Source organism: Sciurus vulgaris (assembly GCF_902686455.1).
Source record: "Sciurus vulgaris genome assembly, chromosome: 10".
Lineage (NCBI taxonomy): Eukaryota > Metazoa > Chordata > Mammalia > Rodentia > Sciuridae > Sciurus > Sciurus vulgaris.
The window spans coordinates 33,866,134-33,938,222 of NC_136470.1; positions in this window are offsets into that span (position 1 = coordinate 33,866,134).

Sequence of the window (72,089 nt, forward strand, 5' to 3'; positions counted from 1 at the left end):
ATTCTCTTTGATTTTATTAAGTGAACATGAGAAATTGTCTTGTGCTATGATAGTGAATATTTTATGGATGCCTCTTGGAAATATTTTATTACAGTTGGAAGCAGTTTTGATTAGAAAAAAATGGCTTTGCATATGGGACAGATAATTGGTGGATAATTACATTTTATAGTGAGGTTCCACATAGTTTCCTATTCAAGCAATATTAAGTATTTATGTCCATTTAAAGTTCAGTTAATATTGGACATGGGTTAAAATAAAGTATTAAATTGAAGAACAATTAATGAGTGAAAATATCAAATATCTTACAGTATTGTTTTCCCATTTGAGATATTTGTGGCCATAGTCAACTTCTCTAATAATGTGGGGAATACATATATATTTACAATAAACTATTATGTTAAGTTTAGAATAGGAAAACTTCATCTATTTATCTAAACAAGTATATAAGTCAACAGAAGGATTTCAAGACAAAGAACTATGAATTAGAAAAAAATGACCATTGTTTTAAACACAAGGTATTTCTCACAATGGAATGAGAAATATTTTAATATAGATTTGGATAAATAAAATACCATTAATTTTTTTTCCTTTTATAGATAAAATTACAATCTATTAAATAATCTGTATTATATAGTTATAAAATATTGCTGTTTTCTATCCTATGTTTCAAATAGTAGAAACTAGTATATACTAAATGCTATTATTTTATTAATAGTACATTAATATGTGTTCATTTTGTATCCCAAAAGGACTACCTTGTTGAATTGTTCTTAGACTTACTCAGAACAGATTGATACTTGTTAATCAGAGACAAAGATATTTCATGAGTGTGTGTGAAATCACAAGATAATACAGATCTTAAAGAATAACTTCACCAGCTTTGTAATTAACACTTTTAAATAAGCATAAAAATAAATTACTTAATATAGAAGCAGAAAAAAATGCATTCAGCTCTTTCATACAAGATTTGCAGATGTTCTACAAAATTCTGAAAGACTTAGCACAGAAAATATATTTTTCCTAAAGGGCAATTTAAGAGCTTTCTGTCAGCTTCTCTTTGCCTAAAGAATTACAAGAAAATAAAGATTTAGTGTTTTTCTTGAAGTAACTCTCTCAATTATTGGGAAAGTGCTATATTTTCATATGGTTAGTGAAGCAGGAGAAAATGTTGAATAATAGGGCAGAATTCTGGAAGACAAGTCACCTTCTCCATTAAACAAAACAAAACAAACAAACAGAAAATTTCAGCTCCCCCCAAAAGGGAGAACTAATTTTAGATCAAAGATGGAAAATTGTCAGTGGGAAGAGACAGTGGAGAGGTTAGCCTGCTGATGAGCTTCTGTTACTCATTAATGAATGTTTCTCAGAAATACAGTGCTGCAAGGACAAAGTCAATAGCCCCTTTGGATTTAAGATGTGTTATTTATGTTAAGCATCATGGTCATTATCTAAAGTGTCAGAAATCATCATGTAATTATCATCGTGGAGTATAATTACTGAAACTGTAAAGGTATCTGAAAGACTTTTGAAGAAATGAGAGTTTATTTCTATAGAAAGAGTATAGAGAGGATTTCAGTCTAGCTTTTCTTAATCCATTCCTACCATTCCTCAGTCAATTCGTGATTTTATATATACCTGCTAGACAGATCAGAACTGCATCTCAGGTTTCATAGATAACTCCCTTTCTTGGGACCCTCCAGGGTGGGTTCAGGAAGTTTGAAGACATCTTTTATATGTTACAGAAGGAGAACATTTAACTCTCGCTTTGGATAATGTCCAGTGTTGGTGTGGGAGTTTGGAAATCATACATTTCCATACACTTGGAAGGCATACATTTGTCTCCTATGCACCTAGCCTGAGACTCTTGGCTTATCTAACACCTGGTCACATCATAATTCTTAAACTTCTACCATCTGCAGTGTCTTTTCACACCCTGCTCAGCAATGTCATCATGGCAAGTACTCAGGCTCTTATTCACAGTTAACCTCTCACTTGGGAAAACAGAAATTGTCAGATTTCCTAGATTTTCACACAGGAGCCTTGCAAAAGTCTAAGGAGGGTAGCAATAACTCCCATAAATGTTCAATGAAATAGTTTCTTTTATTTTCCCTGTATACAATTGAAGGGGCCGTACAAGCTGGTCATTTCGTAAGCTCTTAATGTCTAGAGAGTCAATGCTCCTTTTCCTTCTGCTGGGTTTTGAATCTATAGTATTCCCCAAAGAGCTGTGTGATAAAGGCTTGGTACCCAGTAGTGTGCTATTGGCAGATGGTGAAGCCTTTAGAAAGTAGGGCCTAGTGACAAGTCTTCAGGTCACTGGAGACAATTCCTTGAAGAGGATAATGACACTCTGGTCCTTTCCAGTTCTGTCTTCTGCTTCCTGGCGATCACAGGCTCCTCACCATAATGTGTTGCCTTGCCAAAAGCCTAAAAGCAACAGGACAATCGATCCTGGATTGAAACCTCCTAAACCATAAACCAAAACAAACCTTTCTTTTTATGTAATTTGATTATTTCAGACATTCGTTATAGTGATAGCTTAGAAACATAATTATAAACTAATTATATTAGAACTAAGTCTTGCTTTGTTGTTTGCAATCATTCCATTTTTTTCTACATATGTTTTGCATTCCTTTGTTCTTCATGATCTTTTCGGTGCTGTCTTTAGCCTCTGTCCACCTACACTTTCACATCTGGTGCTTGTAAGATGCCAGTTAAGATTTTAGGTGGTTGTCTCATTAATCCTCAAACTGATGCTGGTGGTGACTTGGGAAGGAGAGTAGAGCATGCTTTTACTTTCTCGTGTTATTGATCAGTCATACATTAGTATTCTTCATAAAATCTTACCACACTGACAATCTGCAAGCTTTTATATTCTCTGCTGAGACTGCTAACTCTCAAGTTGGTTTCACAGGGCTACCATACCATAATAAAGCACTACAAACTGGCTTAAAGCAACAGACATTTATATTATGTCACTGTTCTTGAAGCTAGAGGCGTGAGCAGGCCATTGTCCTCTGGAATCTTCTAGGTTGTCTCTTCCTTGCAGGTGGGTGTACCAGGACTCCTTGGCGTTCCAGGCTTTGCCTTTCTGTCCTGACATGGTTTCTATGTATGCATTTCTTTATCTCTTCTCTTTTATATGGACACCACACCATCCAAATGTGACCACATCTTAAATAATTAAACTTTAAATAATTTAAATAAGGTCCCAGGATAAGGTATCAAGAGTTTGGACTTCCATCTTTTAAGGACACATAATTTGATTCATGAACAACCATATTTACAAAGATGTTTCTCTTTTTAAAATATTGAATGCATTTAATTCTCTGGAATTAAGCAGTAACAATTATATTTGTTAAAAACAGTGTATCCCCTACCTATTTACCAAAGCCCCAACCAAATACATAAGGTTAAGGTGTTCTGAATATTAAATTGACTCAAGTATTTCATTCAAATTTGTAAGAATTTCAAGGGATTTGTCAGTATTAGCAAATTTGTTCTATAAAATATAGACAGGCACTTCTGACTTATTAAAGTTAAAGAATGATTGATATATGCACCACTTTATTAAACATTATTAAAGTAATAAGAATCTGCTGTATATCAGGTGTTATGCTTAATAAGAATGATGAAATGGACATTCTCAGTGACTTCTAGTCTGATATGAATGATAAATGGATAAAGAGCAAAAATACAATAAATCCAATGTTACCACAGACATATACATAACAGCATGATCAAAAGGAAAATAGCAACAAAGTGCTTCCCTTTCAATACTGTAATAATACCCCTCCACAGAGCAATTCTCTTCAAATCCTACCTTGAGAACCAATTCTTAGGAAATAATTAAAAGTATGGAGAAGTCATTTCATTGCAGAACTATCACAATGAAAAATGAAAATAATAAAAAAGGTATAATTAATTAAATAAACATGATTAGTCTAATTTTGCACATTAAAAGGTACATGTGCATATGTAAAATTTGGAAAAGCAATATATAAGACAATTGTTTTAAATTTTACTGAGAAGATTATGTATCATATATTCAGTTTTTATTTTGCAAGATTTCTGTAGCCTTAGATTATCACCAATGAGATTAGAAAATTAACATACATAGTAAATGAAATTTCTATTTAAAACTTGTTATAAAATCTATATTTAAATAAATAATGGAATACTTTGAGGAGTATTGGAATGAGCTCTTCTTTAAAGGTTTTGTAGAAATAATGCAATAAATCCTCAATAAAGATGATCTATTAGTAGAAAAGCATAAAGAAATGGTATTATTAGCGCATTAATAAAAATATGCCCTTTTTTAAAGTTGATAATCTTAATGCTGTTTCCTTCTCACTTTGTGTTAATTAAATAGCATCTAGATTTTTCCCAGTCACTTAATGATATGTCTTTTCCTTAGAATATACTTGATAAAATAAAGGTGAACCATGATGTCAAAATAATAAATGTATAAAGATGACATGTCACTTCATGTAGCTGCCCCCATCACTCTTGATCTTTTTGTATGTGAGTCATTGGGCTGATGTTTGTCTGTCTTGAAATGCCATCTCTCTCATTCTCATGCCTATAATTGGCAGGGCATAGCGTCTTTTCTTAACACCAGGAACACTTAATCCTATTCCTTTGTGTGATGCCATTAAAATATGCTAACTAAGGTAAATTTGAGAAAGAACACACAGACACTTTGAAAGGTTATGATCTATGACAATCTACAGCTTTAGAGTTGGTTTAATTGAATTAATTAATTGTTGCTCAGAAGAATCTGAAGAACAAAGAGCAAAATGACAGTGTTTTCATAGGAAAAATCTTGACCTTTTAAATATCAGTGCATTGATTGTCAGATTATTCTTTCTCATACAATAAAATATTTTTCTAAGGGAAAAGGTGTAGGAGATACTTGAAAAAATGGAATATCTATACAAAGATGAAAACACCTACATATGATAGGATTCAGAAAACAAAAATAGCAAGTAAAAGATTTTCTGTGCCTTGTTATAAGATTCTAATTTATTTATTCATCTTTTATATTGATAATATAAAATTATTCTTTTCTTTTACTTTTTCAGTGAATAGACTCACAATTATTCAGTGATGCCAGGATCTAAAAAGAGATTAATATTTCTTATGTTTCTGTTTTGCATTTTGGAGGCACATCAGTTAAAAATTCCATCACTTATAAATCTTTCTTCAGGATTTTTAGTTTTTAACTTAGTTATTGTAATCTGTACCTTACACATACTTGATCCCTATACAATTGCAAGGCAGAAATCAAGCCCTGTGAAAGGATATGAATGAAAAGATGAAATCAGGCAAACTGAGTGGGAAAGACTACACAAGGAAGCAATGATCAGGTTGAGAAGAGTTGCTTATGCTTCTATAAACACACTGCTTTCTTAAACATCTTAAGCTTGTGATAGCTATTGAATACAATTTGGATTTTCTAACCATCAGTGTATCACATTCTAGTCAAACTCATACTCATCTTTCAAAGGTTTAGGTATCACTTTCTCCGAGAACTTTTTCTAACATTATCAGATCAAAATAAAGATTTTTTTTTGTTTGTTTGAATTTCCCATCACATAATGTAGCTCTGAAATAGAATTTACTGTACTGCATGGTAGAAACTTCATGCTTGGCTTCTTGACAGGAAGATAGATCGGGATTAGTTCTTTTGATACTGTATTTTTAGTTGTAGAGATTTGGCATTCGAATAAAGTGAAAAAAAAAAAAACAAGAAATGAATGTGAGGACATTTATTTAATATTTAGCAGAACTTTTTATCTTTGTTTTTCTTCCCTTTAAATTTACAATGCTATTCATTGTAGTTGTAAGCAAGAACTTTTATTCTTAAAAATAGATCTAAGTTATATGAAGCAATTTGGTTCAATGGCAGTGAAAGGGAACTTCATAATACCTTTTATTAGACTTGCTGTGCCTTCAAATCAGTAAGTATCTTAGCTGTTAAAACACAGAAGAAAATACAAGGAGATAACAGGGAGTGTTTCAAAGAGCATTCAAATGCCAACATGAATTCTAATGCATGTTAAATGCACACTGATGCATAAACCTTGATTTAGAAATGACAAAAGAGACAGTAACCAGAGATGGGCAGTCAAATTCCATCTTGCAGTTGGCATTTGTAACTGATATTGACTCCTAGATGCTAAGTAATAATGTTGTCAGAAATGGTAATTGCAAAAAGTAGGATAGGCAAATCCCAGTGATAAGATGAAATGAGAGACTCCATAAATTAGAGAACTGGTACATAAACATGTCAAAAAGAAGAAGTAAATAAACAATAAAAAAAAAACTACTGTAAGATTGCAGATCAAATATGGCATGATAAAGGCCATAATTTACAGCAACTCAAGGTTCTGATACCACATATCCACAAGTACTTCAGGCATGAAGAAATTTTTACTGGTCTCAAAGTACTTTAATGTTGGAATTTCAGAGGTGGTGCTAGAAAGTTTAAAAGAAATTCTTTGTATCAGGTTTTACATTTAAATCTTATCCATCTTGATTTGATTTTTGTAAATAGTTTCATTCTTCTGCCTGTGGACACCCAATTTTCCTACAACTATTCATTAATTCTTCATCCTTTTCAATTATTAATCCCTTAAAAGGATCAATCCACTGATTAGGATACAGCTCTCAATATCTAATGATTGTATTTCTAAACACTGCTACATTGGGTAGGTAACTTATGAGCTTTTGAGGGGACACCTCATATCCAAACTATAAAACCCAATGGTCAAATGCTTAATTTCCACCAGTTTTTATGCACTTACCAGAGGGGAACGCTGATTTGAATAGCTCCTGAAAGTCTTGTTTTTAACAAAATAAGCTTTTCTTTGTAACATGAGCACCAGGTTTTTCTAAATAGTAGTTTCTGGCTTAGTTTAAATGGAAGTTATTTCTTTTATTACTTTTTTTAGCCTGTTCAATATTTTGTATATTCCATACTATCTGATGCACTAAGACTTAATATATGTAATAAACTGCATTAATACCCAGGGTATGATACACTACACTCTAATATATAAAATAAAACTTGTAAATAAATCATTTTTATTGAGGTTTTGATGAAAAATTTCTCAGATATATTAATAGCATTTTCTGATATCAGGGCATAATAAATCTGTATGAAAGTAAAAACTGATAATAATAGGTGACAATTTTAATGACTCATTTCTATGGCCCATTTGTTTCTGAAGAAAAATTACCAGTTTCAATAAAATATCAAAGCCCTTAAAGGAACTATTTTCTACCTATTTCTTCTTCTTTAACAAATTATCACAAGTTGCTGCCTGAAGTGATAACATTTCTCTGTAAGCCCTCTCACTTTGATTTTTTACCATAGGCTACTCATTTGTTTCTTTTTACCAAATAAGTTCAGACTAAATCAATCAGGGAATTTAATTAATAGATGAAACAAGGTATCTTGACTTTTGAGTTATTTCTGAAATAATATTATTATGGGGACCTTGTGAATCACTTCTCCCAAAGTTTATTATTTATAACATTAAAATATCTAAATTCTCACCATCATATATGATGTATTTTATACACAGGCCAAAACATTTGTTTAATTCAAAGAATAGTCATCCCCTATCCAAGTTTTGTTGGAAAACTTTAATTATTTGTTTTTAGAATAAATTGACTTTCAAAATTCAAAGAACACTATCAGTTTTTGCTTGTTTCTTGGCAAGTCATTTTATACATATTTTAAACCCTTCTAGTCACTCAATTTAAAACATAAAGTTTCTTTGAATAATGAAATCATTTTATTGAAAATATTTATTCTAAGTTGTACTAATTTAAAATGCCCTAAGCATATTTTTTCCCCTGATTCTCATGAATATTTTTACTTCTGAAAATAAGGGCTGCAGGAAACAAATGCTACTTTATACCTTTGAATATGTATGTACTTCAATGGGATAAATATATGATTAAGAAAATGAAGCACATATAAAAAATGAATCAGACTGTCTTAAGGCTCTTCTCCCTAGGAGATATTGACAGACCTTTGTTTGATGTCTGATTTAATAAAATCCCAAGGATTTTATTAGATTATATGTGAGAGAAAATCAATCAAAGCACTTTTGACTTCTCAAATGAAAGCAAGAAATCTTTGAATTTTCTGATTAAACTTTTAATGCATTAAACCATAAAAATTTATGATACATTACATATTATCTTTTATAGGTAAAATGTATAGTTTTATTCTTAATTCTCATACTTTCCAGACTCAAAACTTGGGATTTTACATTCTTAAGTCATTTCTACATGTACATTTGCTGTGATTTGACTCCTCATGGTCAGGATAAATGTTTAAACATTTTTTAAATGTCAAAACACTTTAAAAATTTGAAATGTTTAGAAGTCACAAAGTATAAAATGATGCAAAAATAAAAATAGTATTTTAAATGATTTTTAAAAGTTTCACTTTAAAAGATTTAAATTGAATGAATATTACTTTCAAACAATTATTTACATGATGTCCATTGTGTGATAATTCTGACATACACAGCACACCAAAATTTTTAGCATTTATTTAGGATTGCATTATTTGTTGTTAATCAAAGCCTGTCATGAACTATGGATCACATGCAGATATAACTAGGAGAAAATGAGAAAATACAACATTTGATATCAAAGATACAAAAGGAAATATAATTCACTAAGGAACTACATTACACTAACAATAATATCATAAAGTATGCATAACACTAAAATATAAAATTCAGACAAATTGAGTGTTGACATATCTTTAACTGTGCTATGACATGCAATGAATAGTTTTAAAACAGCAGGAACAATTTGAAACATATAGGAAGATTAATAAATTAATAAAAAATGTGTACATGTGATATTTTACCCCCAATTCTATGTGCTTTTATTTGTTTTAATATTGTTTTGCTATTAGTTTTTTTCTTTTAGAGGTTAAGTCAAGAAAAGATTAGAGAGATTAATTAGACACAAAACATTAAACTAGCATTAGTAGTATAATTTAATGAAGGCAGAGAATTTTAATAAGGTATATCTATTTTGAAATAATGACTTACTACCTAGAAAATAAACTCCAGATGGATAGAAGTTTTCCTTGTTTTTGTTCTTTTGTGATGTTCATGTGCCTGAGCAGCCCAAACACGAAGGAGACACTCAAAAGACATTCATTGAGTGAAGGCACTTGTGCCTGTTGGGCATGTTAATTGCTTTCTGCATGTATGGAAATTAAGTAATGATACCCACCTCAATGAATTGTTGTAAGAATTAAGTAAGATAATACAGGAAATACACTGAGCACCTTTCTCTTAGCTAAGTTTGAAAACACTTGATATATTGGTCTGGATATGCAGTTTGATAGGATATTCTTGCTCTTATTTAAAGGATTCATAAAAAATAAATCTAGGCCTCAGGTCAGGCAGGAACAAGGTAACACTTTTGAGCAGGTTTTTCACTGGTAACCTTCAAGTTATAAAAGAAAATGCCTCTCATGCCGCTAATATAAGATGGATCCTGGTGGAATTCATGAATATTAATGTGGTAAGTATGTGATGGGAATTCTTAAATACTATACCAACATTAGCTCTTTTAATACTCTTTCTTTTGTAATTTTTAATATACAAATTTTTCAAATGTGAAAAAAACAAGTATAATTATTTTAAGAAAATATTCTAAAACAGTAAATATAAATCATTTTAATATTTATCAATATGAAAATCATGGTGTTTGTTTACACTGGAGTTGTACCTAGTTTTGAAGTCATGTGCATATTATTCTTATAGAACATCTGGATTAAGATACTAAATCTTCATATATAAATATTTATCTGCATGTAGATTTTATAAAATTTGGTTGAAAAATAGATGCACATACTCAAGGTGTTCAAAACATACTGATAAGGTCTCCAGCAACTGAATAAACTGAATACAGTACTAATTTAAAAATACACTTCATTTGTAAGTGATCATATTAATATTAGCATGATCATATTGTACGTGATCATATTAATATCATATTAACCATTGTATATGGCTAGTGGCTACAAAACTACAAATTAGAAATACATGATACTACTAGAAAGCAAGGGGAGTAGAAAACTCCCCTTGTTATTTAAGTATATTCTGAATGCAGAAATGAATATATGACTCTTTAAAAGATGTTTGTCAGTTAATAAAGCTGGAATTTATTGTCCTGTATTCTGTCATATAAAAAATTTATATCAATATTTAAGTATGATAATTTTACCTTATCTGATTCAACAGCTTAGAGTTCTCAATTCTTCACCAAAGTTTACATATGAAAATAATTAAATGATGATTATATAACTCACTCTGCTACTGTGCTAATTTTTGATATAATTTTAGTTGATGGAATTCACCGTTTACATGTTTGTTTGTGTGTTGGGAGTTTGGGGTTAGGACACCATGAAAGAAACCTTAAAACAGTGAAAGTTTGCATAGGCATTAAGTTGTGGTATTAGGATACTGCACAATAAAATATAAGTTCATGTTTAAATAAATACTTTTTTTTCAAATTGAGGGTTATCTATCTTTGCAATAATTAAGAGGTAAATTCTATAATAATTTATGAATATGGAAAACAGCACATTTTTCAAATTGTCTAAAAGTGATGAAAGTTAACCTAGAAAGTGCAAGTAGTTAACATTGTTTGAGACATTCCCATTATTGATTATCATATTTATGATATTTTTGTATCTAGTAATTACTATGGCTTAATTTTGGCACTCATCAAAATTTTCTCATTCTTTCTGCCTTTGCTTTAATGTTCTAAACTTGTAATTTATTTTTTTCTATTTTCACACCACAAAATATATAATGAATTTTGAAATTTGTATGAGTATATAATTGAAGCTGACTGACAAGTAGAGATTGAAATTACAAGTTCTTTTTTATAATTTGATGAATTTTTTTAAAAAAAATCACCATCTCTATTACCTAGGAAAGCAAGATCAATCTCAGGTGCAAATTTTTTTTCTTGGACACTCGATAGTGGAATATGGTAGTAATTTACAGAGAGAAGATTGTTCATTTTCTTACAAATTTCCTCATTCTTAGGCAAGTGAGCATTCCATAAGCAGTTACTCCTCAATATTCCCTGTATGCTCTAACATTTCTAAAATTATTCAGAAGGGAGCTCTTGTCTCTGGAGCTACTTCCAGTTATAGACCTTTCACTTTTTGTAAAAATCTGAGATTTGAAAGATCCAAATAACTCCTAGGCGAAACTAAGAGAAGGGTAATACTGTTACTTAACATAATTTACAATAGTAAAAACATATATTTAAATACAGAAATAATGTATTAAGGATTATTGTGATACATTCTGGTGCTTAAAATGCACGAAAAACTTCATTTATATTTTTAAACCACTTTTTCAATAGACTACCAAAGAATAGTGTTTGGATATTTTTAAAAATGTAAAAAAGGGAAAAAGTAAAAATTAACAAATCACATAATTTGAATCACCTTATTTTATGTAAGAGGAACAATAATCTCATGTGGAACTTAGATTTTGCAATAAAGATAATGATATATTCATTTAGTCTTGAATATAGGTTATTCATAAATATTTGCTTAGAATACAATAAAATTGAATTGGGTTGTACTGAATTATTTAATGGATTACCTACAAACATCTTATAAAAATAAATAGTTTTACTTCAATATTTTGTACAGCATGATAAGGAAAAGATAACAGTAAAATATTTGCAATATTAAAACATTTATTTTTTTAATCAGGTGATTATTTGCAAATCACTAAGGAAAACTAAATTCAATATGATGGTAACAAAAACAGAGAATGTGGACAAAGATAATTTATTAATTATGAACAAAATGCATTTTCATTCCCATCAATGGAAAACAAAAAAAAAAAAAAGAATTAAAAGAATTCAATATATACAAACAAGGTTTCTGTTACTACACTGTGAAATTGGGAAACAAAAAGTTTCTTGCATAACTTTAGAATTCATCTGTTCTTTTGCCTCCAGCTAAAGACAACTTTGGATTTGTTTTATAACTTTATAAACTAAATTGTGTTTTGTATAATTTATAAAAATGGTACCATATTGAATAATTCCTCTGGCTCTCTGCCTTCAGTCATCATAATAATGTTATTGATTCATTTTTTTCTTATACAGTATATTTGTACATATACATAATTGTCCCCTAGTATATGTAGGGGATTGGTTCTAAGACATCCACACATAACAAAATCTATCAATGCTCAAGTCTGTTACATAAAATGGCTTAGTATTTGCATCTAACATGTGCATATTAGATATTGTATATTTCAGATCATCTCTAGATTATTTGATACCCAATATAATATAAATAAAATAAATAGTTGTTATACTGTATTGTTTAGGGAAAAATGACAAGATAAACAGTTTGTGTGTATTCAGTACAAACACAATTTTTTTTCGTTTCCCCTGAGTATTTTCTCTCTGCATTTTGTTGAATCCATGGATACAGAATCTGTGAATATGAAGGCTGACTGTATATATTATGTACAGAACACTTTTTGATATGACAATACTTATTATATGTATGTATGTATTTAAATATTTTGTATTTCTTGACTAGTCATTCCCATAGAGTGAAATCTCAGTGGAGTTAGATTGTACCAGTGAAATCAACCATTTCAATTCCAAAGACTAACAGAGGGTTTGGTATATAATAATAAGTACCTTGTAAAATTATCATCCATGTATTTACTTATAAAATTTCATATCCACATATAAATTTTTATCAAGCAATGGCAAGATTTATTAAAGGAATTTTTTGCATACTTTACTTTTCACCTGTCTGTTTTGGTGTTTCCAATTATATTAGTATCACAAGAAAATAAAAGCAGCAATTTTACAATACATTTAATGGCAATTGGTAGTCACTAAATTTCCCTATTTTGATTATATATGATTACATAAGTCTTCAAATTAGCACTGATTATTTGACAGTTAAGACCCTACCTGTACTATCATTTTTCTTAAGGTCCATCAAAAGGTAACCTAGAATCACAGACATTATATACTCAAACAAAATGTTCATATAAATAATCTGATCTGGTGTATCACAAGCATTTGTAAAACCAGACCTATAAATTAATTGGATTTGGGGATACAGGTATGGTATTAATATAGCAAATGTTTAGCCTGCCCTGATTATTAAAAAAGAACAGTGATAGTATTCATAGCAAATATTTTTATTCTTTTATTTTGGGAGAGTCACCAAACTCTCCCAAAACTTAGGGACATTATCACGCATATATGGTTATATCAAAACAAACCTCATTACTATATATAACTATATATCACAAATAAAAACATGGAAAAGGCATAGCCAATAATTCTCCACTAACAGATGAAGTGATAACCAACATGTAGTATGCCCATCCAAGAAGATTTGGCATAAAGTTGGGAAGAGTTTAAGTAGATAAGCAAAATGACACATGATTTGAAGGTAATTTGAGTTTGCTATGAAGAATTGTTGTGTGGTGCATATGCTGGAGATAATTTATCTATCACCCATGTATGTATTTTTGCTCAGAAAAATAGAAATATATAGCAATACATGTACGTGGAAGACACCAGAAAAGACATACCAGCATGTTAGTACTGTTTATCAGAATGTTATGATAGATGCTAATTGTGTTTTTCCCTTTGTACCCTATTTTACGTTCTTTTAATTTTCTACAGTGAAAATCAGTTATTTTAATAATAGAAAAATGCAGGCCATTTTAAATTAACACGACTCAAATACAGGGTTGTATTTATATTTATTTCCTTATAAATTGAAAGTGTGACTGGTAATTATTTGAGTTTGATTGGGACTAAAACATCTGGAAGGCTATCCAAAAGATAAGGGGTACAAATGGCCAATAAATAAGAAAAATGTTCACTCTTCCAAATAAAAAAAGGGAGCATAAAATTAGATTAACTAATTATAAGCTACCATTTTAACCTAACAAAGTATTCAGCATAAAAAACATTCCTTTTCTTTCTTGTGTTATAACTATACCTATGATTTAATATATATATATATATATTTATTATTCTTGTTATAATGTTAGAAATACAGTAAAATCCTTTTTTAAAAATGTTTATAATACATTGCTTTGTAGTAAAAGGAAGCAAATGTGTGTATATATAAGAACATATTAATATCAGCAATCTCCATTTGATGAGTGTACTTAATATTTTATTTTTTCATTCATACTTCTGTTATTTTTAAAAAGTTTTAAAATAACATATGCTATTCTAAATTACAGAACAAATCTGAAAATTTATTTTAATATATTCAATGTGATGTCTCCCACATTTGTGGGATTACACACGTGTGATTATGTGGCAATAACTGTACAGGTCATTCAATAATCTGATTAAAATATTTCTACTGTATTCTGATCTGAATACCAGAATACCTGCATATTTTTGATTTCTTGAAACTTACTTATGGTCTCTATGTCTCATTTTTCTCATCTAAAAAAAATGACACAAATACTAACATTATTGAAACAATGAACTCTAAAATTGTACTAGTTTTAATTATAATATGCGTTTATTGAATATTTATTAATGTTCTGGAATGAGTAAACAATTTTTGAGGATTACTTTACTGAGTTCATATTAAAACTGTTTTAGGTAGCAAACTTATGTTTTCAAACACTTTTCTATTTTCTCATATTCAATAAAAGATAAAACTAGGATTCACTTTACATAGTCTAATCTGAGTTTCCCTGAAATTAATCTCTTACTATATAGCCCAACAAAGGTTTGTTATCCATATTGATTATCTATTCAACCTGGTAGACAATTTTTAATGCTTCTTAAATCTCCTGGCTTAGATATTCATATATATATATATTATATAATTGAATATATATGAATTATATACTTGTGGATTTGATAAGAAATAATGTTAATAATATCGTTACCTAGAAAATAATAGGTGCTTACTGAAATTCAGCTCCCTGTAGTGATGGAAAATAACTCAAACTGTACTGTAAAAAATGTTATAAGAATTGGTAACTATTCATAATATGTTTTTTCTTTTTTCCTAAATTTTACTTCTCCAAGCATCCAGTTTTGATTGAAACCATATATATTTTGCAGTTTTTAAAATTGTTGTTAAATTTTAATGTTGACTAGACAATATCAATTTTTTTATATGAAAACACTAGTCTAGATGTTTTTTTGAAGGTATTTTGTCATTAATATAATTATTTTACTGAAAGCAGATAGTCCTCCATAATGAGGGTGAACTTCCTCTAATCAGTTTAAAGTCTTAAGATAAGCAAAAATAAAACTTTATCAGGAATAAGGAAAATTTGCTTCAAGACTAAAACAGAAATCTAATCTGAATTTCCAGGATTCTTGCCTGCCCTATGAAATTAGGACTTGTCACCTTTGATAATGCTATGAGCCAATTATTTAATCTTTGACCTCTCTCTCTCTCTCTCTCTCTCTCTCTCTCTCTCTCTCTCTCTCTCTCTCTCTCCCTCTCTCTCTCTCTCCGTTTGATTCTGTGTTTCTGGAGAATGCTGATACAGTTTTATAAAAATACTTTTCAACACAATTTCATATACAAAAGAACAAGAATATGAAGCCTAGTCATGCAGTTGACCTAACTTCCTTTTATAGGGAAAATGGTATTAATATAATAACTAAATACAAAACAAACAAACAAAAAGAAGGAAAAATAACAAGAATTTTAATCACCTGTAATAAAATGGAGACGAAAGAAACAATCAGCTCATAAAGAAAGAGAAAAGGCTGTTTTTTGGCTCGTGGTTTGGAAGGTTCAGTTCATAGTTGGCCCCACTGATGTTAGGCCTGTGGTGAGTCTGCACAATAGGGCAGGGAGTATGTGGCAGAGCAAGGTCCTCACCTCAGGATACACAGGAAGCAAAGAGGGAGCAGGAAAACCTGAGTCCCTTTATCCAATTCTGGGGCACACCCTTAGGCACCGAAGAACATCCAGTAGGCCCTACCTCACTAAACTTAGTTATTTGATAATTACTCTCATTATTTTATTATCAATTCAATAAGTGAGAAGCATATAAGTCATTTTAATCTTCCCTGGGTAGAAACTCATTAAACTGATTAAAACTACTTTTCATAGAGATTTAAAATCTTTTCTTCCTTTACAGCAACATTTTTAAAAATTAAAATTCAAAGGGAGCCCCTCAAAATGTTCCTTATTATGGCTTAGTGATTTTCTAGTAATTTTAAAGTACAAATAAAACATATTTTTAAAAACAAGACTTTGCTTGTTGTTCACTTGTCTAAATCAAGTGAACCTTGTTATAAAATGGAAATAAGAGGGAGTTGCACATTTCAAGAAAAATTATCCATATATAAAGAGAGACCTGCAGACAGATAATAGATGAGTAGCCTTGTCTGTATTGAAAAGGTATAAAATTATAGAAAGTGTGCAGTTATGTTGCTACTCAAAAATAAATAAAAAGGAAGCCCTTAGGAAGTAGTCTGTTGTTTGGGCAGAAGTATGCATTGGAAAGACAGAGAAATATTTGAAATTTATTTTAAAGCCCTGTACTTTGAAATGATGAGTTTTCTTAAGAAAGGTATATTTTCACTTTTATAAATTCTATTTTATAAAATAAATTTATTTCCTGCTCTAGATCCTTAGTTGCCCATTAAAGTCCTACTCACTAAATTGATTATTATACATTAATTTAATGATCATTAATATATAATGCATTTTTAGCTTTTGGTCTTAAGTCAGTATTACAAATCATAAATAACATAAGCAAATGACAACTATACAATGAAATATGTTTTTTCAAACCATTGCTGAACAGACTGACCAAACCAATTGCATAACTTCATCAATAATTTTTCTCCCACATATATGGTTTTATTATCACAAACACTCAAAATCCTCTCTAAATAACTGTTTAGTTCTTTATGATTCCACGGTTACAAGTAAGTCCATCACCAAGATTTTAATCTTATATAGATTTTAAGGACCATATTTAATCTCTGTCATCTCATTGAATTAATTACATGGTTGTGTGCTTGTGTGGTTTTATTAAATAAATGCATGGATAACTGCATTTTTTCTATAACTTTATCAACCAAAATCAACAGCAAGGACCAAATGGGAACTATTAGCAATCATATTATCTTTTCTTTGCATTCATATATTGTTTGTAACTTGTTCTTTTTAATCATTATTTTGACTTATTTTTCTGACACTTGGGAAACAACTTTAGTTACACCCAGAGACATTTTTTTTTTTTTTTGATGATTGCTTTCAAGGGAAGAAATCTTCATTTTCGAAATGTGCATTCTGGATTAGAATTATTTTCCGCACCATTCAAATTCAATAAGTTGTTGCATTTTCTCTTACTCTATCACTGGAGAATCTCCAGTTTGTTCACCTTTCTCTATCTTCACAGTATTCCTAAATTTCAGATTCTACCATCTTTGGGTTAGATGTCTGGGATAGATTTCTCATTGACTTTCCTTCCCTTAAAATATGTGCTTCCTTTATTTGTTACCCCAAATAAAAATTATCTTCATATACAGGTAGACATTCGCTATCGCATGTCAAAATCATTCATTAACATTGATCACTGCATGAAAAAGTACAGCTTTATCTAGACTTAAACCATGTTTGAAAATTACCCTCCATGCCTAGTCAAGAAGATACATTCTTGTCATAGTCCCCTAAATTTTATTTTATTGGGATATAACTGAATGAAAATGTATGTTTTATGGCACATGGCATAATTTTTGATACATTTACACATATCAGGATGCATAAAACAGATAACATACCTAACAGTTCAAATAATGTATTTTTTGGAGGTAAGGACATTTAAGATCTACTTTCTCAAGTAGTTTTAAATATACGATAGTTATTATTAATTATAGTTACTATACCATACAATAGATCTTCCAAATTTATTAACATTATTTAATTGAAACATTTTATTCCATTTAACTGAAGCATCTTTACATTCGCCCATATTCCAGCCCCTGGAAACCATTTTGCTTTGTACTTCTTTGAGTTCCACTTAGAGTCCACAGTGTTTGATTTCTGTGCCTGATTTATTGACCTTAGCATAATTTCCTACAGTTTCATCCATATTATCGCCAATGATATGATTTTGGAACCAACATTATTCCAGGTGTATTCACAGTTGTCCCTCTGATCTCTGGCGGATTGGTTCAGGACACCCATGAATAGCAAAATTCACAGATGCTCAACTATTTCTATAAAATAGTGTGGTAATTGCACATAACCCACATATATTCACTTGAATATTTTAAATCCTCTCTAGTTAGTTTGCAATAACCAATACAGTGTAAATCTATGCATAGTGAATATAATTGAATTTTTAGTAGTAATGACAAGAAAAAAATCTGCATATTCAGTATGAATGCCAGCTTTTTTTCATGTGAATACAGAACCTGCAACTATAGAAAACCAAATATATGTGTATATCACATTTTATCATTCATCCATTAATGGATATTTAGGTTGATTCCATATTCAACTTATTATGAGTAATGCCACAATGAACATGAGATTGAAGATATCTCTTCCACAAACTGATTTCAATTTCTGATTTCCTTTGAATATATACCCAGTAAGATTTCTGGATCACATAATAGTTCTGATTTTAATTGATGAGATAACTCCATTTTGTTTTCATAATGACTGTACGAATTTACACTTCTAATAGTTTACTAAGGTTCTCTTTTCTTCATATCTTCTACTAGAATACTTTTTCTTTTTCTTTTTTTTGATAATAGTCTTTTTAACTGATGTGAGATTATATTTGATTTTACTTTTAGTGTATATTTTCCTAATGATTAGTGACGTTGAGGATTTTTTTCATGTAAGAGACTTGCCTGTTAAGGTTCTTTGTCCATTTTTAATCAGATTAGTTGTTTAATTATTGTGTTGATTTATTTATATATTTTGGATACTACCATGTATAATATATGTCTTTTGCAAATCAACCATTTTTATACCCTTTATGGTTTGGAAATGAAATATTCCCCAAAGACTGTTGATTCTTGCTTGGTGCAGTCCATGGGGGTGGTCACTCTGGCTCCACCTGCCAGGAAGTATGCTCTGCAGCACCCTCTCACTAAAACACAGTAGAGAGACAAGTTTGAAAAACAGCAGTCATGTGTTCTTGTAAAATAAATAAATACATACGGTTTTAATCCTTCCATTACTTGAATAATTCTGTGGGCCTTCTGAATTTAATGATCATATTTTTTTTCCAATTTCTTTTCCTCCTACATTCTGCTTTCCCCCATCCTATTTTTTAAACATCATAGCTTATATTTGAATTGTTACATATGTATAACTTCTATTGAATGCAGAGGTTTCTATATTATCATTGCTAACACTTGACACAAGCCCTCTTCCCTTTTCTGGAAGGTTTATCATTTCTCTAAATGTATTTATGTACATAATGTCACTTTCTTAAAATGTTTTGTGGTTAACTTTGTGGAGTCTTTGTGATTCTTTTTAAAAAGGAGTAGAGTTGCAACTGGAAAACACACTAAGACACCAAAAATAAAACTGATAGTTGTTGATAGGAAAATAAAAGGCTGTGTTGAAGGCTTGATTCCCAAAAGCAGCAGTGTTCAGAGGTGGGACTCTTGGAATGTGAAAGGATTGTGAAGGCTCTGGCCTCATCAGCAGAGGAATTCATTGAGATATTTAAAATCTAAATGGACTATTGGGAGGAGGTGGAATGTATAGGTGGTAGAACCAAGTAAAGGGAGAGTCCTTGGGGCCTGATCTTGGGAACTCTATATCTCATCCCCAGCTCCTTTCCCTTACTCTCTGCCTCCCTCACTCTTTCTCAGCTGCTATGAGATGAAACGTTTTCCTCTATGATGTTTTTCTAGTATGATTTTCTGCCTTTCCTCAGGCCCAATGTAATAGAACCAGACAACCATGGACTGAAATGTCTGAAACCGTGAGCCAAAATAAATCTTTTCTTCTTTAGGTTGGTTAAGTCAGGTATTTTGATCACAGAAACAAAGGGTTGACTAACCCACCCTCATATGGTTTTTGCATTCTATACCCTGTTTCTAAAGTTCAGAATTTCTGATTCTATATTCAGAAATAGTATGCCTGAGAATTCTCTTATTTGGGATATGAGCAATGTAAGGAAAATGAAGTGGACTTATCCACATCACTGTAATTTACCCTAATATTATATTTATTCCCTTTAAATTTCATATCCTATTCTGGCTAAGTTTTAAACAAAATCTTTCTATTCCTCCTATGAGAACATTTCTTACAGCTAGGTATGGCCATGTGACTAGATTTTGGTCATGATAATGAGAGCAGGAGTAACTTTGGACAATTCCTAGTCTAACCAATGTAATTGCATATCAGATACTCTATGTTCTCCTCTCTACCTAGATACAGTGTCAGTGGGGGAGCCTCAAGATCCTATGCAGTGACAGCCTCACTGGGTGGACTAAGAATTAAAATTTTAATAATTGTATAAGAGAATTCCCCCTACTACCTATTATAAACCAAGTGTAAGCACACCCATCTTTACTATGTTAGAGGACTGAGACTTTGGTTACTCTAGTTAGTTTCTCTGAAGCATAAAATTTTCCAGGGATCAGGGTTGTGGCTCAGAGGTAGAGCGCATGCCTGGCATATGTGAGGCACTGGATTCAATTCTCAGCACCATATTTAAATAAATAAATAAAATAAAGATCTACCAACTTCTAAAAGAACTATAAAAAGAGAACATTTGTGTTAATTTAAAAAAAATTCCAACAGCATTTATAGTGTGTTATACACTTATATATTGTTATCACTCTGTATGAACTTGTGAATATTGCTGAAATAAACTCATGCAAAAATAGGATAAAGGGACCATTCTGTCCTCTAATCTTTATCTATAGCTACATCCTTACCTACATATTTTTGGGATAATCATCATTTGCCTAAAAACCAAAGACTTCTTTTATTCTAAGTAAATTTTCATCATAGTTAATATACACTTACATAATAACTTTTAAAATCATATATTGGTTTAGCTCTCAACTTTAATGGCACTTGGTCATTTAAGGTAGACTTCATAATTTTCTAATTTATGTTTACTGTACCTCAAATTCGTCAATGTTAAAATGATCTAGAGATCTAATAAAGATTATTAGTAAAGGAAACAAAAAGAATGTTCACAGTTATAACTAGTTGTTAATTGATGATAAGTACCTGTACTTTAATCTAGTGGACTGTTTTCAGGTGAGTACATGAACACATACGACTGCTTTGCTGTAATAATAAATGCATTGGTTTTATTGTAAACAGAGTGAACAAATAATAATACATAAGATTCATTATTAAATCTCAACTTCTATTAAACATGTATTTATTAATTTAAAAAAATGAACTTGTTTCAAATTGTGGCTTCACCACCTACAAGCAGTTTGTCAGTCATTTAATCACTCTTGCTTCAATTTCCCTATCTAGCAATATTTATGCCAATAGTCATATTTCAGAGTTACTGCTTTCAGATTACATGAAACTTTTTATTACAAGTGCATAATGTCATGCTCAACACATACCAAACACTCAGAAAATACTGGTTTCCTCTCTATCGTTCTCAGGTCTCTTCTTATTAAGCAGTATTCATCTCTTCCAATTTACCTCTTATTTCTACCTAACATCAAAATGTACATTATCCAAAATGCCATGATTTCAGTTAGGCCACAAAGAAAATTATTTCACAAACATCTATTCATATAAGATGGGTTTCCTTAATAACTTCTTAATGTATTGACGTTTCATGTTAGGTCATCGAGTGCCTGCTATTTACTATTGCAAATTGACTTTAGCATCATGTTAGGTTTAAATTTTATAATGACAAAACAACTAATAACTACACAGCACTTTCTATGTGCAATGCACATTTATATGTACTCTACAAGTATTGACCTGTTTAATTATCCCCTGAAATACCTGATATCAGTAAGGTGATCTCAGTTCTTTTATAAAGCACATTTGAATTTTCATTTGCAGGACTCTGATACTTGTGTCTGTGCTTTTGTTTGCTTATTTCTTTGTTTGTTTTTTAATATTCTGGTTAAGCATGATAAATATATGGAACAAAATAACATCTGGACTAATTTCAAACATCATTTTAAATACATCGGTGGACTGACATGAAAGTAAAGGATATACCAGGCCCACAAAGGAAATGAAAATTGCAATACTAGAAAATGCACAGATGCCAAAGCTGATTCTCAGCCTGAGGATTTTCACTGAAGCATGGATGTATTAGGCTTCCGTTCAATGACTACACTAGGAAAGGAGATAAAATCCAGAGACGCACTTGCTGGGGAAACTAATAGGACAAGACTGCATAAAACTAGAATTCCTGATGATACACATTAAAGTAAGGTAAATGTGACATAATTCTACTAACATGGGAAAATACTTCAAAGAATATTTTCCCCTCTCTCCTTGGTATTGTGGGCCTCATTTATTAATTCAAGGAAATCATGAAAACCATGAGATTTAAAACAAAACAAGGATGTGAACCAATTCAAGTCACCTTTGAAATAAGCAAAAGTAAAATAAGCCAGACACAGAAAGCTAAGTACTGCTTGTTCTCTCACTCATGAAACTAAAAAAGTCAACCTAAATGTAGAGCCTTGATCATGAGAGATTGGGAAATGGAAGGGAGTGGACAAAGGAAAGCTAGATTTGTTAAGTGAATGTTGCCTGCAGGAGTTGCAATATCACATTCAATCCCATCAACATGTATAGTTAATATATACTAATTAATGAACTAAATAGAATTTCAAAATAAAATTAAAGCACAAAACAAAAATATAGTGCATATTTATGAATGGAAAATTAGAAGTTCCTATTTGCAGAAGACATAACTATATACTTAGAATGCTATGTTTGTTTTTAAGAGTTCCATAATTTCTGAAATGTACTTAAACTGCCAAGCAAGCACTACCCCAAACACACACACAGACACAAACAAGCATGCCAGTGATTCTCTGTACTGCATTGTTATCATAATTATGGACACCAATAAGCATAATACAGAATAGCTGTGGCTTGTGTAATCCCTTTACATATTGACCCTGAGCTCAGTCATATGACCTGCATTGGCCAATGGGACATCACCAAACCTGATACAAGCAGCTATGCTCTGGGACTTTGTCTTTCCCATTTTTTTTTTTTTTTCAATACTGTGACCATCATATAAAGAAGTAATAGCAAGCCTGCTGTAAAGTCCTGTCCAAAAGTTAGCACTAACTTCTAGACTTGTGAATAAAACCATCTTGAATTTCCCACCATCAGAGGTACCAGCCACCAGATAAGTACAGCTGCAAAAATGACCACAGATAAGCCCAGAAGTAGAGCAAGCAATCCATAGTGCCAATCTATCAAATCATGAACATGTCAATAAGAGTAATTTTAGGTTTTGGGCAGCCTGATACATAATAATATTAGTTTATATGCCATTTATTATATTGCATGTATGTTGTTCTTCATGCAAGAAAATAATACTTGAAATTATAATTTTTAAATATATTTATCTATATACATTTTTAATTGACTGGATAGCCTCAGTACAAATATAAAGTCTATAATACCAGAAGAATTGTTTATTTGGTTCACCATTTATCTTCACAGCCTAAAATATTTTGATAATGGAACAATATTTTAACTCATTTGAATGAATAAATAACTAAGAAGTGTCTTCAGTTCAAGAGATTTCTATTAATTATTTTCCAGGGAATAGAACTTCCAATGATATTTATTTTCCCCAAAAAATGGTCCTTATCAATTACCTTCTACATAAATTAATACTTAAAATTCATGCTTACCTGTTTATTTTTTCTGCTAGAGGAATTTGTGGTACATGGGGAGAGTAGGGTCTTTTCAAAGTTACAGATAAAGGCTTTCTCAGAAGAAGAACAATTATATTTCAGGATTCCAGCAACCACATCATCCAAATATCAACTCTCTAGTGAGTCTTATATTAAATGTTCTAATAAGTTAGTCATACACACAACATTAGTGAAACTCCCATTTCCGCACCTACCATCTTTAGAAAAAAATAATTTCTGGGCTCTAAAGCAGATATCTCAGGAGAATTGCATTCTCAGAACCCAGTTCTTACTTTAGTTATAACTTCTACAAGTTTCTACACAATATTTTTCATTTGTCTAGAATCTACGGACTAATCTTTGCACGTAACATTTTTGGGAACGATCTCTTAGCAAAACATCGTGTCCCTATATATTTACTAAAACTTGCAGGGAGATGCTTGTATTTCTGAAAAGAATGTCTTTTTCGAACAAAATGTATTTGGTACATTGTGGCTATCTCAAAACTTAGAAATCAGTAGAGCTGGAAACCCTAAACATCTATTTTTTGTGTTCATCTTTGAGAGCCTCAATATGTGTGTTCGAATGTTGCTTTCATGGTCAGTATTGTCTGGTGAATATGCCTGCCATGATATCTTAAGGACTGACATTTCTTGCCTGTGTGATAGTGACTTTATCTTTGTTTTGTAATTTTGCATATGCATATGCATCATTTATGAGAGTGCTTATTTCCCCAGGGTCTTGCCAACAATACAGTATGTCAACAGACCTTGCATTTTAAAATCTAATTGATTAGACATGATCAGTTTATTTTTGTGTGGTGTTACTTTATGAGGAAGGCTAAACATCCTTTTCTATGTTGATAGGACTTTTATACTTCTATTTTCCATGACATTTGTTAATAGCTTTGATTTCAGTTATTACCAGGTTTTTGCTTTTCAATATTTTTAAATACTTTTATTGGATTTTAGTTGTATGTAATGGTGGAATTTTTTGTTATGTACTCATATGTACGCATAACATAACAACACAATTTGGTCAGATCATTCCTCTGTATGTCCCTTTTTCCTTCCTTCCTCTGTCCCCTGGTCCCTTGCCTCTATTCTACTGATTTCCCTTCAATTTTCATGAGATCACCCATCTTTCTTTTTTTCTTTTTTGTCTTCCACATATGAAAGAACACATACAAGCCTTGACTTTCTGAATTTGGCTTACCTTCATTAATATAATGTTCTTGTTTTAGTCAGTTTGTTTGCTGCCATGACTAAAAAACCCGACAAGAACAATTTTAAGGAGAAAAAATTTGAGGGCTTACGGTTTAGAGTTTTCAGTCCGTATGAGGCTGGTTCCATTCCTTAGGCCTCAAGGTGAGGCACAAGAGCCTGGCAAAAGAGAGTGACAGAGGGAAGCAACTCAAATGATGATCAGAAAGTAGAGAGAGAGATTCCACTCAACAGATACAAAATATATAACCCCAAACTCTCCTCCAATGACCCACCTCCTCCAGCCACACCCTACCCGCCTTCAGTTTCCACTCAGTTCATCCCATCAGAGGATTAATTCACAGATTCCATTAAGGCTCTCATAATCCAATCATTTTTCCTCTAAACCTTCTTGCATTGTCTCTCGCATGTGCTTATGGAGACACCTCCCATCCAAACCATATCAGTTCTCAAGTTCCATTTTTTTCTGCAAATCACACAATTTCATTCATAATTATGGATGAATAAAATTTCATTGTGTATACATACCACATTTTCACTCTCCATTCACCCCTTGACAGACACCCAGGCTGGTTCCTTAGTTTAGCTATTGTGAATTATGCTGCTATAAACATGGATATGCACGTACTGCTACAATATGCTGACTTTAATTATTTGGGATAAATACCAAGAAGTGGTATAGCTGGGTCTATGTCTTGTCTTTGAGAAAACTCCTCCTTACTGAGTTTTACAATGGGTGTACTAATTTATGATTCTACCAACAGTATAAAACTGTCCCAACTTCTCCACAGCCTCTCCAACATTTATTATTTGTATTCTTTATATCTGTGGTTCTAACTGGAATGAGGTATAATCTCAGTAGAGTTTTGAATCTCATTTCTCTAATTACTAATAATGTTGGGCACGTTTTCATATATTTGCTGGTCATTTGTATTTCTTCTTTTGAGAAATATATATTTAGTTAATTCATCCCTTTATTTATTGAACTTTTTTTGGTGGGTTCTTTTTTTAGTTTATATATATATATATATATATATATACTATATTTTTATATATATATTTATATATATACTATATTTTTAGTTTATATATATATATAGAGAGAGTTTATTAGTTTATATATTAGTTTATATATTTGTATATATTAGTTATATATATACTAGTTTTAGTAAATATATATATATATATTCTGGCTATTACTCCTCTGTCAGAAGACTAGCTAGCAATGGTTTTCTCCCATCATGTAGGTTCTTTCTTCACATTCTTAATTGCTTTCTTTTCTGTGCAGGAGCTTTGTAATTCGATGTCATTCCATCTAGTAACTTTTAGCACAATTTCCCAAGCTCTAGGTGTTTTGTTGTCAAAGTCTTTGCCTGCATCTCTATGCTAAAGTGTTGGTCCCATATTTTCTTCTATTATTTGCATATTTTTAGGTCTAATTCCTAGATATTTGACTTATTCTGAGTTGGTTTTTGTGCAGGGTGAGAAATAAGGATCTCATTTCATTTTTTGACACATGGAATACCAGTTTTCCGAGCACCATTTGTTTAAAAGACTGTCTTTTCTCCAATATGTCTTCTTGGCACTTTTGTCGAGGATTAGATGATTCTATCTGTATGGGTTTATTGCTGTGTTTTATAGTCTGATCCATCAGTCTATTTGTCCTGTTTTTACTCCAGTATCATGTGGATTTTGTTACTACAGCTTTGTAGTATAATTTGAAGTCAGGTCTGGCGATGTCTCCAATATTGCTTTTTTAAGTTAGAATTGCTTTGGTTATTCTGGGTCTTTTATTCTTCCAAATGAACTTTAGGACTTTTTCCTAGATTATTGATTTTCACTTTTTGTGATTAAATAGTAACTAGTTTTTTCTGGTTTTTTTTTTTTTTTCAGTTTCACTTTGATGCTTTATTAATGTTATTATTGCCAAAGAAGTTTTTTTAAATTGTTCTCTGATATCATTTATATACAAATCAATGAATCCAGTTTAGTGTAAAATTTTTAGTTTTGATAATTGAATACAGACATGTAACTATTACCATGATTGAGAATGAAGTGTTTTATCTCCCTTTCCATGGGCTCTGTTAAGGTCATTTTGTACAGTTCAGGACAAATTTCACAAGTAGGTTATTAGATGATTCTAAAATTACCAAAGTCAAACTATCCTTCTTTCATTCTATAATCTAAAATCAAATTTCACCCTGGATTGTCCAATTTTTGTGTGTTTTATCATTCTTTACAAATATCACTTTTTTCTTTGCTTCTCATGGTTTGGACACATGTTCTAGAATATGTGTTGGGGCTAAAGGTCATCTTTCAAAATTTTTATACATATTGGCTGGAATGTTCATTACCACACAACTGTATATTAGTTCTTTGAATTACTTTGGAATCTGGTAAAACTGTGACTTTTGCAAGAATCAAAGGGGTAAATATTTTAGTCTTTGTGTCTTCTGTCTTCATAGTTTATGTCATTCTCAGAAACCAAGAGATGGCTGATAGAGAGAAGAAGCTCTTGCAGTGTAAGTCATGGATATGTTTGTAGCCAGTTTTTAAAGACATGGTATTAGTATCATTTTATTAAGATTTCTGTATCTATTTTCTATGATGTTCACTAAGGAGAAAACACTTCATGGGATATGATATTTGAGTGACTTGGCTTGATTTCTTAATATGCTAAAATGATTCAAACATGAAGTGTGATTTTGTATAAGACTTTGAAACTTATTCTTTGAAATGATGAGTTTTATCATCATTCCATTGAGTTTGTCAACTAGAACTTTTCTTTCCTGCTCATGGGCTTACTTAACCTGGGTTATGAGAAAAAGATGAGTGTTGGAAAGCAGTCAGCCTTACTCATTGGTAACTGACATCACAAGTATATGAGAAGTAGAAGAGAAGCAAAGTTTGACTTCTTAAGAATTAGAAGTTAATGTATTGGAGTTTTTATAGAAGCTTTAAGGCAGCCAATAAAAATCACATTTTATTTTTATATAATTTATGATATTATACATTTTGTTAATTATTTTCAAGATAATTTCTAGTAACCTATTTATCATTTTAAATTAATCATCTCTTAGCATACTTAATTTTGCATTTTAAATATCATACTCATTTTCTTGAAGATGAACCCAAAATATATGTGCATATTTCCTGCTCTCATGCCAGTATATGTTCGCATTTACACCCCAGGAAGTCACAGTCCATTTTTATTCTTTTGAGGACTTCCTATACATGATTCAGTGTCACATTTCTTCATAGTACTACGTGGGTTGTAGTAAAAATTTTAAATTCTGATTTAGCATTTACTTTAGGCACTGTGGTCTTCTTTTGAGGTAGGTACCATTTTCACTAATATTTTTAAGATCAGAAAAGAGAGATGGAGAGCTCAAGGTCAAGGTTACATGGTTATGTGAGGTAGAGTATAGTGTGTTTCATCACTGTATTATATTGGGAGTGTTTAATCTCTAATACAAGAAATATGACTCTAAGTTGTCAACTTACTATTTAATGTCTCCTTATGTTTGAATTATGCTAACATGTCCTTTCTTCCCTTCCTCTTATTCTTTTACCAACATCTCAAAAATACAATGAATAATGTATGCAGAAGTGTTCTATTGAATAATATCTTGTCAAAACTTTATCTTTGGAAAATCTCATATATCACTTCATATAAAGGAAGACACTTGAAAGAGCAAAGATCTTAGCGTGTGCATTATCCTAGGAAATATGGCAATAAATATGAATCCAGATATTGAAGCAATTAGGAGGTCAGCATATCTGCAGGCAATAAAATTTTATTCTATCAGCAGAATGGATTTAGGAGAATTGGTTACTTCACATATCTTATCAGAAAGTAATGAATGTAATATATCACAAATTATACAACAAGCACTGGTTTCAGAATGACATGAGTTTTTAAATGTTTTGTGACATGTATATAGTCAGAAATAGTCCTTTGTCATCACTTTGGAATGAAAAATGATTGTAATCAGTTAAGTCAGTTTAGTGTCTGGTAAACTGCAGTTGAAATTCTTTATTGCCCTCCTCCTGACTAGACAGTACTCACTCCAGTACATCTCAATAATACTAAGAACTGAGTTAATATATTTGACTCAGGTTAGAATTGCCTGTTTTTCAGTCCTCACATACCATGATCCATTGTTTACAATCTAAATTAATATTGAAAGTGTAAAACAATGATAAAACAGAAAAAATGCTGATATCTTTTATTTCCTCAGCAGTTCTCTGAAAAGCACTTCAAAAGTATACTTCAGGCTAATGTTTTAAAATTTGTTCCAATTAGTTAAACGTGACAGCAGAATACATTGTAACTCATTGTACATAAATGGAGCACAGCTTTTCATTTCTCTGGTTATACATGGTTCAGAGTCACACCATCCATGCAATTATACATAGGGTAATAATGTCCATATCATTCCACCATCTTTCCCATCCCCATAACCCCTCCCCTCCCCTCACTCCCCTGGCCCAATCTAGAGTTCCTCCATTATTCCTTTCCCCCGCTACCTCATTATGGATCAGCATCCACATATCAGAGAAAATATTTGGCCTTTGGTTTTTTTGTGATTGGCTTATATCACTTAGCATGCTCCTCTGTAACTCCATGCAAATGCCATAATTTCATTCTGAGTAATATTCCCTTGTGTTTATCTATTGTCCATCCATTGAAGGGCATCTAGCTTTGTTCCAGAGTGTAGTTATTGTGAATTGAGCTGCTATAAACATTGATGTGGTTATATCACTGTAATATACTGATTTTAAGTCTTTTGGTATAGCCCAAGGGATAACTGAGTCAAATGGTGGTTCCATTCCAAGTTTTCTCAGGAATCTCCATACTGCTTTCCAGAGTGGTTGCACCACAGTTCTATTTTGATTTTATTTAGAGATGGGATCTCACTGAATTGCTTAGCACCTCTCTTTTGCTGAGTCTGACTTTGAACTTGAGATCCTCCTGCCTCAGCCTCCCAAGTCACTGGGATTATAGGAGTGTGCCACCCCACCTGCCTCGTGTATGTGTGTGTATGTGTGTGTGTGTGTGTGTGTGTTTTAACTTTTCATAGTGTGTAAATATTTTAGAACTACTCTTAATATGGAGGTTTGTTTGTTTTCTTAACAGTTTGGCAGTTTTCCAGAGAATAGTGATATTAATTCTTATTGTCTGTATTTCACAGATTTTAGATTTTATATTTTTCATCTGGAGATTTTCCTTTTAAAATGACTACATTTTGTCATAACTAAAATAATGCACTATAAATTTTCAGAAAATTATCATAAATTTAAGAATATTTTACCTGTTATATGGAACATCACATGCCATATCATTGTGACATATTTGGATTTGACTTTCTTGATATATTTGAAGTTGAATATTCCTTTAGTTTAGAAATGATAGCTTTGTTTTTATTGTTCAGGTTGTCTCATCTGCTTCCTATTAATAAGAAAAATAATACAGATTTGTTTAATATTTAGATCAACACTATTATGAAAAATCTATAAATTTCATAAGTTTTAAAAAAATGAATTAAAAGAAAAAAATAAAAAGGGTTGGAGATGTGACCCTGTGGTTAATCACCCATGGGTTCAATCCCCAGGGCCAAAAAAAAATTAAAAAGAGTAGTTTGAGCAAGTGTTTGCCTTTTTCTTTTACATCACATAATATGGAAGAGGATCTCTCCTATGCCTTGTCTGGTCTTCATATTCATCTAAGTTGAGTTCAGCCTCTAACATTAGATTTTTTCATGTTGCAATGTGTGATCTCCACAAGGATCTTTAATGTGGACTTTTTACTGGCATCACTTCTTCTGGGATATCTTTATCGTTTTCATCCCACTCTCTTTTCTCAACCATGATAACTATTTGCTTTGATTACGTTTCTCTGTCTCCAAGTTCAGAGTCCTCAAATGGCAGCAGTATCAACATTCCAAAATATAAATACGTTAGAATGCAACAGGAAGTTGAAGTGAAAGCATCTAGTAGCTAGTTCTATAGTTGAGCAAACTGGACATAAAGTCATTAAGTAATGTGACCACAATCCATACACTACTAAGAGTGAAAGTGTTGATTTGATCCTAGGCTTCCTGACCCTGGATTCTGAAATATGTAGTCTTGTTACCAAGTCTATTCATTTTACAATTTACCTATCAAAAATCACTAATATAAAAACACTGCCCAGAGGACATTTAGTCTGGATCACCATTTTCAGAGAATAAAGTGAAATTATTAAAATTTGATCTTACCTTCCTGATTTGAAAAGAAGTTCAAAATGTTGCTCCTTGATCATCTAAGATATTCTACCTTTCTCCTAATATATGAGAGTCCAAGTTGCAGAGGTTACTTGGTATTCATTAAATTAAAATGTATAAATTTCACCACTCAGAATAAAATTAGTGAATTGTATATACTATTTCACTTCATGCAATGAATTTCCCTTAGTTCCGCTTTCATAGTGTCCCAGAGATTTTGATATGTTGCATCATTATTCTCATTGACCTCTAAGAATTTTTTAATCTCCTCCCTGATGTTTTTTGTTATCCATGTTTCATTCAATAGCATATTATTTAGTCTCCAAGTGTTGGAGTAATTTCCCTTTTTTATTTTGTCATTGATTTCTACTCTCAGTCCATTATGATCTGATAGAACACAAGGCAGTATCTCTATTTTTTTGTATTTCCTAAGGGCTGCTTTGTGGCATAACACATGGTCTATTTTCAAGAAGATTCCATGTGCTGCTGAGAAGAAAGTGAATTCACTCATTGATGGATGGAATATTCTATATATGTCTATTAAGTCTAAGTTATTGATTGTGTTATTGAGTTCTATGGTTTCTTTGGTTGGATTTTGTTTGGAAGATCTATCTAGTGGTGACAGCGGTGCGTTAAAGTCACCCAGAATTATTGTGTTGTGGTCTATGTGATTCTTGAAATTGAGAAGGATTTATTTGATGTACAGGGATGCACCATTGTTTAGGGCATAAATATTTACTATCGTTATGTCTTCCTGATTTATGGTTCCCTTAAGCAGTATGAAATGTCCTTCTTTATCCCTTCTGACTAACTTTGGGTTGAAGTCCACTTTATCTGATATAAGGATGGAAACCCCTGCTTTTTTACTAAGTCCATGTGTGTGGAAGGTTTTTTCCCATCCTTTTACCTTTAGTCTGTGGATGTCTTTTTCTATGAGATGAGTCTCTTGCAGGCAGCATATTGTTGGGTCTTTCTTTTTAATCCATTCTGCCAGTCTATGTCTTTTGATTGATGAATTTAGGCCATTAACGTTCACGGTTATTATTGAGAAAGGATTTGTAGTCCCAGTCATTTGGCTTATTTTTCTTTTTAAGTTGGCTTGGTTTCTCCTTTGACTGTTTTTTTCTCTAAGGTAGTTCCTCCCTTTGCTGACCTACATTGTTGTTTTTCATTTCCTCCTCATGGGATATTTTGTTGAGAACATTCTGTAGTGCAGGCTTTCTATTTGTAAATTCTTTTAACTTTTGTTTATCATGGAAAGATTTTATTTTATCTTCAAATGTGAAGGTTAGTTTTGCTGGGTATAGGATTCTTGGTTGGCAACCATGTTCTTTCAGAGCTTGAAATATGTTGGTCCAGGCCCTTCCAGCTTTTAGAGTCTTGGTTGAGAAGTCGGCTGCTATCCGTATTGGTCTCCCCCTATATGTAATCTGATGCTTTTCTCTTGCGGCCTTCAAAATCCTATCTTTATTTTGAATGTTAGGCATTTTCATTATAGTGTGCCTTGGTGTGGATCTGTTGTGATTCTGTGCATTTGGTGTTCTGTAAGCCTCTTGTATTTAATTTTCCATTTTATTCTTCAGGTTTGGGAAATTTTCTGGTATTATTTCATTGAATAGGTTGTTCATTCCTTTGGTTTGTATCTCTGTGCCTTCGTCAATCCCAGTAATTCTTAAATTTGGTCTTTTCATGATGTCCCATAGTTCTTGGAGATTCTGTTCATGATTTCTTACCATCTTCTCTGCTTGGGCAACTTTATTTTCAAGATTCAATATTTTGTATTCATTGTCTGAGGTTCTGTCTTCCAAGTGGTCTAGTCTTTTGGTGATGATTTCCATTGAGTTTTTTATTTGGTTTATTGTCTCCTTCATTTCAACGATTTCCTTTTTTTATTTATTTATTTATTTTTTTTGAGAATCTCTATCTCTTTGTAGAAATAAATTAATGATCTTTTGTTTCCTGCAGGTGCTCTTTCAGCCTATTGGTATTATCATTCATTGTCTGCATTTGCTCTCTTATCTCATCCTTTGCTTCGGGAATCATCTTAATCATGTATAATCTGAAGTCCTTTTCTGACATTTCTTCTAACATACTGTCATTGGATTCTATTACTATAGAATCTAGATTTGTTTGGATCATTTTCTTCCCTTGTTTCTTCATGTTATTCATGTATCTTCCCCACTAGCAGTGCAGATCTGGGGTATTGCAGATTTCCACCTGTAGGCTTATAGTGGCCCTATGGGTTTCCAAAACCTTTCTTTAAGGGGAGATCAATATTAGCAGTGCCCAAATCAGATACTATTCAATTCTAGACCAAATAGCCCCTATGGGGACAATAACAAAATTGTCATAATAAACAAAATGAGTTCAAATATTATCTTCGGTAAAACAAACAGGTTTGCAATAAGGTCTGCAGTTTCTAATGGAGGACAAAGAGGATGCAGAGGAATGTAGAATGTGGCTGTTAATGGGATAAGAAAAGAATATATAGAAGTTCTAGAAAATAGAAAGGGTGAGAGTGTAATCAAAAGAAATCGGATGTTAGCATGCAAAAAAGGGAGAAAGAGACTCTGAGGGAACAGGTAAACAAAAGGAAAAGAAAGCAAGAAAAGTAAAGAAATAAAAACTTAAATTTTTTTAAAAAGGAGAATAAAGAAAATCTACTGTATAACAGTCATATACTAATGAAACCTCCCAGTGTTCAGTAGCCTGATGTATGAGAGGTACCTGACAATGAGCTTCAAGCTTCCAGCAGGCGTCGCAGGATGGGATTTGCCCCACCCAAAGATCGGAGCTACGGCTTCCAGGATAATCCAAGATGGCCGCTCTGGCTTCGAAATGTGTTGGCAAATGGGGAGCTGCAGCTCAGGGTGTGGATGTGGTCAGCTGGAGGTCCTGGAGACGGGATGCGGTTGGTCAGGCACGGGTCCTGGAGGTCCCGTGTGTTTGGTGTGGTTGTGGGATCCTGGAGGCCGGGTGCAATCAGTCGGTCTGGGGTACCGGTGATAGGGCGCAGTCAGTTGGTCTGGGGGTCCTGGCGGCAGGGAGCAGTCAGTTGATGTGAGGGCCCCAGAGGCAGGGAGTGATCAGTCGGGCTGAGTGATCCTGGAGACGGGGCTCAGTCAGTCTGGCCAGGGGTCCTTCGGGGCCTGACTGTTGTCTCAAAATGGCGGCAGCCACGTGTAATCAAACCTGCAGGTACTGTAATGGTGAACTTCCAGGCAGCAGCAGACAGCTGGTGCTCCACTAGCAGTTGGTGATCAGTTTGCTGACTGTTGTCCGAAGATAGGGAGGTGAACCTCCAGCGTTAGGTGATGGGTAGGAGTAAGGCAGGCGATGGACAGGTGAGAGGCAGGCAAATGGCAGATGATAGATGCCTAACAGTGAACAATCTGCTCTCAAAAAAGGCGTCTATATGCTGGCAGACTGCAGGTCATCACAGCAGACAAATGGGTAAACACCAGGGGATCGATAAGCAGCAAAAACTGCCTCACTGAGAAACAGATATCCTCTGCTTGAAACCGGCGTTAAGGAGGGACAAGGAACGCAGCCTCCCTCTAGTTCGCCATCTTGGATCCACTATTTCACTTCAGAAACTGTTAATTTTGTCTGAATGTTTGTAAATTAGCCAAATATTATTCATTATTAATAGCATTGTTTAGTACATTTTAAGTTAAATTAAATTATTCTGTTTAAATATTTTGAACAATTTAATAAAAATCTTTAAAAAATTAAAAGAAGTGACTGCATAATGATTTTAGTTGCATTCTAACGTATTTGTATTTTTAATGTTTTTATTAATACATTACAGTTATATATAGTTGTATGCTGTTCTGACATAATACTACATGCATGGAGTTTAATGTGCTGCTCTTCAGTACTTCCCCAGTCCCTCCCCTTCCCCTCCCCCAGCTTCCCTTCCTCTACTCTACTGTTCTTATTTAAAGCATTTGGATAACAATGTTCTTCCCAGTTGTGGAACAAGGGGTGCTATATAAACTAAATTTCACTAGGAAAAATGTTTAGCTTAATTCAACATTTTCAGTAAACTACATGATAGACATAGAGTTTGTTAGAATACAGTAAGGGTAGATAAGGAAGTACTATAAATCAGAAGAATACAGTGATAACAGAAGGGCACATTTAGAATGTTGATGAAATTGGAATGTGTCTTGGGATATATAGTGAATATTCATTCACCCAAGAAAAACTCATCTAATCTCCATCTAATAATTCAGCATTCTAATTACATGGCTAGATTTGAATTAATATGTTTACCAAGGATATGCATTTTAATTTTACTTAACCCCATCATAATTTGATTGAAAATATGAATGATTTTATTCATCTACTGACATAGTTGGACACTTTCTGCTTTACACAAATGAAAGCACAGGTATTGAAAATTGAATACTATACAAAGACTAGTCTCTGTATTGCTGTTGAGTCTTTACATATTAACGATGTAAAAGTCTTTTGAAATGTTGTGAACAACAGAGCTGAAACATTACTCTTACTCCTTAATGGAAACGTTTATTTCCTCATTATCTCTAGAAAACTGTACAGTTTTATGAAAACCTAGATTTGATTATTTCCCTTAATGGAATAATAAGTATATGTAAGTTAGATTACATTAGAAAAGTAAATGAAGGACAATCCAATAGGCATTGACTTGATAAAAGAAAGAAGTAAAATATTCCTGTAATTAGAGTATTGAATGTTTATAAATTCATACTATTAAATCTTACAGACTTAGTCCAGCATTTGGAGATAAGTATTAAAAATATACAGTAACTTATTTTTGACTGTAGATGGAACTTCAGGAACTTTCATTCCATGAAAGATATTTTCTGAGATCAATACTTCTTCTAGCACAAGAAAGAAAAATTCCCTCAAGTATATTCTCATTATATGGCTGTTTCAGTTAGCCTGTATCTCATCAGAAAGAAGTAAACAGGCCATGCCCTGAGTCTTTGTCCTCTTAGTAATCCCTAATCACAGTTTTGCTACTCAGTAAGGAAAACTGCATCCTAACCTTGAACATGGAAGTCATTATGCTTTAAGTCAAATTATTTTTAAAGTAGAATGGGAAAAGATTAAGATTGGATTTATGTTATTCCAAGTGAAAAATATTCTTGAGATAAAACTGAAATTAAAAAAGAAAAAACACTAAGATCATCCTTAAGATGTTTTAAAATGAGAAATCCTATACTCAAGGACAATGCTTTCTCCCAGAAATTTAACTCTTTTATCTAAGTTATAATTAAAATATTTTATAAATTTTTCTGATATGTTAGTGAAATGTTACATTTTAAAAACATGTTGTAAGGAACAAATCCTTGTGCAATTAAGACTTCATTAAAATAAAATATTCACAATTTTCTGAGTCCAAATTTCCCAAATGAAGTAAGTGATGAAATAACACAGTATTGTGTACAAAAATTATATGTGAGGATCAAATGTCAAAGATTAAAATTTTATTACACATATGCAGCAGCAATGTTAATTTAGCAGAAAGGTGACCAAAATGAAAGATCAGATTGGAGAATAGATACATTAACATTATAATTAATGTAAACTCATGGCAACATTTTTCATTTGCAAGTTTCTATTTTATTAATACTGTTGTGACTTTAACGTACCATCCACATTGGTGCAGCCAGTCATTTAGTCTACATATGCATCTTTGTTATCAATAATTTAGGCAAGACTTGTCTTCAAAATCAGTTATAAGTTAAAATAATATCCTAGAATAATTTTTCTTTGCAACCTTGCTTTTCAAAGAAAGTGTCAGTCTCCCTACAATTATTTTTGTAGTTATTGTGACATTTTAATTCCTTTTGGATAAATCACTGTTAGATAAACTACCTATCTTGTCAGAGCCTCATTTCCCTGGGAATACCATAACATGTTTATACAAGTAACATAATTATATCCTGAACTCAACTGATTAAATTTTCATTTATAACCCATCTTCATTATTCTAGGTTAAAAAGTCTTCATATAAAGAAATCTTAATTTACGTAAATTAAGTTGGGTTGGAGTTTTGCATTCTAACCTCCATTAACCCATTATAAAGCTAACCCAGTATGAGCATGTGAAATTGTTTTAGTCTCATTGGTACCTATTCTATATGAATAAAAATATGTAAATATAGCAAATTTAGGGCTTTTAAAATGTTACATGGTCACAACAATTTTAAGAGGTTATCTGTTCCTTTCTTATTTTGTTAAAATACCTTTATCGCTAGGTATGATAATACCCAAACAAGAGTACATTTTGATTTTTTACTACAGAATTTTGTGTCTTCTCTTTTCACAGTACCTCATATCCTGTATGCAACCTAACAATACCCCCTTTACCAAGAAACGCTTTTTGTTCTATTCACAATGCTACTCTTAAGAAAGTGTGGTGCAATATTAAACTGGAAAACTTCCCAAGAAATAGAGTAAACTTGATCCTCATCTTGACACAAGGTTAATACAAAACACGAATTTATAGGTGATATTTGGGTGTTCAAGAAAAAAAATAGTACTTGTCATTTTAGTTCGTAAATATGTATATTAAGACCACTACTTTCAACTGACCTTAGTGGCTTGACTAAATTTTGACTTGCATAATTACTATTTGCCTAGGCAAATCATCCCTTCAATTCTTCAATTAACATTGCTTAATACAGCCCATTTTATGACTTTATTAAACATCAGTCCTGTTTCTTCTACCAGAGATTTATGGATTTAATTCTAAACCACATAACTGATGAAATGGTATGCAAAGCAGCTATTGAGATGCAACAGTTTTGTCCAGATGATTCTATAATAAGAGCATCCTTGGTTCTACAACCAAGTAGTATAGAAAAGAGGCACCATTCATATTTCTATTCTCACCAAAAATATTACATTTTTGCTCTCTTATTTAATTCTTAAAAATTTTCATTTCTGTAACAAGAAAAGTAATTTATTTTAATTATGAGTTAGACTAATTTCTAAGATATTGTCAGCATATTCTTAGTGAATCTTTATGAATCCTGTAGTCATATGAAATGGAATGCATTTGAAACTTGCATTTAACAGAAATTACATCTAGTCTTAAAATACAGGTCATATCCAATAGGAAAAAGTCATATGTAACAGTTTACTGTGCCTTCATGTAAATATCCAATTATATGGTATTATCTTACAAAAACAATAGCAAAATTTCTAACCCTCTTTAACTCTTTTTCTCACGAAGTGTTATAACCCACGTTATCAAATTCAGTTCCTCTGCAAACTACAGTTCTCCTGTGCTGTTGCCTCTATGCTGAGGTATTCTTTCATTTTTTTCATTCACGTGTGTCCACACAGTTTAAGTTTTACATTGAACTTTTTCTAATGGGTAATGAGAATTAGTTGTGGCACATCTCTAATTGACTGGCACAGAGTGGGGAAGAATCTTTGGAGGTAAGTTGAGTCAGATGCTGTGCATATCAGCATGGCCATACTGTGCCAAATGACTTACAAATAATGAGTGCTGAGGATATCGATAACCCACAGCAATGGCAGGAGGAAATAGTTGTAGAATCCAGATATCAACAGACAAGGTTCCATTCAGAAAATGGAGATATTTGGTGCCTAGGCAAATTACCTCCATGCTATATGGCCATGCTCAATGTGATTTTTTTTTTTTTTTTCTGCTTGTATTCTTGCCTCACTATGAAGTTCACTCCACTTCAGTTCCCTTGTGTCAAATGCCATGTAATTTTCTTCATCCTTGGCAGTTTGTAGGTGTACTTGCAGTACACCTTAGTCAGAATTCAGTTTTAAAGTATTGGTTTTTCTACAGATTGAGCGAAAGTGATTTTTCAGGGTCCTTATAGAATTATGAGAAAGGCGAAGACAGATTTGGGAATGAACTCCCAACATGCACAGTACAAAAGCCATGATACAAAATCAGACAGAATAAAAAAGAAAAAAACCACCTCTGTTGGCTTTATAATAGACAAATTCTGTTTCACTCTTCACTTCCAATATCATTGTATTTGATTGCAGAATTGAAATTTTATATGTAAGTTCAGGAACACAGGAATGTAGGAAAGGTAGCATTTAACACTCTAGTCTATCCTGAGGGAAAAAGGTTTTAACAGCAAGCTGACTTTGAAATTAAACAACTCTATGGTATAATTTAAATTTCTGTAACGCTCACCCTTAACTTGTGCTGTTTTAGCTAGGTTTTCATTATTATGACTGAAATACCTGATAAGAAAAACTTAGAGGAGAAAAAGTTTATTTTGCATCATGGTTTCAGTCCATGGTTGGCCAACTCCATTTCTCTGGGCCTGAAGTGAGGCAGAACGTCATGGTAAAATGGGGTGTTGGAGGAAAGCTGCACAGATCATGGCAACCAGGAAGCACAAACAGAGGGAGAATGCACAGGAGCCAGAAAACATTCTCCAGAGCACGCACCCAGTGACCTACTTCTTCCAATTATGCTCCACCTGCCTACGGTTATCTCCCTCTAATCCATTCAAATTCTTAACCCATCTGATGAATTAATACACCAATTTAATTTACCACTCTCATAATCTAATCATTTCATAACCTGAATTATTAACACGGGAGCTTTTTGAGGACATCTGATATTCAAATTACAATAGTATATTAGATTCCCTAACTTTTTACAAAATCTCCAGCAAGTATTTCTATAAAAGTTCCAACCAGTACTACTATTTTTATCTAAGTCTTCCAAGTCCTCTCTCCACCTGCTGCTTCTATCCAAATTGCTAGTCCCCATGCAGAAATGCCCTGCTAGTAACAAAGTTTTACAGAAAAGAAGTATCAAGAAACACTATTGCTCTGCTGACACATTAAACAAAATTTCTATAGGCATCTCCTTGGTTCAGCAGGGAAACATAAGAATCTGCATTCTTATGGTTAGACCTGAATGTAAGTCGATTATGGTATATTCTCCATTAATATTACTTTCCCAGTTCTGTCTAAAGTGTTCATACTGACTTAAAGTTCATTGTACTAGGTTACTTCTTTCCTTAAAGTAATCAACCTGGACTTGCATCATAGTATTATAGATATATTTATGTGTATGTTTGCATATATATTTACATATATATAAAATTTAATATGGAAAGATTATGTATAAAGTTTATATGTATAAACTATATACTACACATTAATTTATATAAGTAACTTACATCAAGGATAAAAGTATAGAAATATGTATATAAATAAGCATACCTTTGCCAGATACTTATAAAAAGATGTATTTAATGTGATATTAAATTAAAAACTCAAATGCACCTGCACATAATTCCTTGTCCTGAGTGTTGCCTTTCTTTGTTCCTTACATATGAACCCTATCAAATTCTATGTCCAGTTTTCAGTATTATTTTATACTCACTATTCTTATTTTCAGTCTCTTGCTAGATTTGAGTTAAAAATAAATAAACCTTGTGGTCATGAAAGGAGACAAAGGAAAGACTCTGGCTGAAGAGCTGTGACACTCAGGAAACTGTAACACTGAGTAAATGACAGACCTGAGGAAGGGAATGACAGCCATACAGCCAAGTGTTAGAATCCACCTGGGAAGCTCATTTCAGCTTTATTACTACTTTCTAGCCTTCACAGTAAAGTGAGTAGGTGTAGAAACTTAAAGAGACAACTTCCTTCTCACAGGGGAAGTTAGAATGTGTTTTCATGTTCTTTTTGGTTCTTTTATTGGGCCAAGAAGCAATTAAGCAGGTGAGAGACAATCCTATGGAAACACAGAAAGTAGAAAAAGATCTGTCTAAAACATCTGTTTAAAAATTGTGAAGTCAGAAGATTAGAGGCTGATAAAGAGAAATATTCCCTGCCATAGGTTTAACACCTGCTCACTGAATCCCCTAGTGCTCCATGTTGAACGGTGTTCTCCAAAGCATGGATAGGTCTGTCAATCAGCAAATCACTTACATGAGGCCTCAAACACCTTATGGAAAAAAAAAAACAAAAAAAAAAACAAAAACAAAAAACTGCTGAGACCAAGCTATTCAGGAATATTGAAGATATAGAAAAATAAAGGAAAACACAGGTTTTCTTTGATGATTTAGCCATCCTTACTTGTATATTTCTTGTCTTGCTAATTTATTTTCAACAGAAAAGATACATTTTATTTTCCCACTGAGACTCTTTTTTCTTCCTTTCTCTCTTGCCCCTTTTACTAGGATTTATTTCTGGGTTATAAACAGACTACAAGAATAGTATTTTCTTCATGTCATGATCATTTTTCACTTTTTCTGACTTTGGTCTGCAAGCTAACTATACCACCATTACTTCAAATAAAGTATTTCAAATATAGCAGAAAAGTGTTCAACATTTAAAATCCATTCATATGTAAAAATCACTGTAGGAGATTTAAATACAAATGGCAGCATAAATTAAAATTATGAGAGTTCAGTATCTCGTTTTTGACGAATAAATATATAAAGGAAATCATTCATGTTAATGTAACAGTTTTACTCATTTATATTTTTCTTTTTAGTATGTGATAATTTGCATTTTTATGACTGTTGCTTTTGAGATAAGATAAATATGAAATTATGCTTAAATTTTTTCTAAGCTTATACTGCTTTGACTATTCTATTCAAACAGTGTTGTTTTCATATACTGTTGGTAAATGGTTCCCAAATAACAATAAAAAAACAGAAAATATGCCCTAAGGAGCTTTGAAAATTTAATAAAATTGAACTTTGAGTTTAATATTTAACTGTAAATAATTCTATCAATATTCCTATTAAAAAGGTATATGGGCATTCAAAAAATTCTAAATTGATTACATTTGGATTTTCTGTGTCACATATGAAAAAAGCAATAGTAGGAAACAACATTTATATATAAACATAAATTAAAATATATTAATTAAGACTATGGGAGATTGCTTTCTTAAATATTGGATTTTAAAAGTGTCAGTTTCTGAAGAGTTTCTCATGTTTTTTTAAGAACTGGTCATAAACACTGACCTTATGATCTGACACTTGTAGAAGATGGAATTATATTCTCCATAGCAAGTTGGGTGCTTCATAAAGGTGGCAATGGGTCCATTTTTGTCACTGATGCAGCACACACTGAACATGGCAGACCATTCTGTTCAGGTCATGGCTAGCCACAAGGTCACTGCCTCCTATTTCATCAGCAGCAAAAGTGAAAGACTGAAATGAAGTTTGGTTTCATTTCACATCAGCTTTGCAGGTGTTTATTTCCCTTAAGTTGCTCTTTCCAGACCATGTTCTGCATGTGTGTTCGAAACAAGCCTGCAGATAATACGTAGAAATATACTGGTCTACTGAATCATAGAGAAATCACAATCTCAGTATATCAAAAACTTTGGATTTTTGAAAAACAATAGGGTATGGGAACAAAGTTTACTGGTCTATGTTTACAGTTGATGAGGCTGACAATCCAATATGAATTTAGGAGCACTGTGGGTTAGTATAGGACCTGCCTTCTGCTCAACTCTGTGGTCTCTCCATCTTGAGTTGTACTGCAGGAACCTCACAAGACCCTATCTCTACCTCAAGGCTGTTAGTTTCCTGAGATATTGTTTATTAATTTGTAATATGAAAGGGCTTTTCATGTTGAGGAGAGTTGGTGAAACTTGTGTTGTGTGCAGTTCTGCTGATCTTTCCTTTTGTTGATTGAAGTTGGTAGGCAGTTAATCAAAACTATAACATACCTAATTTGCTCTTGATTACATGTACTTTACCTTACACAAGAAGATATCATGAAGTACCAGGTGGTGGTGGCATACACTGTAATCCCAGTGGTTGGGAAGGCTGAGGCAGGAGATTGAAAGTTCAAAGCCAGCCTCAGCAACTCAGTAAGGCCTTAAGCAACTTAGTGAGACCATTTCTCTAAATAAAATGAAATAAATAAAAAGGACTGTGGTGGACTGGGGTTGTGGCTCAGTGGTGGAGCTCTGGCCTAGTACATGAGGTACTGGGTTCAATCTTCAGCACCATATAAAATTAAATAAATAAAATAAAGATATTATGTTCATCCACAACTGAAATTATACTTCTAAAAAATGACTGGGGATGTGACTCAGTGGCTAAGTTCCCCTGGGTTCAATTCCCAGTATCAAAAAAATAAAATTAAAAAAAAGTCATGAAGTAAAAGGTGTTATTGTAGAAAGAACAGTACAAGTTGAAAAATCTTCCATCCTTGTCCATATTTTATCATTAAAAATTTGAGGCATCAAAATAAAAGCCTGGTTGAGGCCACCTGTTAGTTTCATCATGAGTTCAAGACTATGACAGTGGCTTATTCTTCAATCAAATCCTTGCTTAGGTTATAAAATAAAAATTAATAGTCTAATTTACTGCATAGGCATAGACACTCTTCTTGACTTATAAAATGCCTTTCATATTTAAATAAAGCTATAAAATTAGGCACTATTAATCAGTTGAAGTTCAGAAAAATGAAGTTAGTTACTAAGCAAGTTAGTGGCAAAACTGGCATTACCACCCGTTTCCTGTTGTCTATAGATGTTTATTGCTATCTACTGCCTATTTCCCAACTCTTATGTCACTTAAAAATAATCTCTTAGTTTCTTTAGCTAACTGCAGCTAAAATAAGCTGCTACATGTGACTCTGTATCTTTCTTTGTCTCTCTCTCTATATATTAAATGGCCATAATCTGATCTCTGGATTCTGAATTCGAGGCTAACTTTCTTTTGTGTCTATGACTTGCTGTTTTTCTCCCTCTCCATTTCAATGAGGGAAATTTTGACTGCAGCAATCTTTCCAGATTCAGGCTCCTTAAGGAACACTCACTCTGGCAAACAGGGTCCTGGGGCTGACTACTCTCTCTGGATCCCATCATGCAAGCCCAGTGAATTTCCAACAGGGAGGCCAACCAGAGCCTGTTCACCTGCTCCCTAACACCTCACTCTTCAGATCCTGCTTGTTTCCATGAACAGGAATGGATTCCAGGAGCTGTTTTTCTGCTTAGAGCTATGCAATAAATGTCAGGCCTGTGTGTCTTCCTGAACACATAGGTTCCCACATTCAAAGTTATTCTTTCACAGTTATGGAGGCCAGAAGTTTTTGTTTTTGTTTTTTTTCCTTTTTTTTATTGGTTCTTTTTAGTTATACATAGAATTCTAATTAATTTTCACGTAAGTATAAAAGAATGGATGTATTTTATCTAATTCAGTCCCCATAGTTCCCCTTTTCCTCCCCTCTTCCTTCTGCCCCATTACTTTCCCTCTACTCTACTGATCTTTTATTTATTGATAGTTTTTTTTTCTTTTGTTAGTGTCTTGTGGATATACATGATGGTTGGTGACATTCACTATGGCATATTCATATTTGTACATAGGAAATTTTGGTCAGATTCATTCCATTGTTCTTCCTTTACCCATCCCTCTTCCCTCCTCCTCAATTCCCTTTATCTAGTACACTGACCTTCTATTTTGATGGAATCTCCCCCGTTTCATATGCATCCTCCTGACTAGTTAGGGACAGAAAAACATAAGAAAAAAATACAATCGGTGGAGTAGACAAGAGCATGAACACTCCTTAAATGTTTCTGTAAGTATTTAATCAGTGCACTTTGAGTAAGTGCACTCTCTTCTGTGTTAAAAATTGTTTTAAGATGGTTTCACCTATAATCCATTTATATTTATGTCAATAGCTTTACAAAATTAATGCCAAGGTGGGGTCAGCTTCCGTGGGGAGTAAAAGAAATAGGAAGGAAAAGGCAAGAAGAATGAGTATGATATCTGATTTCCTTCCATTCTTCTCACTCCATCATTGTTAGGAATATCTGATGGATTTTTTCTTGTCCAAACAATCTATAGATGTTAAGTCTAAAATCTCACACAAGATTTGTTGTGAGGGTATCAACAAATCATTTAATATTATTCCTCTACCATATGTAAGAAGAATAAAGTCATAAATACTGACACTTCCTATAAAGGGGAGAGACATTGCCATTAAAGGTTCACAAAGCTTGACTTACACATATGGTGAAATAATTGCAGGATGATATATTCTGAGAGAAATAAACCAAGACAGACCTATCAGGCTTGCATTTTGAACTAAATGCCAGTTTCTGGGTGACAGTAGTCTTATTGATTTCTTTGGATGGTCCCCTTTCTAAGTATATGGAAAAGTCTTTATATACCAGATTAGACAGGATAATTAATGACATCATGTGAAATTTATAGGACATTCTGAAATAAGTTCTTCATTCATTTACAATCATACAGAAGTAATGAGCATTAATAACATTTTAAGAATGAGAAATGCAATAACAAAATAGATTCTCTTAGCCTTCACAACCATGCATTTGTCACCAAAAAATACAAGTGATATTAACATATTCTAACAGTGTATGAGAAAGAGATTGTTGATTTGGGTTTTAATTCATTATACTGTGAACATGCTTCCGGTTACAGAAATATGAGAATTTGGTAGTATGCATATAATTCTTTTTCAATGAAATTTTTGAGAAGCTTTGTATGTATTTTCAATAGAGAAAAGCTATAAAAAGGACCACAGGACCAAAGCAGCTTGATGAATGTTTAGTTCAGTATTTGTCAAAATGCTTCTACTGTCACATATAACCAACTAGAACAAATAAAAAAAAGAAATTTCATTTTAAAAAAAAGATTCCCTATTTGAGTGGGGAGAATAAGATTTAAGACTTCTACAAGACACACTGAACAAACTGAATGGTAACATCAAGCATTGTAGTTACTCCCCACTCCAAAACACTGGGTGTGTTTCTAGTGCATCATAAAGGAGCAATAGGGTATGTTCACTGCCTGACCCATGGGTAATTTTCAAACTGATTGTATTCAACTCCACTTTATGTAGCCAGTTGGAGTCAAATAAATTTTTCCTGTGTATTGGATGAATAGTGCCCTATCCCCCAACACAGAGAGAGAGAGAGAGAGAGAGAGAGAGAGAGAGAGAGAGAGAGAGAGAGAGAAACACAGGGTATATGTTATGTATAGGCTTTCCAAATATAGATTTCTTACAGCCAAAAACAAAAGCATTGAAAGTCTTTTTTTTTCCTGGTTCTCTTGACACGCTTATCTTGCACTTTGGAAACTCTAGTCGTCCTTTTTATCCTTTCCAGTTAAATTGCCCCTTCCCTTCTCCCTTTTCTCATTTCTAGTCGAAATTTTGGAGATACATGCAACATCTGTAATCTTGTTTCCTCAGGAACAATAGTCATCCATTTCTGTGCAGTATTGCAAAGAGAAAAATTACAGCCCTCAGGAGCATCAGCAAGAGCAGAAGAAAAGGGACACAAGCAGAGAATGCACAGGTTGCACCATGCGGCTGGGAAAAGCGACACAGCATTATTCCAACTTTATCACACTATCAGCAACAGATACCTTCTCAAAGCACTTCCATTCATTTTTTCAGTAACTACTTAAAATTATTTAAGTAGAAAGTGCTTACACCACTTTCTAGAGGGCAGGACAAGAATAAAAGAAACAAAAGAAATGATCTGTTGCCTAAGAGCATAAATCCGCATGACTGCAGGACAGAAAGTAACAATTCTTAGATTACTAGTGGAGGTATATTCATTTAAACAAATGATTTATGTGTGTGTGTGGGTGTGGGAGTGTGGGTGTGCGTTTGTGTGTGGGTGCTTTCAGATTGTAAAATAAGAAATGGGTGCACAATTATCCCATTCAGCCTAAAAATAACCTTAGCAGTGAGAACTGCTTCAGATAATGACTGTAAGTAGAGTTATGCCTAATGACTCAATATTTTAATTCACCCATTCTTTTATTTATTATCTTTATTGTGCCCTATATCTTATGAAAATTGTTGATGTCCCTCTGGTCTGATCCTCCAATTCATTGTTAACTTCTTAGGTCAGGGAGGGTGTTTGGTTTCCCTAGAACCCAGAAAAGTACTTGTTGCAAGTGATGTGACACTTACATGATTAATTAGATAAAGAAAGATATGAAGTTTAAAAATTCACAGGGTTTTCTACCTTCTTTATACTCGCTAAAATTTGGTTAAAGGTTCAGAATACTCTTTCATCAAAAATAAAATGTCTTTCAATTCTTAGATGAGTAGAAAAAAGGTTCCCAGTTAGTTGCAGCTGAAATACTACTGTTTAGGGATATGGATTTGTGCATTTACCACTCATTAATTTCTCAAAAATGTGCAAGGTTCCATGCTACTGTCTGAGTACAAAAATGGCTCCTTTTGTTCCAAGATTTAGGCCCATAATTAGTTTGAAATATTGGCATCTCCACAAAAAATTTCTATACCATGGTTTATTCTGTTGAATGAGCAAAAATAAAAGGAAGATTCTCAGGGTAAGACAGAAATGTTTTCACAGGTATGACCTTTAGTGTTGTTCATTAATGTTGAGCAAACTTTGTACTTGTGGGAAGAAAGAGAAAGCTCTCTACAGAAAGAAAGCGAAAGGGCATAGCAGGCTCAGGAATACCAAGAAGCTTGATGCAACATTTGCAGAACAAACAGGAAGCATAGTTAGGAACAAAGGAGGCAGAGGAGAGAAAATGTCTGTTCCCCAAATATATTAACAGTATTGATCTACTGTTTGCCACCTTCAGTAATATGATAACAAATAGACATGATTTCAGAGGAAGAAAGTAAAGTTCAGATTAAGATTTTAGAGATTATAGACATTACAATGATTGATTATTTGAAAGAACAAGCAGAAAGTCAACTTGTTGCTGTCAACAAGGACAGCTTGATAATAGAATAAAGAGAATAGGTACTATCTCAATGTCTTTAAAAATTTTTCTTCCTAATGTAACACCTTAGGAGAAAATAGAGGGTTTTGTTTTATTCTTTCTTTCTTTTTTTAATGTAATGCATGAAATTTAATGTTTGAGACTAGACTTCTGGAAATGTGACTTTTGAAACTTGAATTCTTATCACAAATGCTTTTCAATAGTATACATTTATATAAGCTTATAAATTACTAACTGGAACCCAAAGATAGAGATTTGTTTGAAACAAGTAAAAATATTCACATCTCATTTGTCACTTATTACATGGTAATTAAAAAGCCATGAAATTTTAGTCAAGCACAATCATTTCAGTAATTCAATAGAAGATATAATGCCCCCATTATGTGTATCCTCGTTATAAAGTATCACACTCATATCCACAAACCATATCTTTTTAAATTTTCAGGTACCTAAGTATCACCATTTTGTTAACTTAAAAATCACGATTTTCTCTTTTAGAGATAAAAGCTGAGGACTGACAGCTAAGGGCAAAGAGGAAATGTTTTATTAAATAACAGAAATCTAGGCCAGTCCCTGGCCTGGTAGAAATAAGTAGAAGCAATGGAGAGAGGAGGTGGGTCTTGCCCGCCTGCATTATAGGCTTACAGAGCCAAAACAATGATATATGAAAAATGTTTAATCTGTCTGGATTGAAGTAACAAAACACCAGAAACTAGGAGGTTAACAGACAATATAAATGTATTCCTCATTGTTTGGGAAGCCACAAAGTCCCACATAAAGGCATTGTCTGATTTAATGTCTGGCAAGGGCTTTTGAGCTCACAGAGGTCACCTTCTTAAGAGACAGGTGTGGTGGTACATGCCTGCAATTCCAGCAACTCTGGAGGCTGAAGCAGGAGGAGTCCAGGCTTAAGGCCAGTCTGGGCAACTTAGCTAGACCCTAAGTAACTTAGTGAGAACTTGTCCCAAAATTTAAAATGCAAAGGACTGGGGATGTAGCTCAGTATTAAAGTTATCCTGGGCTTAACCACCAGTATAAAAGGAAAATGCATTGACGGTTTCTTGCTATGTCTTTACATGTTGAAAGGGACAAGGCAGCTCTCTGAGGTCTCTTTTATAAGGGCATTAATATTCACAAAGTCTCTAATTACATCTGGAAGCCCCCAGGGCCAAATAACATTACATTAGGGATTTGGTTTCAATATAGGAATTTAAGGGTGATAAAATGTCAAAACTGTAGATTACAAAATCTTCTATTTCAATAAGTTGATAAAAAGTATCTTGTGTAATGGGCTAACTTTCTATACTCTTGAAATGGGGATTCTCCCCTCCATTATCATTCTGTTCTTCCCTCAGATCAGACACAAATCTTGCAACAGAAGTGATCCTTGTGGTGTTGGAACACATGAAAACGTTTTCCTCTTCCTTCTTGAATTCTCATCTCCTTCTAAATTACTCCCTCAAATCTCTCAATCTCTCAGAGCCAACCTTTTGAAGACATTCTACCTCTATTTTCTCATCATTCATAGTAAGCAAATTGTTAAAATTTTTGTCTTTTTTAAAAAAAATCCAATTCATACAAAATACCATGAAAGTGAAGGCTTCCCTCCAGGGCTTTCACTGAGCTTGTGCACACTTCTGTTCATTTTGGTTTTATATGCGTCTAGGGAAGGCCTGTCTTTACTCAGCTGTTCATTTTCCCTTCTTGAAGTTCTCATGTCCTGTGTTAACCTTTCTCTTTCCATTTTCTCTGTATTTTGCTACTCTAGTACTCCATCGCTTGTAGTTCCTTCTCTTCTTTATTACTGTTGTCCAACAGCTCATGAATGTGAGTTTTCATTTCACTTAGGAGCCTCATGGCTATAAACACACACACCCCCACACACACACAGACACACACACACGTTTGTGTGTTCAAATATCTCCCTTTTTGTACATTCTACCTTCCTCATAGTCACAATTCCTCAAAGCCGAAATTCTCAGACTTTCACTGTCTCCCTCCTTTCTTAATCATCCATGCATCCATGAGCTTTTTAATGATCCCTCAGTTCCTTAGATTCTTGCATTGAAAGAAAGCAGGGGCCAGCAGACTGAACTTTAATCCACTGCATGTCTCTGTGGCACACTACCAACTTCACCCTAAGTTCATTCTCTCTTTTCACATTCACCTCCCCAGACTTCTGTGGTGTGCTCCTCAGCAAAGACCCCCGACACTGGTGGAAGCCACCTCCAAAGGCACCTTTTCTTCATTCTCTTAATGGAAGGCAGCAGAGGAACATGATTATAACTGTTAGGTTTCTCTTAACTCTTCTCCTTCTATCAAGGCTTTGGAGGACCAAATCCAACTTTCTGTAATTCTTTGGACATATTATGAATATTTCTGAGCGCAACATAACTCCCAGAACACACTATGACAAAAATTGATCATTATATCACCTACATTCTTGCCTAATTTCTGTTATGTTTCAGATTCTCAAAAAGTGCCATAAATAAAAGTTTGAAAAATAGACTATTTTACAGCCCCACATGTGTTTTTGTTGGCAATATATTAAACATAGTCTAATTTAAGTCATCTATATCCTCTTCTATTAATAAGCAGAACACAAGGTATGTGGCAATACACTTGCTCTGATGTAAAATATGAGGCTGACAGACACAGACAAAACCAAAAACTTAAATAATATAGCTTCCAGAGAGGAAATATGTAATATAATATGTGGGTGAGTAGGACTAACATCAAAGAGGAAATTTTGTAACATTTTCTCCTGTCTTTGAGACAAATTTCTATTTTAGAAACTTGATTTGAAAGAACTTCCTTCCAACTGACCTTCTGGAAATATGAGTTCTACAATGGTGTCAATCCACTGGTTTATTATTACAGAGAAACCAATTTGCTAGAGCATATTCTTCATCATGAACCAAGTCACTGCTCAGCCAGAGCTGTGCAGGTGGCTAGCACAATGAAGATAAGTTATGTTGTTATTGCTGAGTCCCTGTGGAAGATGGTATTTTATTTACTGCAAAACGTTGTGAGATTTTTGTTACCAGTGTGTCTTGTGTTTCCCAAACATAAAAGAAGTCATATTACTCTGATCTTTGGTTTTTTAAAGTCTCCAAATAGTACTAAGTACATATAACTAATTCTACTTTTGAGTATAAAATTAAATGTTGCCATTTTAAGACTATAATTTTTAGAGTTTTAAGTTCACAGAAAAATTGAGGGGAAGGTACAGAAAATTTCTATATAGGCCCTAACCCTATACATTCATAGCCTCCTCCATTATCCACAACCCCCACTCCAGAATGGTATATTTGTTATACATAATGAACCCATGTGGTCACATAATTATCATCCAGTTGTCACATAGTCATCCATAGATTAACTTAGGTTTCACTGTGTTGTACATCTATGGATCTAGACAAATGTATAATGGAATGTATCCACAATTACAATATCACACGGGATAGGTTCACAACTCTATAAAAATGTTCTTTGGTGTGTTTATTCATCCCTCCCTCATAAGCCCTGGTAATTTTGCTTTCTCATTGTTTTGCATTTTTCCTGAATGTCATATATTTGGAATACAGTTGGTTTAATAATAAGTTCCTTTAGTACTCCAATTTTTGTCTTCACATCCCTCAGTGTTTCTTTCAATACAATGAAGGCAATTCTGGGTCTTTTGCCTTTTCATCTAAACTTTAGAACAAGTCATTATACACAGGATAATTTGCAAGGATTTTGATTTAGAATCACACAGATTCTAAAGAGTGTTTTCAGATTGACTTCTGCTACTTATCAACATGCATTTAAGTTTCCTTTATTTTCTTCATGGCATGATAACTCATTTATTTTTAGTGCTTAATAATACTGCATTGTCCAAATGCACCAATCAATTGATCTACCAACAGAGGGAAATCTTGGTTGTTTCTAAGTTCTGAAGACTTTCAATAAGCTGCTATAAGCATCCATGTGTTGTTTTTTGAATAGGCATAAGTTTTCAGTTCCTTGAGGCCCATACCAAGAAGTGTAATTGCTGAATTGTGTGATGAAACTATGCTTAGTTTTGTAAGAAGCTGCCAAACTCTGTACAAAGTGGCTTTACTTTTTTCCATACCCACTACAGTCCATGTTCTGACCTATATTTGGTTTTATACAGCTATCTCATTGTTATTTTAATTTATATTTCCACTATGGCAAATAACATAAAATATCCTTTCATTTGCTATCATCTGCTTGTCTTGTTTTGTGAGATATCTGTTAAATTTTGTGGCCCATTTTTTAATTGAATTGCTTGTTTTATTTTGAATTTTCATATTTCTTGTATACATGGGAATAGTTCTTTATCACACTTCTTTTTTTGCAAATAATAACATTTAGTCTATGACTTGCCTTTTTATTGTCCAGATTGTGTAGTCTCAGAGCAGAAATTTTTAATTTCATGAAGTGCAGCATATTGATTCTTTTGTCATGGATGTGTTTCTACTCGCTGGTCCTAACCACTTCCCAACAGCCCCACTTCCTAATGTCATCTCATCAATGGACTAGATTTCAATCCTTGACTTTTAGGAGAACATAAAATTCCAGACCACAGCAAGTATCTTTATCCAATCAGTCTAGTGCTTACACTTATTTATGGATGGTTTGATTAATTTCTTTGTTTTCTTTGTAAACAAACCATACTTTTTCTTTGTATGCCCGACAATTTCTTATTGAAAGTGCAAATTTTAAATACTAAATTATGATAAATCAGGAAAACAGGCTCACCATTCCACAGAGCTTTTTTTTTTGGGGGGGGGGGGTATTTGTCATAGGTTAAATTGTTGTATGTTTATTGTGCTAAGCTTTTTTGTAAAATATTTGTTTTCTTATATACGGCCAATGATGCTTTTCTTTAGATTAGTAATAGCCCATTGTTTCAACAGAATTGCTTTTAAATACCTGAATCTGAGAAAGGAAAATAGGGGGGACCCATATTCTTCCACTCTTTGCATATCCACTGTGTCTGTCCTCCTTCAATCCCTGGCCAACCACTCACAGTTCTGCCTCAGTCTTCACTCATAGCTTATGGGAAGCCTACGTTTCACCAGAGTTGAAGATGGTCTTCTCAAGCCTTTGCTAAACACTTATCCAGCCAGGATGCCTGTCACAATTCCCTGATGTGCATGAGATCTATTTAAAGCCCTTTATCCCCAATGGATCTCCTTTCCCAACTTCTTCCCAGGATTTACGGCCTTCTACTGTTTGTCCTGATGTATTCTCTTTCTCCCTTGCCATAGTGTGCTATTATTAAAATTTTTCTTAGGATACCTGTAGCCAAAACATCCCCACTAATGCTATTTTAGTCCTGTGACTATTTCAAGTTGTATGAAACAAAGGTGAATTCTTCTGTGCCCTACTTTATGGTTTTCCTCCAGATAAGAAACAACACATAATCACAATTCTTGGAGAACAAAAACTATTTTGCTATGTCTAGTACTCACAAGCTCAACCAGGAACGCTTGCTGTCGTCTTCATGACTGCTGCTTGAACTGGGGTCAGGGCTGAGAGAGTTGTTTAAAAATCCATACAACTCCTACTACACTGCATTCGTGTTTCCTTCCTTAAGCTTCGTTAGGTTGTTTTCATTTTCTGTCTACATTTCAAAGTATGCAAAAGGTGACTCTGAGGGGTTTTTCTTATTACTTAGATTCTTTTTAGTGGAGAGGTTGAGTCCTAGGATTCCTGACTCTGCCATTTGTATTGGTATAAATCCAATAATCACTTTCTTATCCTATACCTATATAACATAGTGAATGTTCTGATCCTCTGAAAACAGTATTATTTCCTGTTTTCACTATTGTATCAAACAAACATTTTTTTATTTATAATTCATGTTAAATATTACTATTCACTTTAGAAAAGTAAAATAGAATATAATTACAAATAGAAAAATCGTATTTTCCTCATCCAGCAGAAAGAACGGTAATAGGCATCATATAAGCCAAATCTGTATTCCGAATAAGATAAAGTGAGGCTAAAATCCTTTTAGTATTACATCAGGGAAACATAATTCATAGTTTGCATTCTATGATGTATTTAGTCTGCAGATTCATGTATTTCCCATACTTTAGTTTTGAATATTTTGTCAACTGATATAAAAATTTCCTAGGTACTTTCATATTAGAAAAACATATTAAGCATTATTACCAATTTTTTCTGTGGAGGGCTAAAATTTTGTATGTTGAAAACTTATTGACCTACAAAACATATTTAATTTGAATATTGTTACATATGATACAATAAGAAAATAAAAAGAAATTAATATAAAGGAAGTTTGCCTAACATTTATTTATTTGTTCTTATTTTAATTCTTATTGATTATAGCATTTAGTATTTACATAAAATGATCACAAATTTAGAGAATATAAATTTTTAGTTTGATTACTTTTTAAAAATAAATCTGCAATCTTGTAATTAGAAGTTAAAACCAAATTGTATTTTACTACTACTTTCTCTTTTTCTTCTATGATAAAAGAAGAATATTACCCTGTGTTTTGAAGATGAAGAGTTTCAGTTGGCTAAATCTTTACTGATATTGGAATACTAAACTAAACTTGCAATGTCTCATTGTCTTGGCAACTTCAACTAAAAAAATGTATGTTTTTACCTCACTATAACTCATATGAGATTAGAATAGCTAATTAATAGCAAATTTCATCAATGATTTTGTTCCTAATATATGTACATTTCTTTTACTATATCACACATTTGATAAATTCATCTCATATTTTTTCCGTCTGAATAAAGAAATAAATAAGGAGAATTGAACAGTAGATAATTAAAAAAAAAAAAACTTCTCTCTTGGTAACTTAAATAAGATCATTACCACATAATTCTAATTTTCAAGATATAATTTATACTAATTGAATACATTAAATTTCTTTAGCTTTCTCTAATGTATTATACTTATTTTTTCAATAGTGCTTAGCACTCAAATATTTCCACATAGCTCAGAAATAACCACAGTTCTTTTCCTCTCTCCTTCCCTTCTTTAATCCCTTGTTTCCTCCTCACTTTATTTTTTTCTCTCTTTCTCTTCTTTTTTAATTTCTGTTATATTTTGAAGAATGGAATTTTGATAACTGCTCCCTCCTTAAATACTTTCTATTCTATAAAATTGATTGCCATTCATGATATTTCAATACCCCATTTGGCAATAATTTGCTTTCCACGAGAATTATCTCCCATATGATCATTAAAGTGTATAGCCCATTAAAAATTCTGAGACTGCCCTTTGATGATAAATCTTTATTTCAATAATATGCATGTATTTATTCTTAAGTTGTACTTAAGGCACCTGTCACATAAGATGTTCACTTAAAACAATTACTGAAGCATTTACCACTTGAGGAGCTTTAAAAATAAGACAAAGATAAGGATTAAAACAGTAGTTATCAAGAAACAAAGTAAGGTTTCAATTTTGATGCAGAGAAGAGGAAAAATAACCTTAAGCAATTTGAGTACAGTAAGTCTTATTGTATATATTACAGTGAATAGCTGTAACTACAAAAGGGATTAATCTGTTTTTTCTGTCCTTAGTGAGTTGACTATAGACATCAAATAAAGGAATTCCTTTTCTTATGAATTCTCCCAATCCCATGAACATTTATATGTGCAACAGTCTGAGCTTTAATTTGCCACTTTTCTTCCATTATTACTTCCAACTTACAAAAGAATGTCAGGGACACTCATATCTTAAGACTTTCTTCCAGAAAAAATTTGGTACGTATTATTATTATTCAGTAAGTTTCACTACTTCCCCCCATCTCACTATGATAGACATATACCTCATCGTGAAAAAACACAGATTTTTGGAAGGATCAATTGGTAGTCATTAACAGTCTTCTCTATGAATTGATTAATACAATAAGAAGGCACTTAATATCTTAAGTTAGGATTCCTAAAGAATAGTGTTTTAGTCAGCTTTCCACTGCTGTGACTAAATGATCTGACCAGCACCAGACCATATCTGACCAGATCTGACCATAGAGGAGGAAAGGTTTATTTGAGGGCTCATGGTTTCAGAGGTCCTAGTCCATAGAAGACTGACTCAATTCCTCAGGGCTTGAGGTGAGGCTGAACATTATGGTGGAAGAGCATGGCAGAGAGAAATAACTCACATCATCAGTAAGCAGAGAGAGAGAGAGTCTCCACTCTCCAGATATACAATATATTACCCCAAAGCCACACCCAATTCCAATCCCTCCAGCCACACCCTACCACTTCAATTAATCCCATCAGGGATTAATTCACTGATTGGGTTAAGACCTTTACAATCTAATCATTTCTCCTCTGAAACTTCCTGCATTGTCTCACATGTGAGCATTTGGGGGACACCCTTACATCCAAACCATAACAGATAGCTTGAGACAGGGATACTGGTGCATGTGATTTATTGAGGAAGTAACCTCAAGAGAAAGTGATTGAGAAAATTAGAATAAGTCAAGAGGAGGAAAGTAGCAAAACCATGGTTCCAGATGAAGTCCAGCTTTATCCTAATCCTTTCAGGTGCTTTGAAACATTGAACTATACCATGGAGTTGATTTCATATGTAAGCAAAGAGCTGAAAGACATTTATACCATTATTCCAATCAGTTCTTCGTTGGGGGATCCGTTATTCAGTATAGTGAAATATCTGTTATATTTTTAAAATGTTGCTACAACTTTTGTTTTCTTTATTTTAAATTCCCCAGATAAAACCTGTGTTGTCACACAACCTCTATTACACAATATTATAAGATTCACAGGTTTAGCTTGAGTTGATGAAATAACAACCCTACCAAATGACATGCCTTGCAAAGTAAATAATAAAACCTGTATATAATATGAAAGCTTCAATCTGAAAGCACCAGAGAAGGAAAAGAAGCAGACAATTCCTGGAAGGAGTATGCAGTTGCATGGAGTTGGGGGAGATAAGGACCTGATCCAAGAGGTCACTGTCTCTGATGGATGGACTACACTGCTACCGTGAGTAGTACATGAGAAAAGCCAGCCTGCGGCCTGGGAACTAGAAAATTTAAAGGTAACACAGCATTTTTTTCATTATAAATACACTTGTTCTTGTACCTCCATCATGTTGTCAAGAAGTGAAAGCCACATGGATGAGTGGTAAGTAGGTGATTCAGACATGATACACTTGCCAGCATCAACTACCAGAAGTGTGAGTGAATAAACGTACAGATGAAGCCACCACCAGGCTTTTAGCCAACAAAGCTGAACAACCAAGTGGAGCAGATATGAGCTCTCCTCACTGATTACTGTCCAAACTGAATATGTACGTCCCTGTTTGGGTTTAAAGAACAACTTGTATATTACACCCAAGTAGATATGGAGAAAATATACTCTGAATATACACATTAATTCAAATTGTATAATTTTACCAAATAATTATAAAATAGTACAACCTCAAGTGAACTGAACAAAATATACAAAATGTCTAACATACTGAAAAAATTAAAATACAGTATTTCCAACAATTGTAATTGTAGTGAGATATTTTTAACACATCATCATTCTTAATTTATCAAGTAGATTGAAAAGCACTGTTAGTATTATAAAGGAGTCAATCTACAAATTTAGGATGATTTGTAAAAATATAGATAATTTGACCTTCAGGTTTAAGTTCATTGATATACATTAAGTTAAAAATTCAAAATGTATTTTATCCTCATTTATTCATGCAGCATTTGTAATAACCATGTACATGGTCATTTTTTTTTTTGATGAACTATATGATGTAATCCACAACCTTTAGCTCTTATATAAAAACTTAGACATCACTACAAAAAGAGGAAAAAAGTAGAAGAAATGAAGAAAACCTTGGGAAACATTGTGATAGCATTAACAGAAAATTACTTTGGTTATTGGAGAGCAAGAGTGACTTGGGAATATCAAAGGGGTAGAAAAACTTATTCAAAAAATAACAACAGAAAATCCCCAAAAATTCCCAGGGAAGAATGTGAACACCAAAGTACAGAAAGCTCAAGTCACAGCATAAATTTAACAAAGTCTACCACAAGACATTGTTCATAATTAAGCTCTCAAAGGTGAAAGATAAAGACAATATTCTTAAGGATACAAGTGAAAAACAACCCTTGTAGCAATTCACCTGACGGCAAACTTTTTAGCCAAAACCTTACATACAGGTCAGGATAAAGTGACAGACATCCTCACTAAAATACTATCAAGTTAAACACAACAGCTTATTAAAAAGATTATTCACATGATCAGGAATGCGAACCTAATCCAACATATGTAAATCAATAAATGTGATACACTACATCTAAACAATGAAGTGCCAAAACCACATGATTATCTCAATAGATAATGAGAACACATTAGATAAAATTTAAGATCTCTCTTGACAAAAATGCTCAGCAATGTAATCATAGAAGGAATCTACCAAAACATATAAAATTCATCTATTAAAACCCAGACGCTAATATCATCGGAAAGAGAACAAGCTGCGAGCTTCTCTTAGACATGGAAGAATGCAAAGATGCCCAGTTTTACCACTTCTATTCAACATAGAACTGAAATTCTTAGTGAAAGCACTCAGGGAAGAGAAATAAATAAATGGCATTCAAATTGGAAAAGAAGTCAAATTGTCACAGCTTGCAGATGGCATAGTATTATATATATATAATATATATATTATCTGTATATATATATATATACCCACAAAGACTCCACCAAAAATCCATAAGAACTAATAAATAAACTGAGCAGAATATAAAAAATGTAAAAAACGAACCAGTAGCAAAACATAAATATACAAAATTAGTAGCATTTCCATATGCCAATAGCCAATAAGTTATCTGAAATAAATATCAAGAAAGCAATCTGATTTGCAATAGCTATACAAATATGGATATCGTACCAATGAATAAATTTAACTAAAGAAATGAAGGAGAACTACAGTGAATATTATAAAACACCAATGAAAAACTAATGAAGAGGACACAAAAATGTGGACTTACCATGTTCATGGATTGGAAGAATCAATTTTGTTTGGGTTTTGGTGGTGCTGGGGATTGAACCCAGGGCCTTGTGCATGCTAGGCAAGCACTCAACCAACTGAGCTATATCCCCAGCCCTGGAAGAGCACTTTTGTTAAAATGTTGATACAACACAAAGTCATACACAGACTTAAGACAATCTTTATGAAAATACAAATGCCATTCTTCTCAGAGTTAGAAAAAATAATAAAGATTCTGTGGACTGACAAAAAAAAAGCCTAAATATCCAAAACACTGTTGAGCAAAAAGAATAAAGCAGGAGACACTGCATAATCTGATTTCAAAATACTGCTAATGGTTACCAAAATAAAAAAAAGAGCATATTTGCATAAGAACAGACATACAAAGAAGTAAAACAGAATCAAGACCTAGAATTAGACCAGGCATGCTCAGCCAAGAGACTGTCAAAGAACATGCTAAGAACATGTGCTGGAGACAGGACGGTCTTTTCAATAAATGGTGCTGGAATTTGGGGTATTCACATGAATAAGAATGAAACTAGATACCTTTCTCTCAGCATAAAAAATCAATGCATAATGGATTTAACAAAGATATCACCTGAAAATATGAAAGTACTAGAAAAAATAGGAAAATACTTCAGGACACTTGAATGGCAAGGATTTTTTGAACAAGGCACCAAAATCACAGAAAACAAAAGCAAAAATAGACAGATACAATTTCATCAAATTGAGAAGTCAATGCACAGCAAAGGAAATAACCAACAGAGGAAAGAGAGAATCTGCAGAACAAGAAAAATCATTTGCAGATTATTTGTTTGACAAGAGGTTACTATGAAGAAGATATAAGGAACTCCAAAAGTCATTAGCAAAAAAATTAGAAGTTCATCTAAGCAGACATATCTCAAAAGAAGGTACTCAAATGACCAAAAGGATAAGAAAAACTGCTCAATGACACTAACCGTGGGAGAAATGAAAATCAAAACACGTTTATTATGGTTTGGATGTGAGGTGTCCCCCAAAAGCTCATGTGTGAGACAATGAAAAGAAGGTTCAGAGGAGGAATGATTGGGTTGTGAGACTCTTAATCCAATCAGTGAGTTCATCCCCTGATAGGGATTAACTGAGTGTTAACTGAAGTGGTAAAGTGTGGCTGGAAGAAGTGACCATTGGGGGTGTTGCTTTTGTGTGTGTGTGTGTGTGTGGTGAGAGAGTGAGAGAGAGAGAGAGAGAGAGAGAGAGAGTACTCAGCTGCTCATATGATTTTTTATTATTTTTTTAGAAAGAAAAAGTGAAAATGTTTTATTCACAAATGACATGATTTTCTATGTAGAAATCTAATAAATGGTCTTAACAAGATTGTAGGATACCAGGATACAAGATCCACATATAAAAATTTCATCATTTTTTTTTGCATAGTAGCAATGAACATCAGGAATGGAAAAATTTACAACAATACGATTTATAAAAACATTAAAATAAAGACTATAGGATAAATCTACAAAATATGTGAGGTTCTAGGCAAAGTATAAAACAATGCTCAGTAATATTAAAGAAAGTCTTTTTAAAAGACAGATTTCACCTTGTTATTGAGAAGACATTGGTAAAATTTATAGTATTCTTTTTAAATTTTTCGTTCTAATTAGTTATATATGACTATAATGCATTTTGACACATTGTACACAAATGGAGCACAACTTCTTATTTCTCTTGCTGTACAAGGTGCAGAGTCACACCAGTAGTGTTATCATACATGTGTGTAGGGTAACAATGTCCATCTCTTTCAACTATCTTTCCCATTCCCACAGTCCCTCCTCTTCCCTTGCTCCCTCTACACAATCCAAAGTTCTTTTATTCTTCCCTACCTACCCCACCACTATGGGTGAGCATCCAAATGTCAGAGAGAACATTCAGTCTTTGGTTTTCTGAAATGGCTTATTTCACTTAGCAAGATATTCTCTACTTCCATCAATTTACCAACAAATGCCATAATTTCATTTTTGAAGGTTAAGTAACATTCCATTGTTTATATGCACCACATTTTGTATCCATCCACCTGTTGAAGGGCATGTAGGTTGGTGCCATAGTTTAGCTATTGTGAATTGAGCTTCTAAAAACATTGACGTGACTATTTCATTGCAGTATGCTGATTTTAACCCTTTGGATATAAATCAAGGAGTGGGTAGCTGGGTCAAATGGTGGTTCCATTCCAAGTTTCTGAGGAATATCCATACTGCTTTCCAGAGTGGTCGCACCACTTTGCAGTTCAACTAGCAATATATGAGTGTGTCATTTCCTCCACATTCTTGCCAACAGTTATAATTGCTTGTATTCTTGATAATTGCCATTCTGAGTGGAGTAAAAATCTTAGTTTTGATTTACATTTCTCTAATTGCTACAGATGATGAACATTTTTATTAAGTTTGTTGATTGATTGTGTTCCTTCTTCTGTGAAGTGTCTGTTCAATCCCATAGCCCATTTATTGTTGGGTTATTTGGTTTTTTTGATGTTAAGTTATTTGAGTTCTTTATATATCCTGGAGATTAATGCTGTATCTGAGGTACAGGGGGTAAAGATTTTCTCTCATTCTGTAGGCTCTTTCTTCATGATATTGATTGTTTCCTTTGCTGTGAAGAAGCTTTTTAGTCTGAATCCATGCCATTTATTGATTCTTAATTTTCCTTCTTGCATTTTAGGAGTCTTGTTAAGGAAGTCAGTTCCTAAGCCAACATGATGAATATTTGGACCTACTTTTTCTTCTATTAGATGCAGGGTCTCTGTTCTAATACCTAAGTCTTTGGTCCACTTTGAGTTGAGTTTTGTGCAGAGTGAGAGATAGGGGTTTAATTTCATTTTGCTACATATGGATTTCCAATTTTCCCAGCACCATTTGTTGAAGAGGTTATCTTTCTCCAATGTATGTTTTGGCACCTTTGTCTAATATGAGATAACAATATTTATGTGAGTTCATTTGTCTGTTATTCTCTACCATTGGTCTGCACGTCTATTTTGGTGCCAATACCAGCTGTTTTGTTACTATTGCTCTGTAACATCATTTAAGGACTGGTATGTAATGCCTCCTGCTTCATTTTTCTTAGTAAAGATTACTTTGTTCTGGGTCTCTTATTTTTACAAAAATATTTGCTTTCTCTACTTCAATGAAGAATGTCAGTGGAATTTTAATAGGAATTACATTAAATCTGTATAACACTTTTGGTAGCATGATCATTTTGATAATGTTAATTGTTTCTATACAAAAGCATGGCTAGATCTTCCCATTGTCTAATGTCTTCTTCAATTTCTTTCTTTTGTGTTCTATAATTTTCATTGTAGAGCTCTTTGACACTTTTTGTTGGATTGAGTTCCAAGGTGTTTTTTTTTTTTTTGTTTTGTTTTGTTTTTTTTTTTTTTTTTTGAGGACATTGTGAATGAGGTAATTTTCCTAATTTCTCTTTCAGAGTATTCATCACTCACAGAGATGTATAAAAATGTATTTGATTTACGGGTGTTGATTTTATACACTGCTACTTTGCTCAAAGCATTTATTAGCTCTAGAAGTCTTCTGATGTACTTTTTTGGATCATCTAAATGTGAAATTATGTCATTAGCAAATAGTGATAGTTTGAGATTTTCTTTCCCTCTTCATATCACTTTAATTCCTTTTGTTTGCTCTGGTTAGAGTTTCAAAGATGATGTTGAATAGAAGTGGTGAACGAGTACATTCCTGACTTGTTCCAGTTTTTAGAAGGAATGCTTCCAATTTTTCTCTATTTAAGAACGATGTTGGCTTTGGGCTTAGCATAGATAACCTGTACAATGTTGGGGTATGTTCCTACTATCCCTTATTTATCTAGTGTTTTGAACATGAAGAGGTGCTACATTTTGTCTAATGCTTTTTCTGCATCTATTGAGGTAATCATATGATTCATGTCTTTAAGTCTATTGGTGTGATGAATTACATTTATTGATTTCCGTATGTTGAATCAACCTTGCATTATTGGGATGAACCCCACTTGATCATGATGCACTATCTTCTTAATATATTGTTTTTTTTTTTCAACTACTTTTTTTTTTTTTTTCTTAGTATGTTTTTTATGTGATTTGCCAGAATTTTATTGAGAATTTTTGTGTCTATGTTCATCAGGGATATTGGTCTGAAGTTCTTTTTTCCTTGATGCTTCTTTGCCTGGTTTTGTTATCAGGGTGATACCAGCCTCATAGTTTAAAAGGGTTCCCTTTTCTATTTCATGGAATAATTTGAGGAGTATTGGTGTTAATTTTTCTTTGAAGTTCTTGTAGAACTTGGCTGAGAATCTTTCTGGTCCTGGGCTTTTCTTAGTTGGTAGGCTTTTTTATGGTGTCTTCTATTTCATTGCTTGAAGTTGATCTGTTTAAATTGTGTATATCTTCCTGATTCAGTTTGAGTAGATTGTATATCTCCAGAAATTTGTCAATGTTGTCAAGATTTTCTATTTTATTGGAGTATGAATCTTCAAAATAGTCTCTAATTTTCTTCTCTATTTCAGTAGAGTCCATCAAGATATTTCCTTTTTCATCATGAATTAGAGATTTTGATATGTTGTATTGGTGTTCTCATTTACCACTAAGTATTTTTCATGTCTCCCTGATTTCTTCTGCTCTCCATTTGTCCTTCAATAACATGCTATTTAGTCTCCATGTATTATAGTCACTTTTATTATTTATTTTGTCCTTGATTTCTAGTTTTATTCTGTTATAATCTGATAGAATGCAGTGTGGTATTTCTACTTTTTTGTATTTGCTGAAAGTTGCTTTGTGGCATAACACATGGCCTATTTAGTCTCCATGTATTACAGTCACTTTTATTGTTTATTTTGTCCTTGATTTCTAGTTTTATTCTGTTATAATCTGATAGAATGCAGTGTGGTATTTCTACTTTTTTGTATTTGCTGAAAGTTGCTTGTGGCATAACACATGGCCTATTTTAGAGAAGGATCTATGCACTGCTGAGAAGAAACTATATTTGCACAAAGATGGATGAAATACTCTGTATATGTCCGTTGTCTAAATTTTCATGGTTTCCTTTATTGGTTTAAAAATCAAGTTAATTTAAGTAAAATTAATGAGAAAAAAGCACAACTAAACTCTTAAATACTTCTCCACAAAATATATGGTCTCTCATGATTATTTGTAAGCCTAGGTTCCAATCCGAATCTTTTTGCTTATTTTTCTTGTTGTAATTCTCTGGATTCCTGCCTCACTATATACCTTTACATATTATATTCTATATGACAGCTGAGCATGTTTAAAAGAAGCTTTCTTTGATTTGCACACTCATTCAAGTTATAGATGACTAATATTTTTTCATGCAGTAAGAGAATTCAACCTAGCATCTGTAGGAAATAGAAAACTCGTTGCCAGAGGGAAGAGTTCTAAATCTTTTCAGTGTGGTGATTATATATTGTTGGCCTGGGCCTTTTTCCCAGGAGAAAAGAAAAAAAAAAAAAAAGATACACACACACACACACTTTTTTTTTTTTTTAATGAAAATTTGACTTCAGGAATTCATGATTGGAATGGAGCCATTCTGTAATGAAACACTGCTTTAATCTCTTCCTGTTTTATTCCAGAATCACAAGCTTCTTTTAGAAATAAAAAAAGGAAATAGATCACACTTCTAATCATGCTTCCAATATTTTCATGGGCACGAAGGAAACTGGGTCCTTATGATACTTGCCTATATTGGCAGTGTGTGAAATAAGATATTCTCATATATCAAACTGAACGACTAGCAAGGGACTTAAGTCTACTAAGAAAACAACAGGGAAAACTACCAAGGAGTATTCAGGAAGAAAACTTTACAATTCATTTCTGTATGCCACTTAACTGCAAATGAAATGATGGTTATTTTCATCACTGCTGATATAATGACCTTTTTATTAGGCTATATTGCAGGATACTATAATCACTCTCCTTTTGCTTCGATTCCTTTACAAATGAAATAAATGCTTTAGGAAAAATTGGTTTCATATAATTATTATCTAGTATAGAAAATTTTCTCCTCACGCCTACCAAGACACATGAACAAATATTTGTGTTGTTCTTCTTCGGGGTGCTATTATACATAAAGTCAAGTTCACAAAACACAAAATCTTTTCAAATCCAATTGAAGGAATTATTTTTTTTCTCCTAGCAGAGTAAATTGATGTTTTCAAAATAAATAGAAAAGCATAGGTGATAAGTGTTTCAGGGTCTCAAAATCTGTTAAACAGGTCATGTTGGAGATAACTTGAAGATCATTATGCAACAACACATCTTTAGACAACTTAGGTGACTGCAACTTCAGATTTGGAGGTAGTGCGGTGAAATCTATTACATAATCATTGTGTGCACATGATACAATTGTTATTTTGGTTTAAGCCCCAAGAAATAATGATTTGGATTTCTCATGACTTGTTTACCATAAGAGAGAAAAATGTAAATATTTAAAGTATATTATTAACATCTGTATCTGTGTATTCTAATAGGTATAATATTGCATTTAGAGGTTAAAAAAAAAGTCCAATATATCGTATTGAGACACATTTTGAAAAAATGAGACATTTCAGTTTAAAATCTCACAAAGTCTTTCAAATCAATGATGTGAACTATGTAAACTGTCCAAGGCTTCTTTCAGCTACCTCAGTTAATTACACTCCTGAGTTTCCAAGTGCATTTTCAATGTTTGATTTATTTTTATGTGTTACTTTCAAAGCTTCATCTCCTCAGATTCTCTGATATTTACTATTTTGGATCTATTGACAGAATGCATCAGGATTATCCTTTTAGAAATCTGTAATTCGTAGCACTTCATAATGTGTGTCCTTTAGACATATAATAATTACAATCAAGCAATCATTACAATCAAAACTACACCACTTTTGAGTAATCATAATATAAATTTGTACATTTCTGCAAATTTCCTGAATAGAATTATTTGACATAAGAGGAATTTCAGAGATCTGAAAATTTTTTGTGCAGAAAAATAAAAGTTATGATTCAGTTATATATTTAAGTTGGGGGACCACATATTTTAAAGAAGAATTGGGGGAAACTGCACAGTTTATAGTAAATATCATTCTGTATAAAATGATGTTTTTAATCTGCATTTCTTCTAGACTTGACTTTCATTCAAATTTATATTTTGATGACCCACTTCTGTTCCAAATTCTTGGCATCAGTAAATACTGTAGGTTAATATGATTAAAAATTAAGATTATTCCATTATATATGATATATCAAAGTACATTCTACTGTCATGTATAACCAATTAAAACAAATTTAAAAAATTTAAAAAATTAAAAGTTAAGATGAAAAATTTAAATATATCATTAAGTTGTTCATACAGAGGTGATGGAACCAGACAAAATCTTAATATATTGCTGGTTATATTTCAAATTTGTGCACGATTAAACTATTAAGTTTTTAAAACTTTACTTGAACTATTTAAGTTTTTTAAACTTTAAATTTACTTAAAAATCCTTATATGCAACACAGATTGCCTTATTAAAAGTAGAAACTACGGAAAAAGTGAGCGCGTTTTGTTTTGTTTTGCTTTGTCTTTGTCTTTTTGTCTTTTTCTTTTTTTTTCTTTTTTTTTTTTTTTTTTGGTTTACACAGTTCTAGGAATTGAATCCAAAGCCTTGCACACACTAGGCATGATCTCTACCACTGAACAAGTGAACTACACCCCAGTCCAAGTGTATTGAAAAGAAAAATAGCAAACTGATGACATCTACTACCTGAGACTAGAATCATAAAAAGCCCCAGAAGCAAATGAAAACCAGGAACCTAAAGGAAGGATCAGAATATTAACTATTACTGTATAAAAGATAATCCTATTCAAGGGCATGTCCCCCCATGACCTGAAGACCTCCCACTAGGACCCACCTCTTAAAGGTTCCACCACCTCCCAATAGCTGAGGACTGAACCTTTCACACATGGACTTTTGGGGAACACCTAAGATCAAGCCTCCAAAACAGTGAGCCAAAAAATAAACTTTTCTTTTCATAAAAAAATCCAAAATTTATTTTTATTAGTCTACTCTTTTTGGTGCATACTAATTTATTCATAATGGTGGTTTTCATTGTGGTATATTCATTTCATTTGTTTGTTTGCTTATGGTACCAAGGGATTGAACCCAGGGGCACTTAACCACTGAGCCACATCCCCAATTCTTTTTATATTTTTTAAACTTTGATACAGGGTCTCATTGAGTTGCTTAGGGCCTTGCTAAGTTGCTGAGGCTGGATTTGAATTTGCAACCCTCCTGCCTTAGCCTCCCTGGGATTACTGATGTGTGCCACTTGCCCAGTGGCATAGTCATTGTTGCATACAAATGGTTTCTTCTTTGATAAACTTGAATGAAGGAGTCTGATGAAGGCAACTATAAAATCCTTAGACAAGAGAAGTGGTATTAAAGAAAGTGAAATTAAACAAATGTAGTTGGGAACTGTGGTGATTTTTTTCTCTTATCTGTTTTCCTCTGGGCACATTTCTAACAATGGAAATCAGACTATTACTGTTTCTGTCATGTACATATGATACATACTATAGATATACACTACTATAAATACTTCATGCATATTAACCCATTTAATCCTGTAATGAATTCTGTGAGGTAGTTATAGTTATGAACTTCAGTAAGGTGAAATTTCTTCTCTCTTGGATCTATCTACCAACTTAAAATTGTTTTCTGCTTGTTTATGTAAAACTAATTCAAAAACTGTTACAAACCCAAAGTAATATGCATAAATTATAATTTTTGCCTATTGGTGCATGGTATACAATGTAGAAATACAATAGATTTTGTTGTGGTACAAATCTAGTTGTGGTTTTATCCGACGGGTGAAATATTTTCCAAATATCATTTACATAAGTTAGTAAGTACTATGTTCTGAATGCTATTATCATCCCATAATTCTTATTTGGAAATTTAATTCTCAATGTGATAGTATTACAAGGCAGAATCTTTGTGAGATAATTAGGTCACAAGGGCAGAAGACACACAAATAAATTTGGTGTCCTTGTAAAGCCCATGTGAGGGAGCTGTTCACTTCTGCCATGTGAAGATGTAGCAACAGGTGCCAGAGGCAGAGAGGCCTCATCAGACAGTGGATCTGCTGGCACCTTAGTCTTTGACTTCCCAGCCCTTAAAATGTGAGCAATAAATTTGTTGTTCATACATTTCCTACTATAAGGAATTTGGCATAGCAGCACAAACAAAGACAGCAGGTAAGAGGACTTCTGTCTGAGTTGAAAAACACAAATTTTAAAAATGTTTCAGGTGCTGAAGTTTTTATGTATTTGTGTATGTTTGTGTGTGTGTGTGTGCACACTTGTATAACTGTGCGCAGGTGTCCAGGAGGAAATAGAGCAGAGACAAAGAAAGTGAAGGAGATAGTATTTCTGACAGTTTTTTACCTGAGGCAATATTGAGACTCATTACAGAGCTGTGAGGGATGGCAGCTTTTTTAATGGGTGAATTTGCGAATCTAAGGTGAGTGCCTTTGAAACCAAAGGCACACGAGTTGTTAGTTTGAATGTTGATGACAAGAATTGGGAACAGGATCATTCCTTTTCTTGTCTCTTTCCCTGCTTTGGTCAACAGTGTACGGGTTAGTGCTTTTCTAGTAAAAGCAGTTGAGGAATTAGGGCCATCAGAGGACTGATCTTTTGTTTTCATAGGGTACTAGAAGCTATGGAAGCAAAACAGTTCCCTCAGGTGAGGAGAGTGAGACTAAATGACATGACATCCCACATTGCACAGAAAAATAATTGGGCAAGTTTAGTAATAAAGTTGCTGAGGTCCAAGAAGTGGCAAGAGCAGTGTGTGAACCCAACTTATTTTTATAAAGTTAATATTGCCTGTTACCCAGCAAACAGAAACAAGGGTCTGTGGATATTTGGATTCTAGTTTTAAGAATTTATACTTGATATAATAAACAGAAATATTTATAGCATTCTACATGATCAATTGTAATGTATGTTTTGTTACTTGTTTATTTATAATGCAAGACATATTTGAATCAACAAAAATAAAACAATATTAAGAAATCAACCTGCTTAATCAATCAATTAAGAAGCCTGCTGAATATCCAAATGTCCTTCCTTTTGACCACTAAATAATTTTCTTTTGTTTCTTGCCTAGATTACAAAAGGGGTGTTATAACCTCTTCAATTTTCCAGAGGAGGAAAAGCACAAATGGTTACATTGAATTTTTTATTTGTCCTTCAGTTTCATAACAGTTTGCACATTGATGCCTTTGTCAGAGAAAAGTTCCAGGAAAGTTGAAGGTTTTCTTTTTAGTGGGGAAGGGATCAATTCAGTACAATGCTTTATTATTGTACTGAATGTATTATCTTTCTTTACCACTTACAAACATTTCACTGAATGTAGTTGACCATAACTCAGTGATCAATTTTTTAACAGCCTGAACTTTTATAGGCTTTTAACAGAAAAGTAATCAGCATGCATATTTAGATGGAATACACTAAAGCTCTCTATAACTTTCCTATTCTTTTATAATGTTAATAAAAATGCAAGTTAGTAAATAATGTATGAGGAGGATAATTTATAGTATTTAGTAATTTCAACAGATTTATATATTTTTATTCTCCCAGTTTAGGAAAATTATGTTCTCTGTTCACATTTTCTTTAGGTCTTAAAGATGTGCATATATTTACATGTGTATGTGTATACATACATATGTACTCTTGATGTTATGCTTATTTACAATTTAGTAACTTTGTATGTTTTTAACTAAGATATAACATAAAACAGAATTAATTTAACTGTAATCTTTCTCCAGAATTCAACAATAGCCAAAGGGAACCCACAAGGATTATTGGCAATACCACTGCATATTTTTAAATTATCTTTATTCATCGATCAAAAGTTTATTGAGTCTGCCTTAATGCAGTATACAGATAAGCACATAGGGTTTACAAAGACAAATTAACCATTATCCCAAACTTCAAATGTTTCAGTTTAATAAGCAAGGTCAGACAAAATTACCACAGGAATTTTGCAATATACCAAATACTATGAAAACACATAGGATGTGATGATTCATTATTCTATAGACAGGAACCAACACTGAGGTGGACCTTAAAGGACACACAGAAGATAACTGAGCAAAAGTTGATACAAAGGGACATTCCTGATACACAGAACCCATAGGACTCTGGGAAATTCTAATTTGGTCAGTGCATAGATAGAGGGTAATGGAGAAAATATTGCATTCTAGACTATACCTCTGAAAATTTTACATTCCAGAACAAATTAATTCATGTTCTCTTCTTCTATCCTCATTGGATTTTCTTCTTTTAAAGTGGTTAGTTTTCAAGATCTCTCAAATCTGATATTCTACTTGATAATTGATCCTCTCAGATAGACAAAATGATTTCTTCCATTATTTCAATTGTCACAATTATCTTATATTTTATGGTTCTCATTACAGAGTTGCTTGTTTTTATAATCTCTGTAACATGTGATATCATTATTCTAAATTGCTTCATAGAAGGAAAGGAAATGGCCATTCCACTGAACTTAATAGGCACCTCAATAAATATCTGTAAAGGGCAGCAGTTCCCACTAATTCAGATGTCACGGTCACCCACACAATTCTGCGGAGCAGCACAAATTAAAATGCTTAAGCCATAATACTTATGCTCAGCAGCTTTAAACCCAGCCTTGCCTCTTTGGCTGTCCTTCTCTCACTGTTCTTCCATCTCTTTGCTTCATAGTGTAGCTATTGTCAGCTGCTGACCACAGCACTATGGAGACAATGGAGTTGAATGATCAGATACTTTTGTAAAATTTTCAAAAGTAAGATAATAATTACAAGACCATTTCTTCTCCCTCTGAAGATGGAGAAGACTTTCTATAATTCCAAATGATATTAGAAAGATGGGTGCTAAAGTTGAGTTGGAGTTTCATTCATTTTGAATTTTGTGTCATGTATTTATGAGATTCATAGTCTATCCTATATTAATTAGTTGTTGATAAACATATAAGAATAGGAAATCTTCGAAGAATACACCTAGCAACCACTGTTGCAGCCCTGGCCTTGTGAAAAGCACGGGCAGTGTGGGATGTCATACAGAACTATGAACTATACATGAACTATAGGGTCCGGTGCCAGAGGATGCTCTCAACGGGTAGGGGCAGTCATGCAGTTATTAAGATCAATCACTTTGCAAAATATCAAAAGCCATTGTTAAGTTAAAGCTTAACTTAGAATTTAAAACATAATGAAAAATTTTATGTTCTAAGAATTCTGTACTTGAACATCCATGATAAAAATTTACATACTACATGAAGACTTTTTAAGACATTTTCGTCCTCTGTTATAATAATGAAGATCCTTTTAAACATCAACCATTCACCATGTCCATAGATATACTTTTCCATTAGTCAAAATACCTATAATGATCACACTTAAGGAAATGTGATTACAATATAGTCTACCTTTGAGCTTCAGGTGCAATATGGAAAACTAAGATAAATGAACTGTACCCTAAAATAGAAAATTTTTACTGTGATATGTTTCATCTATCTCAGAAAATTTGAAGTTCCCTATTGACTAGCCTAAAAGCTTTCTTCTCTAACCTTTACAAACACAATTCAAGCAATAAAAAAAAAAAAAAAAGAGAGAGAGAGAGAGAGAAACACAGGGTATATGTTATGTATAGGCTTTCCAAATATAGATTTCTTACAGCCAAAAACAAAAGCATTGAAAGTCTTTTTTTTCCTGGGTTCTCTTGACACGCTTATCTTGCACTTTGGAAACTCTAGTCGTTCCTTTTTACCTTTCCAGTTAAATTGCCCCTTCCCTTCTCCCTTTTCTCATTTCTCTAGTCGAAATTTTGGAGATACATGCAACATCTGTATCTTGTTTCCCCTCAGGAACAATAGTCATC